Source organism: Athene cunicularia (genome assembly GCF_003259725.1).
Source record: "Athene cunicularia isolate RWA chromosome 11 unlocalized genomic scaffold, athCun1 chr11_part1, whole genome shotgun sequence".
NCBI classification, from domain to species: Eukaryota; Metazoa; Chordata; class Aves; order Strigiformes; family Strigidae; genus Athene; species Athene cunicularia.
In genome coordinates, this window is record NW_020799113.1 from 3,604,631 (window position 1) to 3,676,719 (window position 72,089).

The 72,089-nt window shown below is 42.7% G+C and overlaps 1 long non-coding RNA gene across 1 annotated transcript; it reads left to right on the forward strand.

Moving 5' to 3' along the window:
- The first annotated feature begins 1,557 nt into the window (after positions 1–1,557).
- On the forward strand, positions 1,558–48,155 carry LOC113484348. The gene is made up of 2 exons (XR_003399208.1): positions 1,558–1,666; positions 47,174–48,155. It is a non-coding gene; the product is annotated as an uncharacterized LOC113484348 (long non-coding RNA).
- Positions 48,156–72,089: the final 23,934 nt, after the last annotated feature.

Here is a 72,089-nt window from a genome sequence, read left to right on the forward strand (position 1 = left end):
GTAGGAGTATCCACCCAGGGAATGGATAGCACTGTGGTATAGTTTACTACATAATTTCCCCATATGGATGAGCCCTAAAACTAAGAAGAGAATAAGGAGCAGTAAAGAACAGAAATATATTTTCTGTTCCTTTTCCAGTTTACCTCTAAGACCCTTTCACACAGGGGAAATCATGGCACTCTTAAAGTATACATTTGCTTACTTTTCAGTGCTATTCCTGCATTCGCACATGCGTTTTTAAAAGAGATTTGTGTTTTGTGCAAGACTTTTTGCATCCTCATACTGTTCATGTGTATTTTTGATGTGCAATCCAGTCAGGCTGTTGTTCATGACATCGTTTTTCTTTTCATGGCAATGGCCTGCGATGTCAAACTGCCCGAGTTCACTGTAACACTAGACCTTATCACCTAAGTTTTATTCTCAGACTGTACATTTGATAAAATTGAAATTAAAGCTAAGAACTGTAAAAACAATCAAATTTCTTTGTGTAGGAGTGAGTTATTTTTAACTTTCAGTTGTTGAATTAGTACTCCCTGTAAAATGTCTTTATTTTCCGAAGCTGATATCAAGATAACTTCCGTGAAATATTATTGGCAAGGTTCCCACTACAGTCAATGGGAGCCTTGTATGTATTTTTCAAGCAGATGTGCTATATTAAGGCTAAATGAGCATCTTTTATTTCAAATGGGATGCAATATATTATTCTTGCTTAAAAAAATTGATAGTAACCTCTCTTCCTTCCTTTCCTCTCCCCAAACATATTTTGTACAATTTACAGGTCATTTTACATAGGTAAAAAGATGTTCTCGAGTATTTAAAAAAAGCAAAACTTCACTGTGTCTCAAACTGCTTTACAGCTCATTCCTATAAGCGTGAAGTATGAAAACATCTTGAGTCTTTATGAGCAAAGAGAAAGTATATGCTGTATGTGACAGCTTTTACTCCCCCCAAATTCCCAGCAAAGACAATTTAATAGTTTCCCCTGTGATTAGAATAAGCTCTAAAATATTTTCCAGTGATGTGACTTTTGCTGTTGTTTCGTTCTAGTAGAGGATTTTAAGTGGAGTGCTAAAAAAAAAAAAAAGGAAATATTTTTAACATCTCTTCTGGGTTTTCTAATTTGTGCCACTTACCAAATGATTCACACTGTACCAAAATACAGGAGATTGATGAGACAGGAAAAGTACTGATTTAACATCCCACATATAAAATTACTTCTCAGGCTTCCACATATAGTCCTGATGTTTAGAGAGTGAAGAAACTGGGAGCTGGGAGTTACAGTCTGACTCACTTGTGAGACTTTGACCCAGTTATTTGAATCTAGATTCAGCAAAATACTGAAGCACTTTAAACTTGTTATCTTAGGTTTCTTCTAAAGGTCTGTTACTGTTGATCTCTTTATATCTCAGTTTACACAGTTATAAACCTAGATAATTAATTCTTACCTTCTAGGCTTTTGTGGGAGTTAAAAAATAGCTGTAATGCTCCTTGAAGCCTTTTAATGAAAGCTGGTGTATTGAAGTACTTGTCATTTACCTTACTGCGTACCCTAGGATGAGAAATCATCGGTGTTGCCCAAGTCCATGCATCATTTCTGCCAGGATGAGAATTTAGTCTCCCGAGTGCACCAGGCCACGAGTACAAAGATGAGGTGCTTCAGGAGCGGGTAATTTTCTGAATTACACATAACTTAGCTTTACCCTGGTCTTGAATGAGTCAAAACGTAATCAAAGTCATGGCTCAGTTATGTGCCCCCTCTCTCTCTTAAACACCGTGTATCCTTAATACCTAGATGTACACACACATATATGGAATAACTCTTGTGCACCTGCAAGGCGTGTAGAGGTCACACTGTCCTTGTAATTCTTCCCCTTCCTGCCATTACCTTTATTTCCCAAGGTTTGAGCCATTATCATTCAGCAGTTATGCAGCTTTTCTTTTCTTCTGTCCCCAAATTATTATTGTTTCCCTCCTACCTTCTACCCCTCTAGATCCATAATGGAGTCCTCAGCTCTAAATTTGCTAACCGTGAAGATTTTTGCTTGAAATGTTTTGAAAATGCTGGGGGAAAAATATAATAATAATAATAAAAAAAAAGAAACCTATGAGCAACACACTGTGCCATGCTCCAGCATTGCACTTCTACGGGAAAGATAATAAAGATATTAGCACTCATATAATTTCAGATAGGAAATGAAACCAGACATGAAAGAAACACTAGCTCCAGCTGTTGAGTGGGAATCAAACTAGCTATGGGAATTACAGGTACTGTCACCGGAGACAGCCCGACTTCTGAGAAATGACCTCAGGTGTAGGAGCTTGCTGTGGCCCCTTGCAGATATTAACACCTAATTAACAATCTGCGAGAGCATCCTACATCTTAATCACCAGTGAGGTGAGAATGACAATCACAAGGATGAGAAGGAGAAGGGAAATGGTAATTTTTCCTCTGCACGCATCATCTAATAACCATGGTTATTCAGATGCAGCTAAATGCGATTTCCTTTTAGTCGTTTCTGTCTATTGGAAGGCTCAGTAAGTTCATTTGCTAGCAGGTAGGCAGCGGAGGTGAGAATTGAATTGATCTGAGATACTCTGAAATATTGACCCTGAGGTCATTCCTAGTTTAAATTGGGAAGTAAGGCTGAGCTTATGTCTTCCCTTTCTTCTCTCCCCTTTCTGTACTCCCCCTCTTTTTGTGTTTCCAGGCATGTTAGTCTGTACTGTGTAATTATTTAAACATACTCGGATGGTGGGGAACCTCGTTCCCTCGAAGTTAATCAAAATAAAGAGAGCTTTTGTTAACGGTGATGGGTAATTAAATAGCTGGCTTCGTGTTGTGCAGAGGCATTGTGCTGGGTTATTGACGTCCAGAGCTGGGCTCCCTGGCCCTCCTGTGCACAGACCAGCCCGCCGAAATCGCCAAGATTAAGGTACAGACTAAATTAAGGAAAGAGGGTGTGAAGCCATGTAAATGATTAACAAGGCCAGGCTGTAAAGGAGAGGGGCGCACAGCAGCGTATCCAGAGTCTCCCAGAGGAAGAGCTCTTTCCCTGGGGAGGGTGCACGTTTTAAAGAGGAGATGTGTGTGGCATTTCTCCTTCATGCTGATGATTTTCTGGCTGTGGTTTTAGTCAGGAACAGCTGTAAGTGTGGACGGGAACAATCCACTTACCCAATTTCAGCTCCAGCATAGACACCTAGGACCAAATTCTGCTCCTGATTACCTGGTGTAAACGCTCAGGAGTGTGAGGGAGCTGGTGGAGAGGCTCTGGGCTTAGACCTGCACCAGAGGGCTGGTGCAACTAAAAAGTAAGCAAGAAAGTAAAACAAAGGTCAGGTTTGCTCAGTCCCACCAAAGCCAAGGCAGGAGCAGGTTCCCTGGACGCCGGGATGATGCGTCACCTTGCCTCTTTATCACTTGAGCAGGATCCAATGGAGTTTTAATGTAATGCCTTTGAATGGATGCCTTTATGTGTGCTTCCAAACAGCTTCCACTTTGAAACTGCTTTATGACAGGGTTAAAATGAGTGGCAGGCAGGGAGTGAGGAATACAGACGTATGTACATCTTCTAGACCTCGTTCTGCGTTGGCTCTACCTGCAGCACTCCCTTGCCCTGCTCAGTAGCAATCTCTTTCCATATCACTTGGACCCAAATTCTATTCTAATAAGGAGAGAATGGCAAAGTGAAGACAGCATTATATTAGCCACTCAGCTTCCATGGAAACTTCCATTGTTTTCTTTCCCATGACAAGAGATAATCTCTATGTTTTCTGTTATGCTCACTTCTTCAACTCTTTTAGCTTTGTTTTTACGTGTTGGCCTTGCACTAAAAAATATAACTTGACATCTTGTGTCTTCTCAGCTAAAAAGGTATCAATTCCTGGACTTAATGTCAGCTGTACCCAGATCAAAGGCAAGAAACATAAAAGTTGACATATATTATTTATTTCATGGTTTACATCAATGATGTTTCTCTCTACCCTTTTTTGTTATTATTGCTGATGTTTTGCCCATAATGTTGCACTCGCTTCTCAAAAGTGTTTGTCCCCTACAGACAAATATCCATATTAATGTAATCCATCAGCAGTTAACAAATACCAGCTCGCTTCAGCATTTCCCGCACACCCAAATATCCCATTGTTTTTGCAGCACTCTTTGGGTGTGAGAAGAATGCCGGATCGGGCCCTTGGGTAGGAATTTCGGAGCTGGAGACTTTCTCCCCCAGCCCCAGAAATGCACGGGGTTGGTTGGAGCAGCAGCCCGGGGCGCTGGCACAGGGAGTGGGAGATGCTGCATTCTCTCCCTGCATTGTGAGCTGCTGCAGAGGCGAGACGAATGCCAGGTTTTGAGGGAAGCAAAAGCTCAAAAAAAATTTTTTTTTTGTTTTCCCAGTTGTTTGTGGTTTTTTTCCCCTACCCTTTCCTGTCTTTCTTGCCTACCTTTGGAGTTCTGAGTGAGTAATACAGGGTCTGGCTTAAAACTGTGGGCGGAAAAGCATCTGAGATCAGTCAGAAATGCTGCTCCAACCTGTGAATCCCTTTGACCGCTCAGTTTAGTGTAAAACTTGGGGTTTTCCCCTCTTTGTCAACAACTGTGGCAGGTTTTACTTCCTGAGTTACAGAATTAGCTGAAATGCTGAGTCTGATTTTGCCCCCTACCCTCCCACAAGCTATTTTTTTCTGCAATGAAAACAATAATGCTTGAGAAAGATCCTTGGGATTTTTTTGTTTTGTTTTGTTTTGTTAGTTTGATTTTATTTTAAAGCTTGCTGACAATTGTCAAATGTTCATTCTAGCAAAGAAGTGCTCGGAGGGTATAGCCCCACTATACAGCCAACAGGAGTAATTTGCAGTGCTCCTCAGAGCTCGGCTATTCAGCCAATGTGTGTCTCTTAACTATTTCTTTAAAATTTAATTGGGATCAGACAATCAAATGTCTCCAAATTTTTTGCCTCTTCAGGCTGCAATAAAGCCACTTATAATTTATAATCAAAGTTTGGTATCGTTAAACTAAACTGTAAAACCGACTTCAGGGTTTCAGTCATAAAATAAATATACGATAAATATTGCAATGGGGCTTGAGTAGCACCGCTGACAACAACACGGTGAATACATACACACACACACACATATATATATTCTTTTGAGTGTGTGTGTATACATTTAGTTCCAGAGGTAAGAAAGATCTAAATAATAGATAACTGGCATGTATTCTTTCCTGGTAGAACTGAAGCTAAGATAGATTTATAGCCCAAGTAGTTATTTTAAATGCAAAATGAAGTGTTAATTTATTAAATTCATTTATGCATCAACATTATTTTTATGTCTTTCTTTATATTTTCCTGTAATATGGAGCAATGTAGTATTCATTCTGGGTTTTTCTGTCTGTTGACTGTAGCACTCCTTTGCTTAGATTTTTTTCTAACAAGGCAGCTCATTTAGAAAGAAATGTTTATGTGAAGTGCTTGTCAGTTGGCATTTTTACTGGTGTGCTAACCCAAAGGTAAAATATAAAGGCACGTCTTTTCCTTGCTGGCTTGTTGCTACTAGAAGGGTTCCTCCCTTGTTAGCTTGATAAATAATTTTACTAGCGGGAATCTGCTGAATTTTTATGCTTGCTGTCTATTTTCTGCTTGCTGCAAATAAATTCCAGCACTCAGAGGGCACTAAAACTCCAAACACATGGTATTTTCCCATTTTGTTGCTGGTTGCCTAAAATATTTATTTCATCTTGTGTTTTTAATTAAATCTTTAAAAAAAAAAAAAAAAAAATCCCCTCAACTTTTGCAATTATTTCCAAATGAAGGTTTTAGTCCACATTGTACTTAATATAAAGTCTTGAGTTTAAATAACACATTATCACAGGTAAACTAAATGGGTAGTGTTAAATCAGTCATCACTCCAACTACTTAACGGTTTTCAGATTAAGTGCGAGGATTATTTATTGACATATCATCTATTTAAGCATTTCTTACAATTTATTATATACTTTTACTTTTCCCAGTTTCCAATCAAGAAAGCTAATTTAATTTGTGGAAGAACTACTCTAGTTTGGTGAGAGAATGCACTGAAAAGGCTTAGGTTATGGGCTGCCATGGCATATACAGCAGAAAAAAATTGCAGGAAATTAAACTGGTGAGGCTAAAGTGGAAGAGGCATTGGTTTGCTCTTTTTCACTTCTTTTTTACACTTTTAAAGAAGAGATTTTTTTACAGTTACTGAAGTTTTATGCATTTTAAAATTGAATTTACTTCAACCAAATGAGAACCAACCCCAAAAAGCCTCTGCTTCCCCCTCATAGCACACTCTGCATGTCAGAGGGTGCATAGTCACCATCACACATCTGGAGGATCACTTCTTGGCAGCACATCCTGATTCAGTGTCCCACATTCCTGGTTTTGGGGAGCTTTGCAGACCTGAGTGGATTTAGGAGCTGGCTTTTACAAGACTTTTACTTCAGTGTTTAGATCTGCCTGAGCTCAGTCCCTTCTGTGGTGATTGTGGGTGCTTGGTGGCAGGGGAATGGATTTTTTTGCTACCACCAGGATCCCTCCCTGCAGCTTACTGTGGGGCAGTCCCACATCTCCTGAGAGTCACAGGGATGCAACCAGCATCACTTCTTTACACATCTGCACAGTTCAGGGGGTGAGCAGTTAAAGGACCTGGATGCAGGTTAGTGACACTGCTGCCCCATCCCATGCCCACTTTGTCCTCACCAAGAAAAGCTTGGCTGGGTGCAGGGCAGCCAAACAGCACGCCCTGTTCAGACTTTCCCTCAAACAACAGAAAGCTACATAGCCTTGAAGATTCCAGGCCAATCCACCCAGAATATTAGAATTATTTACATATTTTTAGCACGATTTGTCTCAAAGCAATCCCCCAACTTTGGCCCAAATTCTTACGTCCTTATACCAACCACCCTCCCAATCATTTGCTTGTTTCCACAGGAATTAGGTGACTGATCTGAGTGGTGTAAGCCCATGCCAGAGCCCAGCTGGTGCAGACACCAGCCTTTTCATTTATGTGAGCACATCCCAAATCAGGTAATTGGGTGGTGGGAAGAACTCATGCTCTAGAACTGAAAAGCTAAGGGAAAAGCTTGGGCAGTGGGGAAAATTACCCTTGGGGGCTGGGCCGTATAAATTAGTGTTACAAGAAATCTCAGGAGGCAATGTAATCCATCGCTGTGCCACGAGGCAGGGTCATACAGACTTATGTTATCCCTGACAGATATTTGCATAACCTGTCATTAAAACCCCCCACGGAGAGCATGACACTTCCCTGGAGCCTCCCTGGCAGACCTTCGCTACCATCCCTTCTCAAAAGCATTTCTCCCTGTCTAACCCACGGTGCAGGTCCCTTGTGTCCTGGTCACCACAGACACTGAGGACAGCCCATTCCTTTCCTCTTTGCACTGACCCTTTGCACATTTTGAAAACTGTTGTTATGGCTTGCTGCAGCCTCTTTTTCTTTAGACTAAACAACTCCACATCTTTCAGTCTTTCTTCATAGGTTATGGTCATGACTTTGTTATTTAATATCTTGTCTGAAGGGTCCACATACAGTAAACTTGCTGGAATTCAATTTACCTGTGTTAAAAAGGACCGTGAGGATGCTGCTTGGAGGCTTTACAGCATCTGAAAGGGGAATAATTTAATCCTTCTGTGGGATGGAGGGTAGGGAACATTTCTTTACCTGGGAGTGTTAACTGCAGCCTCCCCAAGAATTTACCCTGGTAATAGAGTTTGCTGACAGGCTTTAGGAACATGGTTTAACATTTTATAATTTTATATATAAAAGTTAGAATGGGAAATAAGATGCAGCCTCTGTGGTGGCAGGTTGGGGTTGTACCTTCCAGGTGCTACATGAGTTTCATTAATTTCAGTAGCAGCTGAGCAGCTACAGCCATCCACACACCACCTTTCCTTCTGGCATTGCCGGTTGGCTCCAGTGTTTCAAAAAGCTTCCAGCTTCAATGTAGGTTTGTGTAAATCCAGCTTTTCCTTTGTGACAGAAGGAAGTTTTCCCCAAAATGCCACAGATGAAGGTGGACCAAATTGGAATTTTCAGCCATCTGCATAGACCTGGGCTTTGCTGTTGACTCTAAGTTGCTTTCTTAAAAGTTGGAAAAGACACTAGTGCTCCTTCCGTGAAGATTCGCTTTACTTCTTGGAAAAAAAATGAGGGGAAGCAGAGCCTGCTAATTCTGATCTTCTCATTGTCTTTTAGTGTCTTGCCTGGGAGGTTGGTGGGGAGATGTCCTGAACAAAACAGAAGTATTCACTTGCAAGAAAATACTAACAAGGGACTTTTCTTCTCCCATGTACTGGTACAAATTGCCCCACGGTGGGATTAATCAGCATGGCAGAATACCAGGGAACATCTCCTGGAGGTGGTTTTAAATTTTGCAGGATTTTGGCTTCCTGACTGAAGTCCTAACCAAACCCTGTCTTGAAAGGTGCTAACAGGGATGCAGTGGTACACGCTACCACCTCACTTCTGTAGACCGGGTACCAGTTCTGGACACGAGATGTGACAGATTTTACTAATATAGGATGAAGGTTATCCCTGAAGGAGGGTGATGACAGGGGCTTTCACACTCACAATATACCTTTTCAAGGGGAAGATAAAAATGTCCCTTTGTTATACAAATATTCATGATACCATCCTTCTTGCTTCATCTGAGTTTCCACCTCTGCTTTGCATTGTATAGCCTCCCCTTTCTTCTTTCTTTTTGGTCATCTATATCCCCTCAGTGATTCATCTCAATGAACTTAAAAAGTTGACTCATCCAAAAGTATAAGCTTTCTGTACACAATAAAAGTGTATGCAGAATCAGGGAAAATGGCTAACAAGTCAAGCAGACATTTTAGCCCAAGTATTTTCTAGCTCTAAAGAAAGATCTCATTGAGAAATATTTGTGGAGCTCAGTTATGTAGGAAGTAAAATGAGAATGACCTTGCTGAGCCATTAGCTCAAATCAGAGATGTAGCAGCAGAAGTGAAAATATATGCTTCCTTCTCTAAAGAATGGAGTTAGGGACCAGTTCTTACCATGGGAAAGAAGAGAGAGGAAAATTGTCTTCCTTTCAGTAGTTCATTTTTCTTTGCAAAGTGATTAATGCATTACTATAGCAAATTTATTGTATAGTCTGATTACCATTGCATAATAAATCTAAACAACTGTGACTGTCACGGTGATAAGGCTGGCATGATTTTGTTTCTCTTAAAAAAAAAGGTTTATAAGTGAAGCTTAACTTTTAGCTTTCTGCATTTCTGGGATAAAATTTATTTTGGCCATTACAGCTCTATCTGTTTGAAACTGCACCAAAAGGAAATAAGTTGTTCAAAAGGATGGTATATTATTGGGAGACTTTTACCTTCACTCAATTTGCAAAAGAAACTGAACATCAGCATTAAAATGGAAATGGAGTTCAGGAGAAAATAATAACTCAGTTGTTTAAAAAAGAGTTGTAACATTTAAAAGGGACTTTTCAAATATCAAGGATGGACAACCCAATTAAATTAACTGCATTATATTCACAGCCATTAACACCTCAGGCTCAGCTTTTCTCGGGCTACCAGAGTTTGCTGAGGGCTTGTCTGTGCCTGGATAAGATACTTCCAGGGAGCTGCAGGAAGAAGTGACTAATTAGAGCCATTTTCTCCGAATCATGGGGAAATGGGTACTCCAGCCTTAGTGCTGTTGCTGTGCCAAAGCAGAGCCCGAGTGAGCGCTGGGTTCAGGAAGGATCTCTTGGCCACGTGGGCACTGCCCGCTGCCCAGGATCCACTCCCCTCTGTCACTTTACACATAAAGATCAGTTATTTCTTTCTGGTTCCTTCCCTCTCTCCATGAACATGCATGAAAGGGCACCGCTGTGCTTGAGCAGCTCATGTGTGTGCTGCCTGAATGCTGTGTCAGGGGCTACTTTTGTGAAAACACCCAACCTTTGGAGGGTGTGATGTGAAAAGAGATCTTTTACCCAAGTGCGTGGATGTCCGTTTGGGACACGCTTCTCCCATCAGCAAGAAAGTAGCAGTGCAGGGCAATAGCAGGGTGTGTTGGTGCCAGGGAGCTCCCATGTCCCATGGATTCTCCTCTGGCTGTCCTTATCTCTTTCCCTCTCCCAAGGCTTCTGCCCACCACCGTGGCTCTCAGCCTTTTCTTCAGAGCAGCACCAGCTGCTTTGGCAGAAGCAGAGAGCACTCAGACATCTTTGCACCTCTGGGTCCGGCATTGCTTTGTCTTTCTTCAGGACTTCTGCACAAAATTTGGGACCTAGGCAGGGAGCGTGGCAGAAAATTCATCTGACTGCCAAGCTGAGTAACAGCTGTAAGTTGTAACCTGCAAATTGCTTCCAAAAAGGAGCAGGTGAAATTTCTCGCATAGCTGTATGAATTTTGTAGTGTAAAGACTGGAAACAGATCATGAGTCACTCCAGACTTCAACTAAAGCCTGTTGCCGCCAAACTCTGGGAACAACACATTTGGATTAGCAGCTCCAGAGACATTTTTCTTTTTGTAGTGAGGACACGTGAAGGTGATAAAGGTGACAGTGTCTTCTCTAGCCTCTGAAAACCCTGTATTACCTGTTTGTGAAGTCGATGTATTCATTTCCCGTCTCTGAAGACCTCCTCCCTCACAGACTTCTTGTTTCCATGGTGTATTCTTGATGGCCATGGTGGGAAGAGATCCCCCACGGTGGTTGTGAGGTGATTGGAAGACCTTTCACTTCCCAGTACCCAGGTGACACCATACCTATTCACAGTCATCAAAGTGTTGCTTGATTTGGACTGGGAACACTGGAATTTAGGCCTGGAGAACTGAATTCAGCCTCTCAAAAACATCAAGGCTTGCAGCCAGGACTGGGACTAGCTGGTAGCTTATTTTTAAAAAGCTGAGTGTCTTTGCTTGATTTTAAGTCCCTGGACTCCTGGAATATTTTTTTCTTCTTTCACTTTTCCTCAAGTTACTTCGTAGACTATTTTGAAGCTAGTAGGGTTCAGAAGGTCTGTCTATTTAGGTATGAATTTCTTCTTTCATAAAAAAAAAAAGTCACTTGGAACAATCTGGTGCAATCAGGTATCGTGAAGGAAGAAAAAAAAAAACCTTGAAGCTTTTGCACAGGCTTTCAAGGGCTCAAAGGTTTCTTCTTTTCCCTGGATATGTTGAACATCTTGAAAATAAACCCAGCGTGTTTCAAAAGAGAAGATAGATGTGTCTGTTCAAATAGGCATTGCATTTGGAATTGGTGCCTCTGGTTGTTAAACAGAATCCTTGTTTAACATCCTCATTAAGAACTGTGACTTGCCACCAGTTTTATGAAGATCAAGTCATTTACTTTTAAAGTAAATTAAAGCAAATTTCTCTGTGGTGACAAGTCAATAAAACAATGGAAGGCTCAAGTTTTTCAATCATCCAACATCTGTTCCTTGTTTTCCTCTAGATGTAAATGCCCTGTGTACAGCAATAGGTGAACAGAGTGAGAGCCAATAGCCGTAATGTTGGGGGTCTTTTGGTTTAGTTTTTTTTGTTGTTGGGGGGGGGTGGGAGAGTGGGTGTTTTGTTGTGGGGTTTTTGTTGGTTTGTTGTTTTTTTTTTTCAAATAACATGGTAAGTCCTGTCCATTTTTGGAAAGGGTAATTTAGTAGTTTCCTGTGACAGCACGTTCAGAGCTCCATTGTCATGGGAGCGGTGACAGTCCATGGCTGTGATGCTGTATTTTGTTGCTGGAAGCACAGTAAGTTGTTGCGGAGTAGTGTAAGTGGTGAGCCACTTCTTGGAAGCCCAGTCAGCACAAATGAGATCCCCATCTTTTGTCCGAGCCACCCACACCACCAGCAGACACCTCTGAAGCAGAGGGTACTCGGATGCTCTCTGAGGCATGGTGGGAACTAGGTTGTATAAAACCTCATTGAAACCACTTCCACGTTATACCCACGCTCAACCTGTTTGTCTTGAAACGTCTCAGAGAGAAGCCAGCAGATGAAAAACAAGGTATTAGACCCATTTTACATTTGAACAAGTGCAGGATGCAAACTGCAACGTGCTTGTTTTAAGTGTTCTGGAGGGTTTGGCTTTTTGGTGGTGTGAGAATTGGCTCCCTGCTGTGTGAAGTATTCACATGTGGATCTGTGCTGCGTGGGAAACGCTGGCATAGTGGAAAAGAGAGAGGAGAGCTCTGCTGGGAAAGTAAGAGGGGGCTGGATATAATTCACTTGGGGCAGAAGTCTTTTCCTAATTCTTCTTAAGAGGGCAGTTTGTCTTGGACAGCGTAGCATTGACTTTTGGAGTGGTTGAGGAGGACAGGAAGTCATTACTGGATGCACATGAAAATTAGAGAGCTCAGATCATTTTTAGAGATATAAAAAAAGGTCAGTGAAAGTCCAGACGCTTTTGCTGCTCAAACTATCCCACCCTTTGATATCTGCCTGCTCTCACACATATGGTTATGGATCCCATCTTCTGAGCTGTAGGTACACATTTTATCTTATGGTTTCTTCTTCTGAGTCCTTAGGTTCAAGACCTTTGGTGGGAGTGGTTTCCCCTCACTCAGATCTTTATGGGGCCAGGAAATGGGCTGCTCCACTTTATGGGAAACAAGTAATTAGGTCTCACCATATTCAAGGTAGCTGGCTGTGGGGAGCAGGCAACTTCTTCTTTGCTAGTTCTTCTAGAAAAGGGCTGAGAAATTCTTGTCATGCTTCTCTGATGCTACACCAGATTTTAATATCTAGAGGTACATAGATTCATTGAACAATTCTGCCATCTCTGTTTCGTTCAAAGGATGAATAATGTTGTAATCATATCACCATATTTAGAAAAAACAAACAAACAAACAAACAAACAACAAACTAAAACCCCTATGAGATTTTGGATGATAAAAGAAATAGTAGCATTTAGCCCATCCCAATAATATTTTTTTTTTTTAATAATTGCTGTCTATTTGCAGCTTAATAACTGGATATGGGAAGGTATAATTTTAAATGGCATTTTCTGCTTTCTTATTCTCCACATAAAGTGGTGCTGCACTCAGTCAATGGAGGAGGCAGATGAGTCATCCAGCCAAGATGCAGCTTTCTGGGGTATGTTGCTCATGAGCTGTCATGCAGAAAAAAGGTGATAGCATTTGGATGTAGGGGTTCCTCCTAAATCCCTCTTTTCCATAGTTTCAGTGGGCTTTGGACGGCTCCTTGCTTGCAGCTGTCATCATCATGCTTGGGCTCATGATATCCAGGAGACATATATCTAAAGGCAATGCACAGATACATCTTTGTAGGAAAAGTGCTTCCTGGGCTCCACTGACTCCCAGAGAGTCAGCACAGCGAAGGAGCCCACTGCAGGAAGGGTCACAAACCACTACAGGAACAGTGATGCTGCTCCCACTGAGGACGTCCTGGCATCTTCTTGCACCAGGGACCTGGCAGCACTGTGGCCAGATCTTTTTAAGGAAGCTCATTTAAAATTGAAAACCTTTATTTTATTTTTTAAGTGTCATGGTGGTTTTCAGATGCCAGATAGAAACCAAGGGGATCAGGCAATCCAGGGCCAACTTCCTTCATTGGATTGATGATAAATAGAGACAAACTGCCGAGTGCAGCACAGATTGACCTTAAAGGAGACCTCTGTCTTCCACCCGAGTCCGGGAACCCTGAGTTCTCCTGCTGTGAAATGACCTATGAGAGCTTTCTCCTCAAGAAGGAGGTCTCCCTAAATTGTACAATTAGAAGTGCCGAGGTCTTCCTCCAAACTGAACAGAGATCTCTAGGCTTTGGCAATAACTACATCCTTGTGGTCCCCGTGGTCTTATCAGAGCATCTCCGCTGGTGTTTGATTAACAGCAAGGTGTTGTAGCAACAGCTCCCAGTTTTATCCTCCTTATTGCCATTTTTATTATTACTAGATTATTCATTTTGCAGGGCCAAAAGTAGGGACATACATCCTTGGCTCTGACCCTGGCATCTCCATGTCATATTCCTCAATATCTCTGCACGCTCCTTTTAGGGCTAGTTGTGTAGGTAGAGGGAAACTGTGTAAAGATCTCAGAGCCACATGCGGCCCACTGCGCTCTGCTCTTTCCATTTCTCCTTTTAGGATCAAGTTTACTTTGATGGTGGTTAACCCAAGCTGTTACCAAAAACATAGAAGAGGAGTGTTAAAGCACAAATGAGTTTTCCTCAAAGATAACCTTGTTTTGTGAGTGCTGAGCATCTCATGCTGCATGAAAAGCAGCCTTGGTTTCTCTTGAGTTCAGTAGGAGCTTTGGTGCTCAGCTCCTCCTGGGCAGGGCTCAGCCTTGGATGGGGTGGGACCCTTCTGTTTGGTGAACCATTCGGGGACCTAATGCTGAGATACAGTCATGTAACTGTTTGAATTCCCAGGTCATACAGTTTATCTAGAAATCTGCTCAGAGGTCAGTGTGAAATAATAATAATAATATCTTGCACTTCCTGGGTGCCTTTCATCTTTCCAAATATTTATTAATTAGCCCTCAAAAACCCCCTGCAAGGCAGATAAGAGATGGATGGATACGGCTCCTTTCATGTACCAGTGGGACCAAGCAGCTGTCTGACTGTATAGAACAACACTGTCCACAGTTTGGGGCAGATTAGGAAGTAGATAACAAACCCATATCTTGTTAAGGGTGCAGAGAGAATTTAGCTAGGCAGAATTTAATTACCTCTGCTGGAACTTGGCCAGTGAGCCAAGGCTCACCTTCCTCCTTTCATTGCTTTACTGTGGAGTCTGTAACCGCATCAGGTTCTCGTCACATTCAAAGGATGATCTTGCACCTTGGTCTGGCTTGAGTAGGTGTAGAGCTCTGACCAGAGAATCCTTCCTGGTACTCCGCGTGTGTCTTTTTTCCCCAAAGTTTCACTCCAGTGCCTTTTATCCTGGCAAGCAGAGTTCTCTACCTTACATTGAGATTCCCTCTCTGGTATTCCCAGGGCAGTTGGAGCTGCACAACACGAATTCCCTTTTGTTTGCTTTTGCAGCATGTAATTCTAGAGCATAAAAATGTTGAAGCTAGAACTCAGATTTTACCTATTTTGTGTTAATGCTTTTTATTAAATCTCCAGGCTCTCTTTAAAGCTTCATAGAGAGCAATTTATTGTAAAGCTGCACTTACTGTATTTTATGTCCACTGTAATTGCTTGTTTCATCTAATTCAGATTATACTCATGTATAACAAAGACTAATCCAAGATAGGAAGAGATGAATTATTGATCAAGAAAGTTTTGGAATTAAGATTTTAAACATACATACCAGATATATGTGTAATATTTAGAAATAGATCTGAAAGAAATTAGGCACTGTTCTTTAATCGAATTTTGAAAAGGAAATGACTAATACAGTAAATCTGGAAAAAGAATTGAGCGATAAATTAAATCTGGAAATGGAAGTGATGGATAAATCAGGTCTAAAAAAGCAACCAACCAGTATGTCAAATGCACGGTGTGTTTATTAAAGTAAGGAATTGCTTGTATGTGTATCTGCATGCTACAATCGTGCAATTAAATACTTGAAATCCTTCAGTAACAAATTATATGTGCAGATGTACACACATGTGCCTCTATATCTGTACACAAAGTAAACACACGTGTCTCTGCAGTGTTTTGAGCTGCACTAGCAGAATAATGTACTTGCTGAAGTCTCCTAGGCGTACCGAGGATTTCAGTTTAGGATCTCTCCATTTCAGTATTCACATGTGACTAGACATGGACAGCTCATGATTCCAGCTTTTTAAAAAATGGTAATTGTTAGTAAAGCCCAGATTTTAAAAATGATGAGGCATGTCTTGTTCTGAAAGCTTTCTGCTTTTGTTTTCTGATTCTAATTGTACACTAGCAGCAACACAAACTCCTTTGGCTAATTCAAAGGATTTTGATAGACAGCTTGGGCCCAAAGCATATTTTCAAGATCAAGACTATAAAAAATCTCACTATGGAAAAATCATCATTTGCCTCACTGACTTTGATTTACATCTGTGTTACAGAGCCATGAAATTTAAAATAAGATGACCTAAATTGTCCTATAATAATGTGGGCATGAACGTATACTCCTGGTGGCAGAGTTTCTCTGTCACTATACCAAATGAAATCTAGTTTTTAGTGCCAATCAGTTAGGCATCATTAACCCTTTAAGAATGTTATTAGCATTCTTACAAAGCTTTTCGCCATGTAACAAATGTTTTCAGACTAAACTTGTCGAGGTCAAAGAATCCAAGCCAGTACGATTTAGGACGTTTTGTCCTATGCAATATGTATATACTCTCCATCACACCAAATATAAAATGTTAGCAGTGGTTTTAAAAAGCTGGCAAAAATGTAGTATTTAAGTTAAAAAGCAGTCCTTCATAAGCTGTCCCCCACTTCTACTGGCAATATGTGCTCCTCCCCCTCATCCCTTTTTTGCTGTGTAGTAGAAAAATTGCTCTGTACATGCATCCTCCAGGATCCAGGAATGAAAATTGCTTTGCATTTGCTATTACATTATGGTGCTCTTCATTCTGATTTTTTTTTTTCTCAGTTCATGTTGTTCTTTTTGCAATAAGTGTATGTTTGAATTGAATTGAAGAGTAGCATATTAAAGAACTGGTTTTCATAGCTGTTTATGTCCTTTCATCCAAAGAAGTGTGAGAAAAGCAATCAAGGTTTCAGATTGACATGCTAAAGCAAGAACTATCAGAGAAAGCATCTTGCTATTGGAGTGTTGAATATTTGCATACCTAGTCTGTTTGAATTAGTCCAGACTAAACCAATGTATTTCTAGAACTATCTTCAGCCTGTGGTCAGGCTTATAGAGAACAATTAGTTTCAGGTAAAGTAATTATCTGTTTCCCCCCAGCTTTACGCCTCCGAGTATGTCAAAATGTAGCACCTATAACCCTGACTCAGAGTATTATTGAGACTTTCCATCTCTTTGTTTTTCAACAGATGGCATCTAGGTGACTTGCAGTCTTACAAATGGGATTGATGATGTGAAATAGAGGAGCTTAAAAAGTACTTGCAGAGACAGGAGGAAAAATTAGAAATTAATATCACTGTAGGAAATGAAAAGCAGCCTCACATGGAAGTGAAATTCTCAATTGGTAGCTTTTACATCAAAAGTGGTGTTTGGTTTGTATTTATTGCAATATAAATAAAGTGATGTAGGCAGTAGTGTTGTGTTCAGTAATTTATCTTACAGGCATTTGGGATGAGCTTCCCGTGAAAGACAAGTGAGTAAGAAGCTGCATGAGTGCCTCTGCTCACCGAGAGCTAGAATTCGGGAAGGACACTGCTTGTGCTGCTCAAGTAAAACATCCTGTGGTTTTTGGTTCTAAAGAGCTCATGTTAACATTTTGCTGATGAATTGACGTGGCCCACGAAAAAACCTGGATTACTCACTGAGACACTGAATGCGAATGTGTGTGGATTCAGCTGAATAAACAGTCAGTTTTAAGGGAAGGAGGAGAACTTAGAAAATCAAGAGAACAATTTACATGGCTGGCTGAAAGATATGTTCAAGTGCTATTGATGAAATTAGGCGTTATTTGTAATGGATTTACACAGCAGTAATAATGCAGAGAGTAATTTTGTCTGCGAAAGGGGCAGTGGCAGTGGTAGCATCGGGGGTCAACATCATGGGCTACATCATCACCACTGCTGAAAATCAGCAGAAATAAATTGCACGTTTTGGCTAGGAAGTAGTTTAAAGCACCACTTTCCTTCTTAGCTTAGCTCAGTATGAATCCTGCATCATCAGTGAGTAGAGATTCATAGTCAACTCCAGGTAATCCGTTCATGGAGTCCTACAGAAATTCCCATGGGAATACATTCATCTGTTCTTGCTGGATGTGCGTTAGCACCACGGTGCAGTGATGGTTTTGAAAGAAAGCACGGATATGATGGATGATTTGTTCTTTGCAGTGCTAACTCTGCGGCTTTTGTGGACCAAAATCCCCATGTAAATAAAAACATAAGTTGATCTCCAGCCCTTATGATTTCAGTAAGACCCAGCTATATGTGTCTAAGTACGGACTTAACACTTTAATGAATCAGAATCTAAATTCACATCTCAGTAAAACTAATGCTCAGGAATGAAAGAGGTTATTTGTCTGTCCTAGTGGAATCCTTTTTGGTATAACGCATTTTACAGCTCTATGTAAATTCACCGTGGTGTATGAAATACTTCTCCCCATCATCTAGTATCTTTGTCACTACCTTTTCCTAACCTTTATTTCAGTAGAAAAGAACATTTAGAAAAGCACACTTAAAAATGTGTGCTAAAAACTTACTGCCTGAAAACATAGAAATTGTTTTAACTAAACCTCTTTGAGTCTTAAGGAACTTCAAATAGAAATTGGGAATCATAAAAAATTCTGAGGGTATATCTGTTTTGGTTTTTTTTTGTTGTTGTTGTTGCTGTTTGAAAAATGAAAGTAATGTCTTTAAAATATGTGCACTGAAGAGATGATGCTTTTGTTCTGACAGCTTGTACATCAAGTTTCAGCATGATGGGGTTTGAAATGGTAAAAGTCAGAATTTGATAAAACAAGCTTTTAGGGGGCCGTTCTTTAAAAGATTCCTGCATGCAACATGCATTCAGAAAAAAATCATGGCAACAGAGTAGATTTTTTTTTTTTAAACTGTATGCAGCTGTTAAGAAAATAAGAGTGTAAAATGTACTTTGAGATATTGTAATGGCAGGAGTTTTGCAATAATATCGTCACTGTTGAAATCAGCTTATTTGCTGCAGTTCTTCACTAGTTAGGCATAGGGAAACATGTAATTTCAACCCTTCCCAGCACAGAAAAGAATGTTTTTGAAGTTTGATTAGTTTCTTGTTTTCTTCAGGTTTCCATTTTTGTACTCTTTCTGCATTTCCCAAACAGCATGGCAATACCCGATAAAATGTAAAAATTTTCTTTCAAGCGGTTTGTCGAAGTTTTCCATGATGTTTAGCATCACTGGGATGAAATACATTGCCCTCAATAAGCAGAACAGAAAGGTATTTTTCCCGTATGAGCTGTTACCATCCAGGTTGTGTGTCCCAGGGCTCGGGGCAGAGGGTCCGTGGGGCTCTGGTGGCAGCTGGAGAAGCAGATTCAGCTTTGCACAATGTGAGCGGTTCCTCGGGAAGAGGCAGTGCCTGAACACGGCTGAAGAGAGAGTGCACGAGGCTTGAAAATTTAGGGCAGGTATTTCAAGAAGCAGAGCTGTGATGCTCAGCAGGAGTGTGGGGCTGGAGGGGGGACAGGGGGCAGCCCTGCTGTGAGCCAGGAAAACTTGTTTCTTCTGACTGGTGCTAATCACTTGAGTGGAACAAAGGTCAGGGGACAGCCCCTGTCCTCACCTCGGGTCAAGAAGAAGGTGGAAGGCGAATAAACCTGCTGTCCCCTCTGGGGTGATCCAGTCTGATGGGTTGGATCCTCCCCAAAGAGGGGAAGAACAGAGTCTGAATTATGGGGAGGAGAGGGAAGGGTCTGCAGACGTCGAGGTGATATCCATATTCCCTTCTTCTCAAAGAGCTTAGCGAAACAAAACAGAGAAAGAAAAGCCTCCAGCAGCAGGGAGTGAACGGCTGGAATTTCCTTAATATTAACTGAGCTTTAGGCAGCAAGCCTTAACGTGGAGAATTATTTTTAATTAATAGCTTTTCCCCTACTTTGGAGCTCAGCGGGAGGATCTTCTTTGCATTGCACAAGGAGGGGAGATAGGAGCAGTCCTGGTTTTGTAACTGATAACTATTTCAGGCCAACTGCATTGCCTGGAATAACTTTGTATTCAGAAAAAGAACAAAATGTTACATCAAAAGATACCTCCTTCTGGTTCTTGGATTTAAATTGCCTCTCTCGATAAACCCACAGCCTGGCCAGAAATGAGTTGATGGATTTTTAAGAGTCTCCTGGCCAAATTATTCTCTCTCCTTCTCTTCCTCCTTCTCTCTCACCTCTGTGTTATCAGCATGGCATTTGGCCCTAAGAGTGGACCTTGCAAGGATGCTGAGGCTCCACTAGGGTCCAAGGGTGCAGGGCTTGTGCCCGGCAGCGGGGTACTTTACCCCAGATCCAGATGGGAAAAGAGGCAGGAAGGTGTTGTGAATTTGTATTACTTTAACACAATGGGTTTGTTCAGAGACAGTTTTCAGGCAATAAATGGCTCCTTTGTGTTACTTCCCTCCCCATGGTAGCTTTCGGAGCTGTATATGTGCATATCATTTTGCCTGTGTATTAACAAGCAGGAAGGCTCCCTGGCTTCCCACTTCTCCTCCTCTCCCTCCCCTTCTCCCCATCTTCCAAAACCCTCTGCCCCAGCACACAATTCAAACAAAATTAGCAAAATAGGTAATGAGATTATGGGGGGGGGGAAACAAACACCTTTCCTTTTGCTTCTCTTATTCTGAGGACTGTAAGAGACTGTAGTGCATCTTTTTATGAGCGGCTTCATGGGAGTCGGGACATTTGCTTGTTATACTGTGGCACTGTAAGAGGGTGATCGTCATGGACTATAAAGTAACGGGAAGTCTCACAGCCCCTCCAGCTCTGTAACACTGCAGCTTGCTCACACAAGAGAGAGGGATTTATAGCGTTGCCTTGTATTTTTTAACATATTTTTTCTGCTTTTTATTTACAACCTAGCCCAACAGTTCTTGCTTTGTCCCCTGTCTCCCTCCTCTCCTATCTTAATTCTGCCTGTTCCTTTTGGTGTATTGGAGCCCCAGCAGGGTCCAAAAAAAAAAAAAAAATCAGTTTAGGTGGAGGAGCAGCATGGATAAAGGTTGAACTCTGAGGTGTGCACATCCCCCTTCAAGCACTATATCTTGTCTAAGTAGAAGCAAGTGAGGGACAAATATCTGACTTTCTAGGCTGTGTGGAAGGCAAGGAAAGGATGGAGCTGGGAAGAAGAGGAAAGAATATGAAAAAGAGTGTGTTCCTTGTTATCAAACTTGTCAAGATATTTTCCTTATGAGCTTTTGTTAAAGCCCCGTGTCTTTCTCTTATTTAAATAAGTATAATCTCTGAAGGAGTTTTGACTTGCAGCTTTTCAAAGCAGTGGGGTGTAGTTCCGTTTTATTAGCTGTCATTGAAGATCTGATGCAGTCATGTTGGAGGCTGTAAAAGCCTTGATGCTGTCAAGCCAAAGCAGTTGCGAGTGAGGGTGGGTGCCTACCATCCCTGGCACTGCCTTCAGAGTCAGAGTCTCCCAGCTGCTGGGGCTCACAAGCAGCAGTTCCTGAATTTTGTCCTGGATTTGGTGCCATTCATGGGGTGACCATGCCCTGGTGTTGAAGCATTAGTAAATGCAGAATTGGTATTTACCAGATGAAGAGTGAAGATTACAAATGGTGCAGGCATCGCCTTAATAATTAAGCAGCTTTTGGGAGACATTGTCTCTGTTAGCTTTGGAGCCTGGTCCCCAGATCCCTTCCATTTCTCTTGAAAAAATGGTGTGGCATTTTGTTGCTGACCACCACTTGGCTTCGGTATTACGTGCTCCCATTGAAACAACTCCCCCAGAAGCTGCAGCAGTGAGTTAACCATCTGGGGTCAAGAAAAGGACATTAAATATAATCAGCAGCTCTCTTAATCTTAGGAGGAGAATCCTCATTTACTTGAAGGTGTGTGCTGATCAAAGCATGGTAGGAGCCGAAATGCCATGCAGTAACAGCTATTTCCCAGGAAGGTTTCTAACCCCCCCCCTTTTTTTTTTTTTTTTTTTTTTTTTTTTTTTTTTTTTTTTTTTTTTAAGGGCAGAAAGGAAAAAGCACCAGGAATTTTGAATCATTAGAACTTTTCCTCTTGTGGTTCAACTGATGCAGTGTCTAGAATCAACTGCACCTGACCAGCACTTATACATGTTAACTATCAGCTAACATAATCTGAAGCCCTAGGAAAATAGGTTGTAGCACAGATGTAAGACACTGAAGGAAGACAGTAATTTTTTCCTGTAGATGGGAAATGCATATGTTGCCTCACTCACTTGTCATTACTGAAACTATAGGTAGGGACAAAAATAGAAACTACTGACAGCTTGATTTCTTCATGCTGGCACTGAGCTACAGCGGAGCTCTACAAGACCCTATAAATATGCAAGCGAAGGGAAATCCTACACAAGTGCTATCATACTGCTATAGGACTGAATAGAATTAGCTTTATTGCAACCAAACAGTATGGACAGAGTCTGCTTTTCAGAGCTTCCCTATCTCGCGAACAATGTAAAATGTGAACCAAAGGCAGCTAATCTGGCCTGTTTACTGGGAACAGTTCCAAAATATATTGTTGGAAATGACTAGAAAAAGCTTTGCACTGCATAGCCCTTATGGTGCAGCCCTTTCTTCCTTTTAAAGTGAAATGTCCTTGCAGAAATTAAACACTGGGAAAAAAAAAAAAAAAAAAAAAAAAAAAAAAGGAAAGGGAAAGGGATCACTGTGGCTTAAAGCACTTATTAAAATTTGTGGAGGATGCAGTGTGCATTGAAAATGCTCCCCCTCCCCCAAACCTAAACCAACAAAAACAAGCCAACCCCATGAATAGCTCTTCCTAGCTTCCTGCACATTGAATATGTATGTTAAAGGACAAGGAGCCAAGATTCGCTCTGATTTGCTTTGCTTGGAATATTTTTGCTCATTTGATATATGAAAGTCAGGGGCTATGCCAAGGAGAGGCTGGCGAGCTGGCCATCGTGGAGATTTCTGCAATGGTTCACAGTGGTGTGCAGAAGCAATATGTATCCCACTGTGTAAACGATGCTTCCTGCACCTACGAGTAGGGTTCAAAAGGTTTGCACGGCAAGAGGAGAAAAAAAAAACCTGCCGCTGGGACTGTGAGTGGAGTAGTTGGGGTGAAACAAGAGTCAAACAGAATTTCAGGGAAAAGGGACCCCCAAAATTGGGAAGGACTCCTTAAGCATGGACTCCTGGACGTTTGCATCATTATTCTTTTGTATTGTTCTTGACAGAAGATATTATTTGTGCCATCTCGTGAGCCCTGCCAAGTATGTCTCCTCTCAAGAGGACTCCGTAATCCTCTTACTTTCATTCACATCTCTAAAGCAGCTACATCTCCCTCATTTTTATAAGCTGCTGTTGTAAGTTTGCTTCGTGATTTAGCTGCTCTCACTTCTTTTTTTCAGAGGTGGCAGCTGATTGTGAGCCCTTTCTTCCTTGTTAGAAATGAACAGTGTACACAACTACAGAGTAAACATTTCTATCTTCTTCCTCATTCAAGCAAAAAACCTTGACCCCTGTGCTGGTGGAAGTGAGAGGTTTCCAAAACACACAGGCGACTGAAGATGTGACTGTGTTTAAACCCCTCCAATTTAAACACAGTTATCCAGGAAACCATGACCAGGAGATGACTAGTCCCCGACGTGAGGTTTAACTCAGTAACAATTTGTTGGCCGACTTGTACGTTATTGTTTTATTGTCTGTACCATGGAGCACTTACCTCTTAATATGCATGATAATAAAAATCCCACAGAAGTTTAAATTAGAGTAAGGCTCAGGGATCAGGCTTAGCTGTGATCTGGGGTCATTGACTCTCATATCAAATCATGTCACCTTTATTAATAACTGAACCACTGACCCTGAAACTCAAGCAGCTTTCCACTGATTTCCTAAAAGCTGTAGTTTTTATTCTGTCAGCTACAAACTCTTAAGGGGCAGTATGATTCCCACCAGCTGAGGATTTGAACCTGTCCTCCTCACTGCTTCTCAGCTTTTCTGCTTTAAGCTGGTTCTTGGCTTTTTCCACTTTGCCGTCTTCCTCCCCAAATGTTGTCGCGTAGTCAGGGCCATACAACTAACATTGTGTGAGGCCAAGCGAGGGCGAGAGCTGAGCAGAGCTCCTGCCTGCCCAGGGGTGTGGGATGCTCAGTGAGGGGCTGTGCATTACACCCAGACCTTTAAAAGGCATGAAGGCAGCATTCCCCCTATCTCTTTTGGCTTTTTTTTTGAAGAGGTGATCTTTTTCTTCTCTTCTAGAGAGCTGACCTTTCTAAATTGGTGTGATTGCTGTCCGTATTCATAGCAGGGGGCACAGAGATGGACCCATTATTTCACTGTATTGTCCCATGTACCTGACTCCCTTTCATCCCTCCCCCAAAATCTCTCCAGAGTTGCTAGAAGTGGAGAGTGGTTTAATTTTCTGTTGTCTTGCCAAGTTAGAATGGGATTAAATGCTCTCAAGGTCTCTGGACTATCACTTTACCCAAAACATCCATCCCAAGCATTCAAAGAGGCATAGAGACTCTGCATAGCTATTTATTTTAAATGCCTGATTAAAATTTCATGAAAACAGGAAGTCAGGGGAAAAGAATAGATTGCAAGAACGACGAAATCCAGGGCTTTGTCATTTTTAGCTCAACAACACACAACAATGAAGAAAAAACCCCAACACCCAGCACGTTCAATTGTAAGTAAGGGATATTTTCACAATCGTACTGAGGCCACTAATAGCATATTTTGTCATTGACAGGGGAGTTCATGAACTAAGAATGAGACTGATTTTTTTGCTTAACTTATTATTACACAATTTTGATTCTGTTTATAAATTGTCACCTTAAGATAACCTAAAGCTGCTGTACTTAAACCCCACAAACATTAAGATATCTTTTTATACTCTGTTATTTTTTTTCTATCTCGGCAGCAATAAATAGTGCAATACCACATCCTTAACAATGCTGCAGCTCTTCTGTCCTGGTATCTTTCTGGCTTTTCCATTCTTAAGCACATCTAATCATACAAATAAACTGGGGGGTGGGACACCCAACAAAAGACTGGGTTTTTTTTAAATATCTATCACATGCAAAGGATCTTGATGGTTTGTCTGTCTTCTAGTATGTAGCTTCTGTCCTTCTTTTACAAGGAAATTTCCTCTTTGCTAAAAACATGAAACAGAAGCAACGTATAGACAGGCTGCATTATGAAAGGATTTAGAGCCTGTGGAAGTCTTCTTGCCTTTTTAGACTTTGGGTAGCAGAACCTCCATTGACAGTCTTCAAATGCCCCTCCAGCCATTTTCCTTTGTCACCTTGACTACCTGTAGGTAGTTGTGGGGCACTTATGAAACGGCAGTGTCCCAATCTGTGCTTCTGCACCAATCCCATCAAAAATAGACGGATGCTAAAATTCTGTATTAGCCTCTTGCTGCAAAGACAGCTATATGTAGGGATCTCAGCTAGGGCATCCGTTGGCTCTGGATATGGTATAATTACGATAGCTTAATGACAAATAAGTTTTCAGTCCCCAGTGTCAAATTAATCCTGTCAGTATATACGTCACCGTGACTGCATTGCTCAGTGTACCCTTACAATATGCATAATGCCACGTCTCCTTGCTTCTGCCTCACATCATGTGGTCCTCTTGGTGCAGAAGCTGTTCAGCCACTTAAAGAGCTGTAACACTATCGGGGAAAGAAGAAAAAAAATCTAGTACGATATACTGGAATGAATATAATCAGCCTAAAACTTTGGAATTCTTCCTTTATACATCATTCTTGCTGCAAACAGTCACAGCCTTGTGGAATCCTCTATTATTTCAGGTGTAAAAATCATACTGAAATTTGATAGGAATTATTGCTAGAGTTAGTTAATTGGCTAGATATGTCTATATGTGAGGAGAGGTAGCAGGGAGCCCACAAATGACCTTTTCCCTTGTTAGATCGGTCTCTGGCCAGCTGGACATTTGGTATCCTGAGGTGAAGAGTCTTTTAAATTACAGTTTCATGGCTTCACCACTTTACAGGACTGCAAGTTCCCCATGTTAATTCATTGTATTGAAAGGAGGAAAAAAAAATCAGCTGCTGCAGAATGTCCCTTACGCTTTAAGAAAGCAAGGCAGTAATCGCTGGGAGACTTTGCAAAGCAAAATACTGTGTGGCTCGGTCCACGCCTGCACACTCTAGTCGTCCCCACTCCGTGCCAACATGTCACAGGTGCACACCACAAGGGACAATGCAGCAAATGTAATTGGGAGGCAGGTGGTGGTAGCTTGGACTCCGTAACACATTCATCCCAAGGTGCACTTGTGCATCTGTTAGAAAGTGAAATCTTTTTTTTTTTTTTTTTTTTTTTTTTTTTTTTTTTTTTTTTCTTATTCAGTTGGTTTAAGAGAGATTTGAGCCATAGAAAAACATTTCCCATCTCCTAAATACAACAGGGAGAAAGTTACCCAAGGTCCTCGGAGACCGGGAGGTGGCAGCTGCTGAGCTCAGGGAAAAAGTGAGGGGTTGTGAGTTTACATAGAAATGGGTCAAGTGTTTTTAAGAAACTTGACAGGGCTTTTTCCTCCTTTGCTATCGCTGTAATATCAGTGCAAGCTTTTCCTTTTTAGATATCAGCCGTTTGTAATCGCATTAGCATGGCGTGCTCTGGCTGGGCTGTTCACTCACACGTGCTCAACCTTCCCTGCATCTTTCCAAGAGCCAGAGCCTCTCCTCTAATCATTATGGGAACCTTATTTTCGCTCTGAGTCCCAACAAGCAGTGTTTATTCCCTCTCTACAACAATGGAAGGGCCCCAAAAGCTTGTACTCTTATAGGGAGCCTGAAAGCAAATCTTCCAGAGCTGAACTGCAGCGATCTCTGGGGTGGAGTGTAACAGCTATAGCACAGCGTACAAAATCCCTCTATAGGAGAGATATTAGTGCCAATTCTGGGCAAAACTATGGGGAATGGGATTCAAATGAGCACACATGCAATGTTGCTGACGGACGAAAATGAACAGCACAGTACTGCAAAAACGCACGTAGGTTTTAGTAGCCTTTGGTGGACAAAATCCTGCTTTTATATGAAGGATATGTAAACAAGACAAACAACATAAAAAAACCCATATCACACGTTTTGAATGCCAAATGCTTCCTAATCCCTAGGAGGGGATTCTCCCTGGCTGTTTCAGTTCCTAACTCCACTACTCAACTCTCCTTTTAATCTGGAGCTGGGTCCTGCCGTGATCCACAGCTATTTGAGTGATTTGCATGTGAAGCTGCTGGGAGGGTCCCTTTGCTCCTCTCCCAAGGTCTGCTCTAGCCTCTCCCAGCAGTTCGCAGACTTTGTCCTCCCTCCCTCCCGCATTTCAGCGCGACTCCTTGGCTCGCAGCATGGCCAGGTTAACTCAAAAGTGTACGGTTTTGATAACCCGCGGCAAATGTTTTCTGTCTCCCAGAAGAGTGCTGCGTTGGAAAACAATTTGCAGAAGACAGAATCAGAGATCTGGTTTCATTTTTGGTGCAGCTACTACAGTTTCTAGCTGTAAACCCTTATCAGTGAGGTCCTTGTATAGCTGCTCATCAGCAGAGATCCTGCAGGCAAACGCGGTATTATTGCTTCATCCCATGTGGCTTTTTTTATCAGTGCTGTTCTGACTTCTAAACCTTCTGGAGACACTGTAATTGGGTACTTCGAGTGGCTTGGCTTCTTTTACAGCACAAGTTAAGTTTTTAGACTGGGCCCTGGAAATAAAATAATGTAAAATAAAATAAAGTAAAAAGAAAAAAAAGATGAACTGAAAAAAAGAAAGTATGTATCGGTAGTTAGAAGAAAAGAAATAAAATTCCTAATAAATAAATTCTACTTTTATTTCTTAGCGTGATCTAGGATAGCTGATGGAGATTGACACTCTGACTCACATGAATGTTTTAAACGTGTAAAGAATCCTTTATAAATTCAGCTCTGTTTGCTATGATACACTTTCCAAATTAGGATACTGTGGAGCAGATTGTGAAATGATGATTTACATGACTTGAGGATTTTGCTCCCCGTGATTAAACACAATAGCACTTCCTTTGGTTCCCTTTAGAATGCATTTAAAAAAAAATGTATTTAAATGTATAAATGTATTTAAAATACAGGGTGTTTCAACAAGAGTAAAAATATCAGGCAAAAAGTGCATTATGGAGTGCTGTGTAATGTACAGATAAGCATCTCCAGAATTGCAGCATTCTAAAGGTGGAAATAAATGTTAAAATTACAACTAAAAAACCAGTCAATATGCCATTTTTTTTTTCTGTCAGAAAAGTGAAAACATGGAGTTTTGTTGGCTCGTTCTTCTTTTTGCAAAGGATTTAGTGTTGAGCTTTTACCTAGCTACATGATATACTGCAGTAAAATGCACAGAAATGTGGAATTAGATATGAGTTGTAACATAGAGTAAATTTTATGTTGAGAAATGTAGAGCGTGCCAAACGGCTAGCTACACGGACAAAAGACTAACATGAATAGGTTAGAGAATTATTAGCCTCTAATAATAGATGATATACTATATGTCAAGTAATGACTACTTACTATCCTGCATTTATCTGTTACACGATGTCCTCTTTAATTACCTATCCTGCCACCATGGAGGCCAGCAGCTGGTGTAAGAAACACTGCAAAGCTCTTGCCTTCTTCCCTCATAAAATGGAAATGTACTCCCAATCTGGGGCCTTGTAGTTGTTAGACATGGGTTTCCCAGGAAAAAAACAAAAAAACCCCCAAAACTAAAACCAACAACAACAAAAAAAAACCTAACCAAACATCCAAAACACATCTTTTTGGGGCAGTAGTTTTTAAGGAAGGTTAGGTTACTGAAATCCTTTTCAACATGCTTTGAGCTGGTGGAGAGCAAAACTCCACCAATTGACCCTGCCTGTGGCTCTTCCCTTCAGATTTTAGTTCCTTCTGCTGCTTGTCTAGGTGAGGAGTGGATAAAAATAGATTGTTAGATGAAGCTGTTGCTTTTAATTATATTCATAACGAGCACTCACCATTCTTAATTCAATAGTGCAGTATAACAGGGGGGAGGGCAGGGTTTTTTAACCTCGTTTCTTAAGGAAATGAGGCACATAGCATCCCACCACTCACCCACCTGGACCTAGTCCTCTCCTAACAATGTGTGAGAACCTTGCAGGTGGGGTTGATAGGGGAAGGACAACTCAAACATTACAAAGCCCTCGCAAAAATCAGAGTGCAAGAGCAAGCTCCATGTTGGTATCTGCACCAGAGACCAGGTAAATTCAGTTTTCATCCATGTTGATGGCAGCCCGTGGCCAGTTGTATTCCCTGACTGATGGGGAAGAGCAGGATCAAAGGAGTTAGGCATCAGGTTGGCTGCTAGAGCTGGGCTTTGGGACATGCAGCACAGGGTATAACCCGAGGAAATCAGTTCTCCTACCTACAATTTGTTTTCTGGTAGAAGCATAAATTCTGTGAACCTCATTTTGCACTAATTTTCCCCAGCATAATGTTAGTGTAGGCAGCCTCCTCACTTTGGTGACATCAAGGCAGAATGAGGAGCTAGTTTGCTTTCTGGGAGCAGGACAAACCTCAGCTGAAAGTTTGCTGCCATGCTTTTGGACCTGCTGTGCCCCCAAAAGAGCAGCTCTCCTTCCTGCTCCCCTCCCTACTGCTCTCGGACTTGGCAGTGCATTAATAAAAAAATGTAAGTTTTATGGGACAAAGTAAATAAGGCAATTCATATATCATTCCTAAGACACGCAGAAAGGAGGTAGAGAAAAATAACCATCCAATATTTTATATGAGGATATTTCCATGAGTCAGCTCATTTTCAGGTTTCTGGGTTTCCAGCTGCAAGCTCTGCTGTGTTGGCTTATCTTCTACTTGAGGCCTGGCATGTGCCAGAAGTAGCTTATAATTGGCTGTGTTTCCCCTTTGTAAATGGTAATAATAGAGCCTTTATCAGCGGAGAATAGCTAAAAATTTGGATGTCTTTAATTTCATCACAACTTGTAATTTTTTTCAGGCCTAATATTACACGAATAGATCTCAGAGCTCCTTGTTCTGGTTGCAGAGCTGACAGCAGAGGGGATGATTTTTGTAGGTGGGATATTGAACTGCCCTTCAAATGTTCCCTAGGCGGTGGCCATAGAGCTGAATTTATCCTTTAACCCTTATGGCATGGGTTTCATTAACCCTCAGGCTTATGGAAAGTTGCAGTTGTTGCTGCTTGGCTTGGCTGAGAGAGGCTGATGCATTTCTTGTGGCAGCCCTGGTGTTTATTGCAGAGCAAAAATGCAAGGTATTTTCAATGTATTTTAATTCATTTGAGGTTTTCAATGAACTCACCTCAGCCTTCTACACTCCTCCTGAGATTGCTTCCTGTGGATTTCAAAATGACTAAATTTAACTGGGGGGGGAAAAAAGCACAGCTCATTCAATATGATTTCTAAAGACAACTATGCAGACTTTATATTAAATGAATTTTAAATTTGTACGTGGTAGAAGAATTTGGTTGATCACAGGCATAGGAAGGATGTTGCAAGATTTATTTGGCCAGTCACAACTTGAATTTTGAATAAATTCTCTCAAGCTGTTAAAAAAAAAAGTATGAAAATACATCACTTGAAGCATTCAAATCACAAATATGTTTGAGGGGAATGGCAATCTGCGCATAGATGTCCTGCAAATAGAAAAGATTTCACGTGTGTTTAATATATTCTTTTTGGGGAATTAATTGTCCACCAGCACTGACAAGCATGGGGGATGGAGGAGTGGAATGGGAGCGATTTGCAGTTCTTAGTGGGAATTAGTGGCATGACTATATTATAACAATCATAATTAAGCTTTGTACTTGAACAGTGCCTTTCCTTGGGGAATCTCAAGGCACTCTGTCAAATTTATGGGGAAATCCCAGGGAAATAAGTGATTTCCCTACAGATCTGCAAAGATTCAGTGGCAGAGCTGCGAGCAGACCCCAGGTCTCCAGGCTCTTGGATGCTGGCTCTAGCTCGCAGCAGGAGCTGCCTTATTCCTCTGTCACAGCCTGGGCAGGACTTGGGGGGCTCTGAGCTTGTGGGTGCCACGGGGCACAGCCCTGCTGTTGGCCACGGTGGGTGCAGACAGGTTCTGGGAGCAGTGGGGGTGCCTCCCCCTCGTATGGGTCTGCAATGCAGCCTGTAAGGGCTGCGATGGGGGGAGCAGGGACGCGGGCTGGGGGCGGTGGGAAGGTGCAGGCAGAGACAGGCAGCTCACAACAGAAGGCCCTTTCAGCAGTAGCCTGAGCTTAAATGAGCTGAAAATAACAGTGGGAAAATGCACCTAGTCATTGTATAACCGTAGGGAAGTCCTGACTCCTCCAGGCCTCAGTTTACCCATTGATACAGTTAATACGATGGCACTGCAGGAGGACTTGTGGAGATGGATTCTTTTATAGCAAAGAGAATTAAATATTGGAGAATCTTATCTAGGGAAGTGGTGCATTCGCCATCATTTGAAGTTTTTCATCAAGGCTTAAGTCCTTACCAGAAAATATCTTCCACTTTATCTCAAAATTTGGGTTTGTGCAAGAATTACACAGGGAAATTATTTGTCAAGAAGGAGGAATTGATGAGATGATCATGAGGATCTGTTCTGTTTAAAATCCCCAGGGTTAAAAATCTGTGTAATTTAATGTTTGTAATATGCTTTGAGATCTTCAGAGGCAAGGTCCCTTTGGACTCAATAGGATGAATTAGCCTCCTCGAGTAAACTGATTTGAACTTTGCACGTAAGACAAGGAACATGTTTCATTATGGGTCAGTTTGTTCCCTTGGCTGGTTTCACCAGTTTGTGCAGCCTGGTGAAAAAATGAACAGATTCACTTGACTCCATAGACAGAGCAGAATCGGTAGGAAGTTTTTCACCTAAGTGCCTGCAGAGGATGACAAAGTGTTTAAAAGACAACTGGACTTATATTATTGAGCACATTTAAAGTAAGCAGTAAAACCTTAAACATTGATTTGGTGTTTTACTGGAACCAATAGAGAGATTTAAAAATAGTGGTTACACGCTGAAAAGCACAGCTCCAGTGAAAATCCCCATATTTGCACTGAATAAATCCTCTCCCTCCTGGAAACAAGCGGAGCATGGAGGGGAGCAGAGTTATCAGCCTCTGTTGTTAGGTCCAGGCTGTGTGTTTGGCTTGATGACAGGCAAAAGGATGGTTTTGGGTGAGTGTGAAGGAGCCTGTCAAGAATCAGTGGGCAATGATCCTCTGGATGGGAGCACAGTATTTTAGAGGGAGCTGAGCTGTTGCTGTTGTGCAGAGAAATCCCTCCCCTCTGAGCCCGGACCAGGGGTCCCGGCGCTGGCGTGGTGAGGGGCATCGCTCTCCTGTGGCACTGCTGGCATCTCTGCAAGCCTTGGGGCAGAGGACCAAGGGTATCCCACCAGAACTGGGACAGTTGGCAATGCTCGTTCTTGTGCAGACTGTGTGAAATGCACACCATTCCCCAGAGCTTACAGGCACAGTTACAAACGAAGCAAAGATGGCAGGAATGACATTCCCTTGCTAATTATAGTGTGGTCCCATCTGTATATTTGGTGTTATGTCACCAGCTCCAGCCTGCTTTTTTCTAGCAGGGAAATACTGCTGTAGGTCGAAGCTCAGCACAAAAGGCTCCAGACCTCTAGTAATGTTATATTTACTTGTTTAATGGGGCGAAACAGCCACCACTCTGTTTTTAAGGGCTATTGGTTGGAAATCTGAGAGTGTGTTGGCTAAGGTGCTTTTTGGGTAACTCAGCAGTCCATATTTAAAAAGCACTCGGGTGTGGATAAACATGAGTACAGTAGCTGCACATTTCATTGAACCCTGTTGGCTCCATTGGCGACTTGTGCATGGCAGGGAGGCTGTGAGCCCAGATCCGTCTGTCCTGCATGGAGAAGGCTGGAGAGCAGCCAGCTCACGGGCCATCAGTGCTCCTCTTGTCCTCAGAGGTTTTGGTGCAGTGGATAGTCTGAAAAGAGTTTGAGCTGCAGGACATGTGCATCAACCTCCAGCAATTCCCCCAAAATACATGAGAACAGAAACCACCCTTCTGGATCACCCATGGGGTGTTTCCATTCAATCCTCTTGAGGCTCTTACGAGTCCTCCTTGGAGCCCAGATACACTCCTGGGGTCCAACATCCCTGTTTCTGCTGGTGGAGTTTCCTGACTCCCACTTAGAAAATCAAGATATGTGACTGTGATTTAAGACCTTAAATATGCTCATGTAAGGTGTCATGAGTCCCTCTGGAGGACCCCATGGAGTGCTTTGGTTTTGTACATCATACTTGTGAGCTGTATTGGTAAGCCTTGTGCTAAATCATGTAGGACTGAGATTTTTAATTAGGGTAGAGATGGGAGCCTCTAAATCTCATGTGATTAGAGAGTTCTCATAACTTTTACATTTATTATATAGCCCAATTAGCATATTTCTTACCTTAATGTCTGTATTGCCCTGTTCGGTGTTGGAAATCCAAAAATAAGAGCACTTTGTTAAAACTTGAAAGCCATGAAGTAGAAGTAGACCAGAAACAGAAGTAATAATGGGCATTCCTAATTTAATTCACTGCTTCAGCTAAAAACACAGGCAAAACCAAGGATACATCATAAATAATGACAAGAAAATTAAAATCTGAAACCCCATCCACCTTATTGGTTGTAAGAGAGGTAAAAGGAGTTAAAAATGAGTTACATAAGATTTTAAGCCATCCCAAATGCAGGCTTATATGAGGAGGTGCAGAATCACCGTTCAAGGATGCATCTCTCAGGACTTGCACCTGGACCTGCCGCCTAAGCTTAAAGCCCCTCTCTGCCCGTTGGTGTAGGGATGCATCACGAGAGTGTTCAGGGGAGCTCATGTGGCAGGAGGGGAAGCAGTCATCAAATGGCTTTATGGGTGAGAAGCTGAAACATGAAGGCCGTCGTGTCTCTTAAAGTCAAGGAGAATTTGTACAAGCAGAAATAGGCTTTGGTTTCTTGTCATGCAGGAAGCCGTTGGTGGAGTAGGAATTTAACAAGTTCACAACTTAACAAGTCCCAGCCTAGTGTCTGGACTACCAGAATAGATTTTTTTCTCAAATACCCCCAAACACTCAATGCTTTTGTCAAATTTCTGTCTCTCTGTACCCAGTGTCAGCCTCAGCTTAACAATGAAGGTAGTCCCAGAAAACTTCTCACAAATAAGCAACCTATGCTCCCTGTTATGAAAGCAACCTCCTACTGTCTTGTATATTAATTCCGTGCTTGTGGGGCACTGTAGAGGTTAAATCTTCTCTGCCTGGCATGGTAATTTTCATTGCTTTCATTTTTTGGGAACTTTCTCCAAGTTTCTGAAAGGCTTAGCACAAGCTACGAAGGCTCCACCTCTTTCTTGGCCCTGTAACCCGTGAGCAGTTCAGCTGAGGCTAGGGGATTTGTGTATAATGATTTGGAAAAGTTGTGAGTATAAATAGAAAGGAATTTGAGATGTTTTTCCCCTCTGTAATTCAACACTCAATAGCTTCCCCTTCCACCCTGCACATAAGGTGCTGTACCAAAACCATGGAAAGAATTTGTGGAGCTTCAGATCAAGGAAGTTCATAAACTTGCAGGCTTTTCTCTTGCTTACTCTTTTTAAAAAGTCTGATAATATCATCTACTCTGGGGATGAGCATGGCCAGAGGACCTTACAGATTTTCACCAGATCCTCTCACCAGGAGTATTTGCCCCAGGACAGGGGCAGTCCGGGCAGCCCTCTGACCTCCACTTACACACAGTGAGGCTGGAATAAATGTTCAACCTGAGCTTTTTCCTCCTTTCTCTTCTTGGTAGCAATTGCTGCTGAGAGAACATGTTCAGCCTGCTCTAAGCTCCAGCCTCAGCCTTCCTTCACCTTCCACATCTCGCCAGTGTGTGAGGGCATGGCATCAGGTTGCAGCACATCTCGGGCCAAGCTCTGTGCTGACGTGCCCATCAGCCCGGGGTCAAGCCCCAGGACAGGCATCCTGAGCTCAGAGGTTGCCGTTGCATCTGGCAGCAGTGCTTGGAGCTGGGGAGCCCCTGGCTTGGGTAGCTCAGTAGTGACAGGCTTGCTTCGAAGTGTCCCTCAGGTTCCTTTTTTCTCCATAGTCATCTTTGTCTTAATTTCTCCTGTGCTTTAAACCCTGCACACAAATATAACGTAAACCTTAAAAAGTCTCACTTATTCTAACAGAAATGTCAGCTCTTAGCAGTATTGGTGCAAATGCTTCATAGTCCCTGTGATTTCAGCACAGTGATGGGTCTCAGTTCTGCACTTCATCCCCAAAGCCTGATTTAAAACCCCTTGTTCGATTCTGTAGTTACACTGACTCAGACGCAGACGAAGGGCGATCACAGCGTATATTCGTGTCCGTTCATTGCCAGGTATTTGATGTATGGTTTCATTTCTGAGTCTTGACTTCATTCTGCACCGTGCTATTTGGGCATGCAGGTTTACGAATCAGGCCCTGGCAATATTATTTAAAGAACCCTCAGTGCTTTCAGTAAAAACCTGAGTAAGTATTTGTTATATTTAGAGGCAATTCTGCTTATTGTCTCTTCATACCAGTAAGCTTTTCACTGACCTAGATTTCGCTATTCCATTTTCCATTTGCTGTCCCACGTTACATTTGCATGGAAGCAAAGTCTTTTGTCTTTTAGTGTTCTCTTGCACTTGCTATTTTGTCCACCAGCCAAAATCACACTCACTGGCCTATGATAGTGTGAACAGCTTCGCTGGCAATGATCATATCACTGAGAATCCTGGCTTCAAACTAGAAGTAAAAAGCTATTGTAGGTGAATCTTTAGGCTGAAGAGACCTGGAGGACTAGCCAGCAGCAGAAGAGCATGCAAAGAGGAAAGGTTTCTGTGTTTTCCAGCAGTAGCAATTTATAGAAAGAAAAGAAACATGGGACGGAGTCAGAAACTCCTCTTCCCGGATGTATATTGCAACTACTACTAAAGACACAAAACTACATCTCAGTTTTAATTCTGCTCTGGGTTTTAACATGTCATTAAAGAGATACCTGTATTGACAGGAAGAGTTGTAATGCTTTTGGGGAGTTGTTATTATTGTATTACATGATGATGGTGTTTATTGCGGTAGTGCCTTAGGGCTGAATTTACAAACATTGTGGACGGATTACATGGGTATTATGCTGCGCATAAACATTTTGCTGTGTGTTCATGTTGAAATCCTGTGAACTGGACAATGTAAACAAATTAACATTATCAGGGAAAACCTGTCTTTTAAGTCAACTTTCTCTGCAGACTATACTTGGCTAAAGGACACTTGCTGTAACTCTCACATCTCGCGCGTCTCTACCGTGTTCAGAAATGTTTTTACTAGCATATGTTAACCAAAACCTCTTCCTTTTTGGGAAAAAAAAAAAAAAAAAAAAAAGAAAAAAGAAAAAAAAAAAAAAGCAGGCATGTTTAAAAATGCATTTGATCCGACTAGCTAGTGTATTTTTAAACACGACTGTGTTATGTTTAACAGCGTGTTAGCATATGTCAATGAACTCGTTTCCGCAGAGTGCTGACAGAAGTGCCCCCACGGCTGCCGGCCCCAAGGGGCTGCGGAGCTCGGCCGAGTCAGCAGAAGGGAGCGTGTGCCCACACCTCCGGCCTGCCGAAATTCCGCCCCGACTGCTCACCGGCAGTATTAGGATGCTGGACTTTGCGCTGACGCAATGGATGTGAAGGCACGACTACTGCCTGCGGGCTGGGGTAACCACCCGTGGCAGGGGGGGACCACCAGGGCTCATCTGTCAGCACCCCAAAGGATGTCTCCTCTGAGCATGCAGCGGGCTGAGAGGCTTTCACTGCACACAGCGCCCTTCCAGACAGAATAAATAGAGACTTTTTCTCACACTGTCATGAGATCGCACTCCTTCCCTGTGCCAGATATAGATGAGATGGAGGAGAAAAGCCGCACGTGCGCATAGCCCCTCTATCTCCATTGTGCCCAGCCCGGGCGGTGGAGGATGGCTGTGTGCGCCCGGTGTACTTTGTGTGCTGAGTTTTGTCTGTGGCTGTACAGGCTGCTCACCTCTCCTGCTCCAGTCCATGCTGGGCAGTGCAGAAGGAACATTTTAATCCGTTGTAGGAAGCAGCAGTGAGCTTTTTGTTTGGGAGGCTGGCACAGGATCCTGGATAAAACCCTGGATGTGTGTGAACTAACTAATCTTTTCCTGGCAGGACCTTCTTCTGCATCCCGGTCATGAAATTATGTGTGATGAGAAGTAAGCGGAGTGGGAAGCGCACAGCTTGGGTCTCTGCAGCAGTGTGCTGCGGGGATGCACGCTACGTTCCCACGAGGATGTGTGAGGTGTTTGGCGGGGGCTCATCTGTTACTGTGTGCATGGAGGGTGTGGGAATGGTAAGTGTGTGGACATGGAAAAGGCAGAGGAGGTGGATCAGGTGGGAGGGAGGTGGAGAGGTTTCTGCTGGTAGTGCAAGAGCCGTGCTGTGTGTTATTGGTGAGCGCCAAGGAGGAGGTGCTGGAGGAATGGGAAGCTGCGTACCTTCTCTGAATTCATGCTGGTGGAGAGACTCCTGGGCATTTACCCTGGGAATTTCTGCTGCAGTGGTTCATGTAGCCACCTCCAGACTAGTCCTGGCAGGGCTGGTGTCCCTTGTCCTGCTGCTTCCTCGGGCAGTGTGTGTCCCCATGCCCTGCCGCTGCAGGCTGCGTGGCACACCCGTGTCCCAGCCAGACCCCGGGTGTGGGAGCAGCCCCCGGGCAGACAGACCCACCTTTGCTCCTCTTCTTCATCTGGGGAATTTGGGAAATCTGCATGTTCTGGGTCATGGTTAGTAAATGCATGAATGATTCCCACATGTTCTGGTACAGTGTTAACAGGATCAGTAGAAATACCTAGCATAGACAGCGACCAAAAATAGGTCCCTTGTCCTGCCAGCGTCTTGCACATGTCCCTAACTTTCCTGCCCTGGGCAGGAACTCCTGGCACCCTGCAGGGCAGGAGAGTTTTTCCATTCACTTCAGCGGGTGCGGGATTTCATTCTACATTATAGACGGAGAGATTTTAAAGGGACTGACCACTGCGTACAGTCAAGCTCTTTGCAGGGTCAAAGTGCTTTATATTTTTAGCATTGACACGATGATCATGAGGGAAAAGTGTATGTTTTTTCCTCTGCCTGGACAGCATGGCCAGACGTGCTGCTCTGCCTATAGCTGCTCAGGGTCAAGTTGTTACAGGCCCTGGACCATTTCTTTCGGGTGCTGCACCTTCCTGCCACACAGCTTGGATGCCATAATTGGTCTTGTGAAGCTGACCCATGCCGGCCGAAACACGTTTTTGGAAGTGGGGTTTTATAAATAGACTGTGTGGACAAAGGGTGTCTGCTCCCGAGCGATTATGGGGCCAGGGATTGGAGCTTGGGGCAGGGGAGGGAGCCCAACAGCTCCTGGTGAACCGGCACATCCCTCTTTGCAAAACAGCGACCGCGGTGTCGGCGGAGCCTGTGGCGAGCCCTCAGCAAAGGGAAGGACGGAGAGGCCACGACCTGGGGTGTGGGCGCTCAGCTGTTTTCTCCCTGTGAGACTGGCTCACAGACTTTTCCTCATGCAAACCCTGACAGATCCCATCTAAATGAGTAGTTGGAAATGATGGGCTCCCTCCCTGGTTTGGGCTGGGGCTGAATTTCACTTACTGGGCTCAGACAGTAAGCTTTGCTACTGAATATAATTAAGAGCATCAGAACCTGGCGCTGTGGGATCTAGCCCAGCCCTGGTAGTCAGGGTGATTGACATTGGATCCTTTGATTTCTCCAGAGGTGTCATAATATTTAAAACTTATTATTAATTACAAGTGTATTAATCTCTGAATAGTATTAACAATATTTCAAAATATTATAATTTTTATCCTATCCAACCCACTGGGGAAGAAAAAAATAATAGTTTTGGATGAACTGAACAACTTTATAGACAGTGTGCTTTATAACCAGATGGATTTTCCCTAGTTAGTTCCATTTCTATCTAATATTGGCGGAAGATTAAAGATCCTGAATCAATGGCTGTAAAAGCTCACATTAAAAATTTGCAGTAAATGAGAAGAGGAAAATTTCATTAGAGGCATAAATTGTAGCAACTGGAATGCATGCAACTTATTTTTAGTATTCTACTGACAGTCACCCTTGAAAGTCTTTTTTTTCCTCCAAATGTTTTCTTTTCTCAGATTAAAATAAAAAAAAAAGAAAAAGAAAATGACCTCTAATAATTTGAAATATAGAACTAATTACAGTAAGGAGTGATCCTGATCCCACTGAAGTCAACTGCAGCATTCTTTATGACATTGCAGGATAGTGCCTCTATTAAGAAATAATAAGGAAATGAGATACTTTAAAGAGAGGGGTTTAAAATGAACTGGCTCTGTTGGCCTCTTTTGTAAAAATACCTTAGAGCCACTTTTATCAAGTCAAAAGGTTCATTGAAAAGAGAGAAATTAAAAGATGCTGCTTGTGGAGCCTGGCAAAACATGAAGTTCGCAATAAATATCTCTCCAATCCAATTATAACATTCAAATCAAGGAGAAAAAAATTATGAAATATAATGAAAGCTTTCTTTCTACTGGAAAAGTCTACTTGGAGGTGTCCAGACCTAAGGGAATTTCCAAGTCAGCATTATAGTGAGGAAAAAATGTAATGTAAATGAGAGTGAAATAATCAAATTTTTCTGGTGGAAATAAGTACAGTTGTTTGATGTAATTTTGACACACAGCATAATTTCAGCATCAACACTGAAGTTTAAAGGATCAGTGTGTCTTCATGAGATTTCTATATAGAAAAGCCATTCAACGGGAAAATCTAAATCAGACTTTGGTATGCACATTGGGCCCCTCTACGATAGAAAGCCTTGTATTATATTAGTTGCAAATAGAAAAATAGAGATGACCCTTTTCCAGTAATTTCTAGGCACCCTTTCCACTTGAAAATCCAGCATGATTATGGTATATAAATCACAAGAAATGCAATGTGTGAATGTCTTCATGCTCACAAAAATCAAACTTTATTTTATGCCTCTAACACCAGATCAGCCATTTAAAGATGCACACCGTTTTCGACAGCGCGTTACACTGGGCTCATGTCATCATGTTTATTGCAGATATAATTTTTAATATCATGGGGATATATTCCAAACAATTAAAACAATTACAGCAGGGCATGTCTTTGGCATTTTACTCAATCTTGTAGCCTATATGAAATATATTTGTAATTTTGGGTTCATTTCCAAATGGAGACAGATTCACACACCCTCACAGCCAAACTCAGCACAAGAACCAACAATTAAGTGAAGCCTGAGATCCAGTCCAAAGGAGGCATATACTCAATTTAATTTTTAAATAGCTTAATTAATAGTTTCAGTTAAAGGAAAGAAGTGAAAATGGGTCAAACTATGTAAACATTGGTTAGAAAAACACACTGTCCAGCCAAAGCATTGTAGAAGTGCTTTTAAGAAGAATGGCCTTTAAATTTAATTTAAACATGGTTTTCTAACTTAGGTAAAAGCTCAGTTCAGACAAGGCCCAAGCTACTTCTTATGCCACAAAGAATTACCGAGGTATGCTGAGAGTTTATTTAGTCTTTTCTTGTTCCAAGGCTGTGTTTCACTCTGCAGTCATCATTTTCTCCTTGCTGTCAGCATGTTGTTACCTCTCGGCAGCTCAGAATTCACCGAGAGTCTCAACGTGTTTTGAAGCCGAGTTTAATCGCCAATGGGACCTGTACGAATGCTACAAAACATTGTTCACAAATATTTACTGGAATTTTGAAATGAATTGGGGTAGACTGCTATTGCACTCTTAGTGTTTGCTTTCTGCAAACATTCAGGTTCAAGTTCTTATTGACATGGCTGTGATGGATGGGATCCCTTACATAAGTCTCAAGGCCAGGAGGGTGCTGTTGTGCTGAAGCAATTAGGGATTAGAAGCAATACCACGTGCTTTATCTGACCAGTCATCACTAACTAGCAGCCCTCAAATAATAGGAAGAAACACTTACTGATTTGTTGGTCGTTCCTGAATTCTCAAGGGGCAAAATGATAAAGCATAAAATAACATAAAATTTCTCTCTCTGGTCCGGAGAACATCTGTGTACAGAGAAAGGGACTTCACTCTAAAAATATTTTTTGCAGAATTTTCCTTTGATTCTTAAATCTCAGCTTAAATGAAACAAAGGTATAAGAATGAAAGTATGAGAATGTTGTTTTTAAAGGGTTCTTTATTATACAGTAGCATTTATGTGACTCTATATATTTGTAGTTTGAGGTTTCTGTTTAATGAGGACAGTGAGTTCTTTGCAGATTTGCTGATTTACAGTTAGCTTCCAGCATCTTAACTTTTTAGTTGGAACAGCTGAAGGATTTTCATTTGTTTCGTGTTTTGTTTGATTTCATCTGATTAAGTTAATAAAAAGTGAAAGGTGGAAGAATGAAGAAAAAGTATAGGTGATAAATAGCAAGACTGCCTCGGGTTTGGCATTACGGTGCATTGTTTTAGGAAGCTGTTCCTGACATCGCCTTCATCATCACCTGTTACTGGTATGATAAACTTTGGGAGTTTAAGCCTAAATTTTGGCCATGTTGTATCCCATGAAAATGTTCCCCAAATTCTCCTGTTGCACCTCAGTGTGTGCAGAGCAAGTCATGCAGCATATGTTGGCAACATCTGAAGGTATCACTCCTCTATGCCAGGCTTCCCCTTGGGAGCGTGGTTAGGTTTTGGGGAGCAAATCCACCATCAGCAGCTTTTTAAGGAGTTCATGGTTGGCAACTGAGGCTGCTAGTTGGTTTGGCCTTCCTGATCTGAACACTTTTGCTTCCACTGCAAAGGACAGCATATGTACAGTGGAACGAAAAACCAGCTGGTTCTTCTTACCACCTGCAGAACACCTGCAGGAGTAGGGAAACTTATCAAGATCTTCGTAATGAACAATGTTTTTTAGTGATCATGTTAAAACTGCAAAACCGCAATGGGACACAACATCCTTTTCATGGGAAACAAACAAACAAATATTTTGAGTTGAAGAACAGCCCAGATGAGCTGGCCTTCTCCAGCTTGTCCGTAAAGTTAAAAGGGTTCTCTGCTAGGCAGAGGAAAGATGTAGGAGAGAATGTTATAAATGGCAGTTGGGCAATTAATGTTAACCATCAATATCAGAATGGCTTAGATTGCATGATTAACTAGTAAGAGTTTTGAGCTGGCTGGTAATTTTAGATTAAATAGCCAGGCAGCCAGTGACTTGAATATTGATGAATATCCTGTGTTTTATTAATATGCATTCTCTATAAATTAGAGGCTTAGTACACAAAGAAGAAACCTAATGGTCTTGCTATTTTTCATTGCCACAGGTAGAGCTGAATAATTCATAGCAATTAATTTATTTCACTGATTTAGCCTTTTGGGGCGGGGGGGGAATTTGAGCACAAGTAGTCTGCAGGTAATTTTTTTCACGTTTATTTATTATAAATATCTCACCAAACACATGACAAGACTAATTCTCAGTTGCAGAGAATTTTTTGTATTCTTAAATTAGAGAAATTGGGGGGAACTTGGGCAGAACTGCAAGCAGCCCACCAGTGATTACAAGAACCTGAATGTATTTTAAATTGAAAAAAAAAAAGCACAGCTAATTGCAAATACAGTTAGGATGAGACTCATGTTGATCGTATTGATTGGTGTGATACCAGTTACACTGCGTGTTTCTGTTCCCCATTTGATTGATTGTAATTCTTTAGGACCAAGATTTTCTTACAAATATTTTTCTGTGTGCGGAATTTTGTATCTGTATTTAGTTGCTAATGCAGATAAAATGGAAAAGGTGAAATGCTGACCCTTTTGAAACCAAGGGGAGTTTTACCATGGAAGACTTTGGAAGGTTTGGGATGCTACCTACTAATGGAAACATTCCTGAAAATATTTTCTGTGCAAATAATGACATGTCCAACACAAATGACAATTTGTATTTGTGCAATGCTTCAGAGTATCCAAATATAGACTTTTTTTTTTTTTTTTTTAATGTAGGGGTGAGATGGTACAGCTTTAAGTACAAGTTAAATGTTGTAGCACAAAGATCATTTACCAGTCCTACAGCTCAGGGTGGCTGCAGCCCTCTTTCAGTGTCACGCAGTCATATCCAGAGCAGGTAATATCCAGAAACACATGAGGAGGAGGAGTACTGCCTCTCCCTTTTTCTGGTTCTTACAACACACTGCACAGCAGTGAGAGTTGCATAGCGTGCAATAAATCATTGCCTCATTATGCTCCTTCTGTAGGTTTGTTTAGGGCACCTACTGTAGTACCAGCTTCAGAGGATTAGTTGTTCTTCCCAGAAATTCCTTTCGGATATAGACTTCTGATTTGATTTGCAGAAAAAAAAAAAGAACCTCCATGTCTTATTTTTAAAATAATTTTTTAGTGTACATAATTTATATTACAGAACTGCCTAAGAAAATAATTCAAGCAATATCTGGAGATTATTTTAATTTATAGGTGGATGATTTTGTCAAGAGAAGGCAAGAGGTTAAAGAAAATTTTAATGTTTTTGTGACTTGTCAACATGAAATATTAGCAAATGAAACACAGGGTCTTCCTCCCTTCCTTTCTTCCTTCCTCCCTTCTTGCTTGCCTTCTTTCCTTCCTTCTCCCCTTCTTTCTTTCCTTCCTTCTCCCCTTCTTTCTTTCCTTCCTTCTCCCCTTCTTTCTTTCCTTCCTTCTCCCCTTCTTTCTTTCCTTCCTTCTCCCCTTCTTTCTTTCCTTCCTTCTCCCCTTCTTTCTTTCCTTCCTTCTCCCCTTCTTTCTTTCCTTCCTTCTCCCCTTCTTTCTTTCCTTCCTTCTCCCCTTCTTTCTTTCCTTCCTTCTCCCCTTCTTTCTTTCCTTCCTTCTCCCCTTCTTTCTTTCCTTCCTTCTCCCCTTCTTTCTTTCCTTCCTTCTCCCCTTCTTTCTTTCCTTCCTTCTCCCCTTCTTTCTTTTTTGTGTACACAGAAGCTGCTGATCCCTTACCATACTAGATTATGCTGAATTGTTTTCAACTGTAAAAGAAGCCTAAGTACCTCATTAAAAAATATTGTGAGGTCCTCATTCACTTTTTCTCTATGTCTTTAGCCAGCCCTAGTCTACAGCTGGTGCAGAAGGCCACCAGTCTGATTGATAGAATAAGGATTTTTGACATTTGGTTTTGATTTAAGTAGACAAATCCTCTTAAGAAAAGGTGTTCATTAGTTGTCCTAATTTACTAATGAGGAGCGGTATTCAGTATTGCTGATTTTGATAAAACAGTATTTATTTAGCATTGCACCAAGCAAATGCTGGAATAACCTAGATTGTACCTGCAATTAATTTGAACGGCTAGAGCTGAGACTTTGGAGAGCAGGTGGGTACACTGCAACACGGCTGGGTTTTGCTGCAGTGTGACAATGTGATCTAGGATCTGATCCAGCCTCTTTGGAAATCAATGGAAATTCTACCCTTGACTTTACTGGGCTTTAGATCCCGCTCCAGTTGTGCCAGAGTGGTAATGAAATGACTTCAACTTAGGGGAAGAATTTTCTGGCTTAACAGATTCAGTGCTTTGTGTTGATAGGTTTCTTTTACAAGGGGTCCTGACTTCGAGTCTGAATAGCTTTCACACGTGCCTTGCTCTGATCCTCCCTCCTAGTCACAGTTCCTTGAAATGCCATAAATTTCTGTTTTGTGACCACTGTCAGACATCACAGCTGACCAGTGAAATTTCCTAGATGATTATGATGTGAAACTCAAAATCATTGTAAGCTTGCTCAAAATGTGACCTGCCTTCACACGAAAGCTCCCTGAGCTTTCTGAACCTTTCAGCAAAACTGGATGTGTTCAAAGCCATAACGAAACACAAAACTATGTCAGTTTTGTGTAATTTGAGGTTTCATTGTACATACTTCTGTATCATTGTATCTCAGAGTCCTGGATGTAATTCTTATTTGATCCTAAACTCTTACAAAGAACCTAGGAATAGAAGATGTGCTGAGGTCAGGACCAGAAAAGATTTTTTCCGACACCCACTGCAACCTGAGTCCCCCATAAACATTTAGGACTCAGCGAGAATTGCACCCAACTCTTTTTGATGGAAGTACAGTGGTGACCTTCTAGATTGATTAAAGATGTGACATTGATTGACTTTGAAGGGAGCCACATCCACCCTTCTTCTGCCAAAAAGGCAGTGGCTGCAATGTGAAGCCTCAAGAATGGGGCATTGCTCTTCCAAGTACATGGAAGACATCCAAGGGTAACGGGATAATGCAGATAATGGGATAGGGTTTCTCCCCTCCTCTCCCTCAAATACCATATAGTAAGATTTTAGGTATCCAGACTCAGGCCTTAGGAGACCTTCCCCTGATAGCTATTTAGAAGAAGAAATAGCTAAGGTCATGAGCTCTTCTTATAGGTTATATAGGACATTCAGTGGTTGAGAATGTCACCTGGTAATGGTGACTCTGCAGGGACCTTTAATGGCGATGGGGGCTGATGCTGTGAGGAGGGGCGTGAACAGCACAGTAGAACGGGCAGTGTGGTGGAGGGAAGAGCTTTATTCCTCTGGCAAACCCACCCCTGATGATTTTACACAGTCACTTTGAGGTGTCTCGTTTGAGAGATGTTAAAATGACCCAATTTTCGAAAGATACACAGTATCTTAGCAATATCTGGTCTCTTTAAGGCACCTTGAGTTGGCACTGAGAAATATTGGCCTCCCAAATTACCACTTTTGAAAATCTAGGCCACTGAACCTGATATGAACTATCAGAAACCAGAGACAAGGGAGCATTTATGTTGGGGAATGCATAGGGGCTTGAAAACTACAAATCAAAATAATTCACCCTTTTATGTGTAAATCTCCTTCTCTTTGATACACGAATTGAAAAGCTGTCTGGTTTCCTTGTAGTTTCCGTAAGCAAGCAGCATGTGACTGTACCCTCTAGAATGCTATTTAAGCGTTATTTAAAGTGCAGACCTGTTAAGGTCAAGCAAGCTCATCTGTATGCTAAAACTGAACCCACCAAACCTTACACCTAAAACCAGCAAGCAAGGAGGTCTCAAGTTCTGCAGTTCCCTCGTGACAAGGGTACAGCGTGACAAATGGTGAAAGCACCAAAAGATCCAAGTCCTTTTTCAGGGATAACAATAAAATCAGAGACAGAAAGACACCGAGTCCTGGCGCAGGTGTCTGCTGTTCCAAGGCAGTCTTTCTCAGATACGACACCTCCAGCCCATTGCTAAGGGATGCGGACGGGAGCTGCAAACTGGCAGGAACAGCATCAGCAAATTTAGATCCTGTGTGGTGCATTTCTGAGCTAGTAGCAAGACTGAAGAGTCACTGCAAGAAGCCCACGTGGAAGGGATTACTGAATTTACCATGAGCATACTGAAAAGAAACTTTTCAATGCAGACATAGAAAGCGTGATGTGTTTTGCTCATGTTCCAGAGTCAGTTTCCTCTGTCTGAGCACCGTAATCCAGATCCTGTCGAAGTCAATAGCTGTCTTGCCTTTCAGAAGGATTATGCCCCTAAATAGCTGCTTTAGGAAGTGTACTTTGCTTGGTGATAACACAAAGCAGAGAGTGGATGATTAACACCAATTAGGATTATTTACGAGAACCTAGAAAACAATAGGTCCATAAATCATTGTCTTATCAATTGTAGTTCCTCCCGAGTAATTTAGTCATCACTGGGCAAACTGTGTGTTTCACTGTTCATTAAGTAGAGATCTGCCTGATGTTAGCTGAAGTTTGGGGAAATGTTGAAGGTACAAGATGACCTAGTAAAATAGCAGTGTTACAAAAAACGTCTGGTGATTTTCAACAGTTTGTCCCCAGGTATGTTTAGTGAATTTAAGGTGACTGACAGTAGCCTTGTTTCTCTTGAGTTGAGCTTGAGCTCTGTCTACACTAGTGTCTCAGATTGGAGCCTGGAGTGGTTTTGCAGTAATCCCCTTGTTGTCTCCTTTTGTTGGGCACTAGTCCAGCTGCGGGGCGGCTTCGGTGCACAGATTCCTTCCAGAAGAGACCCAGTGGGGAGCTCTCTCCAAAAGCAAGCCAGGGCTTGGTGGTACATTCAGCTCTGATCCAAGGGGTCAACCACACCACCAGAAAGTCCTTCAGGGTGTATGTAACCCTGCTTTGCAAGAGGAAGGCTGTCAAACTGCCCAGAGCTCCCCTGCCATCTCGAAATGGTGTTTGTGCTACAGAGAGGGTCAAATGTTTCATGTGACACCCTTTTTGCTGGTGACAGGCAGCTCTTGTGACTGCTGCTCCTCTTCCTTCCACCAAGACTTCTCCTGGTTCATTATCCCTTCTGTTTATTAACTGCCCCATCTTCTATAGCTGTTCCTCCTTGCTGCTGTCCTTTTTACTTCTACTTTTATCACTTTTTGTGATCCCTTTTCCAATTTCCAACCTTAGTCTCCCAGAAGACCTGGAGTGGTGACATCTGGATGCAGAGGAGATCACACTGCTTATAAATCTGCACCATGAGGAGGCCAAAAGTTTCTTCAGCAGCAGGAGGTAAGCCAGGACTGCTGGTGGGTGTAAGGAATGGAGAGCAATGCCACATGAATTTGAGAAGATGGAAGCGGCATTCTTGAGGATGGAGACTTTGGGGCAGTATCGTGGTCCTGTACAGAAAGCTTGAAGAGATCTTCAGGTGGGAACACACCAGTCAGCCAGCTGCTTATTTGGTTTAGTCCATGGACCTCTGAGGTTTGCACACCAGAGACTGAAAACTCTTGACTTAACCTAAATTTCCTCTTTATGGACTTCTGATGTGATAGGAATGGCACAAAAAAAAAAAAAAAAAAAAAAAAAAAAAAAATCAATATATCTGCTTTGCCATAACTTTTTCAACCTGCTAACTTTCCCAGGACTACTTTCTGCTCAAATTACTGGAACTTAATTACATGAGTCTTAATTTCAGTTGCTTGGCCAGCTTTAAAAACATATATTCAAATTTGAACCACAAGGGCAGAATTTTGGGAGCCTCTTTGTCTTCTCACTTTGTATTAGTTTAAATGAAGAAACTGTGCCTGTGAATCTCTGCTTTATTACACCTATTCCAAGCCAGTCTCACTTCTGGAGAGACTTCCCAGACACTCAGTAGTTTAAGGGGGAGCACAAACTACCCCTTATGATATAGATTATGTTTCTGAAACTGTGCAAACAATAGATATTTGTCTCCTGCTTATTAATTTTCTTGTAAATAAAATGTATTGAAACCAGAAATGGAGTAACCCTGACTTTACACCAGATAAGAATTTGTATTGACATTTGACATAGAAATGTTGTATTATCTGTACATTTCTCGAGTAGATCTTGCAATGTTTAATTGCAACAAAAAAAAAAAAAAGGGGGGAGGGAAAAGTAAAGGAGGGGTGTGGAGGAGAGAGAATCTGAAAGGACACAGATGGGGAATGGTGGAGTTGGAGGATAGCACTGGCTATCAAAGCGTTATCTGAGAATTCCTATGATTAGGATTTATTAACTTTCTGACCTCACCATTTCATTATAATTTGCTGCTTAGGTGATAAGTAATAAATGGCCTCCAAATTTTATTGCATTTGCTCACTTTCTTTAACAGATTTTACATCAGTTTGTTCCCCTCCATAAGATCTTATTTCTGTGTCATGGTTTAACCCCAGTAGGCAACTAAGCCCCACACAGCCACTTGCTCACTCCCCTCTGGTGGGATGGGGGAGAAAATTGGAGAAGTAAAAGTGAGAAAACTTGTGGGTTGAGATAAAGACAGTTTAATAAGTAAAGCAAAAGCCACACATGCAAGCAAAGCAAAAGAAGAAATTCATTCACGACTTCCCATGCTCAGCCATCCCCAGGACAGCAGGGCTCCGTCCCGTGTTAGGGTGACTTGGGCAGACAAACGCCATCGCTCTGACCGTCCCCCCTTCCCCTCCTTCCCCCAGCTGTCTGTGCTGAGCAGGACGCCCTGGGGGCTGGGACACCCCTGGGGGCAGCTGGGGTCGCCTGTCCTTGCTGTGTCCCCTCCCGACTTCTTGTGCGCCCCCGGCCTCCTCGCTGCTGGGGTGGGGTGAGGAGCAGAAAGGGCCCCGACTCTGTGTAAGCGCTGCTCAGCAGTGACTGAAACATCCCTGAATTATCAACAGTGTTTTCAGCACAAATCCAAAACAGTCCCGTAGTAGCTGCTACAAAAAACCTTAACTCTATCCCATCCAAAACTAGCACATTCTGTTAAGGCCTGAAGACTTTATGTTTCTGCCAGGGTTGATTTGTTCTTCTGGTTTATCAGTGTTGTTATTTAGCTAGCAAGCGTCCCACAGCAATTCATCGAGTAATACTTCCATCTGTCACATTGGGGTGATCAAGAATACATTGCAGCTGATGTGCAATCACTGATGTATATCTGGAGTTGGGCATGCACCTCCAACTCAGCAGATAAAAAACTGTCCAAAGAGCCAACAAAAGAGGGCTTTTTTTAAACACCCCAACCCGCTAGTGGATTATCCTTAATGTGTTGGCAGCATGCCCCTTCCTTCCGCTGCAGGAATGCTAGCCTGGCTCTGCAGCCCTGCCTTTTTGTGTTACAGCGTGCAGAAGAAATAAAGTGCAAGACTGATTTTTAATAGTTCGTGGCATTTTTTTTTCCTCTGCCACCCAAATCAGCTTATTTGCCTCCAAAGAGGCAAGTGTAGTGAGCAGCACCTCTCTTTGGGGAGTGAACTTGCCTCATCAGTGTGGCTGTGCAGGAGAGTGTTCCTTGTAGGAGCTGGCTGTTGTTTCTAGGAGCTCAGTGACATACCTTCAAGGGCTGAGGGTTCAGCTTCTTCTGTGTGAGAGAGGAGAGGAAATGACCTTCACCCAGCTGAGCAAGGAACAACAGGAAACCCTCACAGTCTGAAGCTCCTGCCATTTCCCACTCCCTAGAATCCGGCACTCAGGGACCATTTTGATGAACTGTCAGGGGGTTTGTCAGGGTTTAGCTGCTACAAATATATTAGCAACGTATGTTGATGATTCATGGCAAAATGGTGTACGCTGATTTAAGTGATGGACTAGTCATTCTGTAATGGATTTGAGAATTCCCAATCAGATTGTACTCAGTTTTATCAAGCAGGAAGCTGGCAGGCTGTGTTTTAATCAACTGATAGCATCGCTTGGCAATTGGCATCCAGCTAGTGAACAGAGTATTTCTCAAAGACCAGCTCGCTAAGTTGCAAACAGCAACATCCACTCAGATCTTTCAGATTTACCTCCTATTTGTTCTGTTTAGCCTGTTTCTTTCCCAAATGAAACTTTCAGCTGGAAGTGCAGAAAGATGCAGCACATCAGATCTTCTGCTGCTTTTTCACCAATGTTGGAGGGAGACTGGATGAGGCAGAAGACATTCGCTCCATCGTCCAGGAATCTATGTTGAAACAACCTCCTGGATATAACACGCAATCCCAGAACCATGCAAATTCAGGGATTTGATGCTGGTGCAAGGTTTTGAGCATTCACATTGCATAAGTGCGCTAAATCTATAACGTGAGGCCACACCAGGTGAGACGTGGCCCTTTCCCCTTTGAGTCAGGCTATTTCATGACCCATTATCTACTTTATCACCAAAGACATACCTTGTGTTCTGACCTGTGCCAATAGACATTGACGATAGTTTCCTTTCCTGATAAAATTCAACAGCCTCTTCATTACTTCTGTGAAAGACCAGCTCCCCTTGAGCATCTTCACAGCGCAAACCCTCAGGTGCCATAGCTACCTTAAATAATTTCCTACTCGGGATTTTTGTTCTATCACAGTTATTGAGCTGTGCAGCCATCTACACCCATGTAGCTGTAGTCAAGCACAGATTCAAACCTGGGGAGCTCGTTTGTTGTGCCTAGCTCCTGTATAGTAGTTACTGTGCTTAGCAACCCACCTCCAATATAAATATATCTGCTACTCTGAAGAGCAGGCTTTGAAAAGCACCAGAAGGGATCACTCCCCCATACGGATTTTTTCCAACATTGCAGAGCTGTTAGGACTTTAAGAGGAAAATTCACTTAAGCTTCCCAACCAGAGAGGTCAAGATTTCACTCCAGACTGACGAAGCTTTGGTGCAACTTGCTGCAATGGGTGATGAACCCCCATTTAAAAATGGGTTCTGTCTGAACTGCTTTTGAGCCATGCGGGCATGGAAGCAGACAGAGCGGTTACCCATGCAGCTGGCTGGAGGGAGCCATCCATGATGCCTTTGCCTGTCGGTCCCATGGCAGTGCATTGGGGAATGGCTCACTGGGCTGCTAGCCAAACTGGATAATCCTGTTGGTTTAAGACGGGTCAAACATTTGAGGCCCTCAGAAGAGGCTGGTGATTGAAAGGATGTAAAATAATCATGCTCCCAAAAAGTAATACAAATAAAAGTGAGGTATAAGGAACAGAGAGGAGTGATTCATCGGGAAACTGAACTCTTGAAATTGTGTTGCAAGTCCTGCATGAGGAAGGAGGTGTATGTAAGTATGTAAGGGACAGATCCTGGTTTGTCCAGATGAGTTGAAGATACGATGAAGATTATAAACCCTGTAATTTAAAGGAAAATTTTAACTTCCATCTTAGATATTTTCTGCTGGCCATTACATGAAAATCGGACAAAACAAAAAAGATCCCTATCTCCAGTGTCACATCCACCTGAGCACTTCAGGAGACAATGCCACCCACTGCAAGAACTGAAGTTAAGGTTTCCAATGCCAGAACCACCAAAAGGACACGTGACAGCAAAGCTGAAATAAGTCTTCTGTCTTCTTTCTCTGGATTGGAGAGCATATGGTTTCCACAGGGTTGTTTTCTGTGTAAACATTCCTATTTGTATGTTTTACAGATTAAAATAAAAATGTGTCTTGCAAACATATTCAATAAGTCAATTTTAAAGCATGTTTGTTAATGGATCTAAGCTTTATCACAGAGCATAAGTAAGTGGGAAAAATCCCCCAGCCAGTTGTGAAGAGTCTAATATTGACTTTCTCACACTTTGGGTTCATTTATTACAATGTTTGTTTACTTTTATAAAAATTTCCTATGCTGATGGAATCATCTAATTTCTGAGAGCATCTCCAGGGACACGAGGCCACATTATAACATCTCACATTATATGTCATTCAGGCAGTATCTCCCAAATCATAAAACCTATGGAAAGGGAATGGCACTTGAATATCAGATTCCTCCTCCTTTTCCTTTTTCTGAGCCCTTTTTTTCCATCCCAGTGTACTCTTCCTCATACTAGCTGAGTATACTCATCTCCACTCTGTAGAGAAACAGGCTGTGACGTATGTTTCTCCTTGCTCTATCTGACTCCCTCATCCTGTCTCACACACCTTATATATAGATTGGGGTTTTCCCTTCTGTCTCTGGGCTTTCATTTATATCACCTCACTATCCATGTTTTGTACCTATAGGTGCTACTACGTGAACTGACCAACTGGAGCAGGGAGCTGATCCCGCTGAAATAATCTGAAGGAAGTCCAAGTTTCAGATTGATAATTTCTCTGGTCTGAATCACTGCATTTCTGTCCAAAAATGTGTGCTAACACAAGATCAGGATAGGTACAGAGAGACAGGACCTCTGCAGCCAGCACTGCTGCTAACTCATGGGCCTGTTGCACCACCTTCTCAAATTTTTTGAGCAGTTTCAGAGATTTTTGTAAAGACCTCAAGGGAGGGTTGTATGTTCTTAAAACATTTCATTGATCCATTCATGTCCATACAGTCAGACAGGGCTTCAGTTTTTAAGATTCCTTCCATACTATGATGGAAAGTTACTAATTATCATAGATGCTTGCTTGCAATTTGCTTGAGACACCAGTTTCAGTGTAGCAAAGCACTTGCAGTTTACATAAATCTCAGCATGCAAATCTATGGGGTCCTTTGAGTGAAAATAGGTTTTCTAGGAGATTGCTCTAGATATTATTTTAACATTCATATCTAAGGCCAAGACCTCAATCCCATCTCATACAGTTGACCACAAGGACCATAATCAATTTTATTTTGTATAGTAAATTCATTACAGATTACCACTCCCACTGCGTATTTCTTCACGTAGGAATTGTGCACCAAACTATTTGGTCTGATTAATACCAGGTTATTGTGCCTACTAGTGCACTTACAACACAACTTTGCAACAGGAAAGTAATCCCGGCCTTTTTAAATACTGAGGAGAGTGTTTAGGAAAAAAGGACAATATCAGGACTAAAACAGTTCTGACAATTTCTTATTTCCCTTTATTCAGAAAAAAAAATCATAATTGAGACTTAAAAAAGAAAGAAAGAAAAGCCCTCCATGACTTTAAGTGTAAAATCCATTTTAGTAGCAGGAAGCTGTTATATGGTTAGAGCAGTTATTTTTATTGTCTGTCTGGGTATAGTTTTTAACTGCAGGCACAGAATAAATCAATAGTGTCATAAAGCTACTCTCACCCTCTGCCCTTTCTAAAGGGACATTGTTCAGTGTCTGTGCTGGATGTGACACAGACTACTGCTTTGATGCACAGAATTACGCCTCGACTGATGTGCTAAGGGAGAGTGTGACACATATTTACCTATATATCTTTGTCTGCATCATCTCAGAGTCACCAGATTAAAAGCAAAATAAAACACAGATACACACACAAAAATTCAGATAAGTTCTTCTCTTGCAAATGATATTTTCAATGAATTTGTCCATTCATAAATCTTCTCAGGTGACATATTTCCAAGACTATCCAAGAAGAGAAAGCATGCAGTGATTCATGAGATAGTTCCCATGACTTAAACCTGACTTTAATCTCCTTAACACAGTGAGGAAGGACATAGCAGGATCTGACTGTAGGAAGCTGAAGCTAGATAAAATTGCCCTGGAAGTGTGCCTTTTTAATAGCAAGACTAGTTAACGGCAGGAACAGTTGGCTTAGGAATGTGGTGGATTTAGCATTACTTTCAGTCTCTAAATCAAGAGTGAGTGTCTTTCTAAAGATATGCAATAGCTTCAGCAGAAGTTATGGCTTTGATGCTGAAATGAGTGGGTGAAGTTCTTCAGCTGTGATACATAGGAAACAAAACCAGATGATTATGATGGTCCTTTTCAGCCTTACTAATCCATTAAATCCTGGTTTGGGGCCTTTCATATGTTGGGGTTTAAAGCAGCCTCTCAGATTTTCCGGATGGTTTCTGCAGGCAATACGTGTTCCAGAGCTGGGTCTGACAAACTGCATCTAAATGGGTGTCCGGAATTGACACATTTTATAATTTATATATAAATCACTGCTTCTTCACTTTTTCCATTCTGTGCAGTGGGAATTTGCCTTTGCAAAGCAGATAGACATCTGAGCTAAAACACACACCACAAGCCACTGGATACTGCAAGAACAGTCACACCTAACACGGACCGCGAGGAAGCAAACCTTTATGGATCAAATTCTCAGGAGATTTATTATCAGCAATGCACATTGTCAAGTTAATTCATCGCTCCTCTCCTTGCTTGTGCATTGCAACTTCCCCAGGTTGGCACTTCTGACAAAGGCATGAAAACTGTACTTGTGCTGCATGTGGGAGGTGGAGACAGAGAAAATCTGTGCTCTGTCTGTAGGACTTCGTGCCGAGACAGCTCTATTTTCACATCTAGTCACAAGCCAATCGGTATTACCTCGCTATTTGTTTTGAGGACGGCTCTCAAAAAATGGAATTGGAGTTTGGATTCAGTAAGATTAAAGAAAGTAACCCCAAAATGATGCAAGTGGTTTCTGAAGCTAGCACCACTCGTGTAGCTTAGTGCTCGGCAGGCAGAGAGACTGCGGGAGTTTGCATGCTCCTCGGTGAGTGTGGAAGTTGTTGACTGTGAATGACATTCATCTGGGTAACCTAATCTTTGTTTTCCTTCTCTCTGCAAAATGCTTAGTGCTGGATTTTGACGTCTATAAATACTGATTTGGATTTCCCTTCCTTCCCTCCCCACGCTCTATTGAAAGCGAAGCCATCTCAGCCCAGTGCTGGTTGCTGACTCCTTCCCTTTTGCGTGAGCTCTGTCGCGTGCAGCCCCTTGGCTTCCCCTCGGATCCCTGGCACTTGCGAACGGGAATAACACATGTTGGGGAACAAACAAGACCCCAGTGGGTACAAAAAACAGTTTAGAAAAAAATCCCGCATGAACTTCCTGGATTCTTAAACTTTTTCATAAATAGCCAGTGGCTGCCTGAAGAGCAGCAAGCAGCAACAATACTAATAAATTACAGTAAATATCATGCTGCCATAAGTGACAGCAAACCAAACCCACTGCTGTTCAGAAATGAATTGGAGAAAATATTTCTTAATCTCTTTTTGTATTATTCAGCCAACTGTAATGATTTATAATACTCCAAAGAAGTTGCTCTACGGAGTTGTTCCTTAATCATCTGTCTTAGCATCTTCCTATTATCTGCATGTGTCTGTGCTTTGGCGGGGGCTCCAGCACTGCTTGATGCAGGAGTTTCACCAGCAGCTGCCACTGCCTCAGTACGCGGTGGCTGCACACAGGCTGGGGTCGGGGCTGTGCATGCTCACCCTGGGAATAAACTGATTTTATGCAAGGGACCTCTCAGCATTTCTCCGGGACTCTGCTGCCTCTGGGGACAAATCTACTAGTAGGAGGAGATGGTCTGAAATAGGAAAGTTACACTGAAGCATCACTGAGCGGGGGTCAGCCCTGTAACAGTGCCTTGAATTAAGGTGTTGCCCCAGAATCTGTCTGGTGTGAGCCCATTCAGCTGTAAGGAATCCACGTCCGGCAGACGTGGGGGGCTTTGGTGCTGGTGTGCGTCAGATGGATGCCCTGCAGACAAGTCTGCCGCCCTGTGAGTCTGCGAGCACCCTCATTATCAACACAGGAAAATAAAATGGTGGGGGATAAATTAAACTGGGAACACGGTATCAATCGCTGCTGTCTTTGTCAACTTATTACCAAAGATTTATACGTGACGCAGTGAGGACTGCTCAGTGACACATTTTAATTTAATTAAATTTCCTGTTGGATTGATGTCTGATCTATCAATAATGTTAATGTTTTTGCAATTTAGAGATTAAAGCTTGGATGAGCGGATATTGAAATACTCTCACATCCAGCTGCCTGGGAATATCTTCTGCTTCCATTTCTCAGAAAACCTGTTTTGGGTGAGGATGCATCCTGGGGCTTGCCATGTACCTACACCAAGCCTGAAAGCTTTGCCCCATCCTGGCAGAGGATGAGGGAGCCGTGCAGCAGTGTCACTCCTCAGAGAGACAAAATTACGTGGAGCTAACTAAGATCTGGGTTTGTGCGAAATCTGTATAACTGTATATTTTCTCTCTGATGTTCAGTAGAGGAGAAAGTTTGAAGAACAGGGCATTTCTGGTGTGATACTTCCCTTTGCTGCATGTTCCTTGTTCTGGAAATCAGCAGTGCAGAGGTTGTGTCTGGGGTTTTGAATCTAATGGCCACCAAGGCATCTGACCTCCACGGGTCCTCTAGTCCCCTCCAGATCCCACTCACTCCTCTGGCCACTGCAGCCTCTTGCAGCAATGAGTTCCCCAGTTTAACTGCTGCTTTCTAAGCTGCTGTCCAGGGGACAACAGGATCCTGGTCTGGAGTTGAATTTAACAGTTCTTGAAGCTCCTTGCCTGCCCAGATTTCTCACAGATGAGCTAATTGTGCTCCACCCTCTTCAGGCTGTGAAGATAAAGAGATGCTGTAGCATGTCCACAGAACCTTTTTTTTCCTCTTGCTGCCTTGTTTCATTTAGTGCCTCAAATATTTTAGTAGTGAGGTCAGGAAAGGCTTTAACTTATTCGGGGGAGTTATTCTACACTGACTTTTCATGAAGCCTTGGGGTCTTACACAGACTTTTGACTCAAGGGGAAAAAAAACCCAAAACCCCAACATTGTCAAACTTCTAAAAGTGTGAACCAAACTTCATCTGAGTTGCAGTCATGGTTATAGTCTTAATAAGCCAAACTAATTTGCCAGATCTTAACACCATCGAAACTTGGACGGTGAGATATCCCAGCCTGGCTCTGAGGTCTGCAGGCTCAGGCATCCCTCTCTCGTCTCCAGGTCTGCACCATAGCTGGCTCTGTGCTATGCAGGGTGCTTATGTGCTTCTTGTATCTAGGGTAGCCTTAAAATACTCAATTTCTTACCCAGCTATATTTTAAAATCTGTAAAATCTATACATGTTCTTTCCCTTAAGGATGCTCTGATGGCTGTTTGCTGCGTACCTGTCCTGCAGACAACCCCAAAGTAACGCACAGAAGGAAGAAGGGAGAGAGAAAGGAAGAAAGGAGGTCGGGGAAAAGAAAGAGCAGCTCATTTTCCACTCTAACACAGGCACCTGAAGGGTAGAAGTCAGCAGCTTTTTGATGATACAAGAACTCGGTAACTTAAAACAGGAAGCAAAAGAAATACCACTACCAAATAACTTTGCCTTGACCTCCTCACAAGAGAGTCAATGACTTTAAAGTAAACTGGAATTTCTTGCTGCAATTTATTTGGATGTCAGTTGCTCCTTACCTCATTAGAATAGCAATATTCAGAAATGTACCAAAAGATTTAGGGGGGCTGTAGGATGTAATGAAGCTAATTTGGGGGGGAATGGCAGTTTGCTCTGCAAGAGTGTCCTTTTGGTTTTTTGTGGTAAGGGAAGGCTTTACAAATTTGTGTCTCACTAGTGAAATACCCTATACTGCAGAGTTTTCTCCACTGAAATACAGTTTTGTTTCTTCCTATGTTGTAATCTCCACCAGACCCCCACTACTGTAAACAAGAGGGCAGCCTGCCCAGGGACTCCACCTGTAGCCAGGTGAGGATGATTGGCAGAAGAGGTCAGTGCCTGTGCATGTGCAGGGGCTGAGGGGAAGGCAGGGGAGAAAGGAGTATTTGTTCCTTACAACAGACTGAGGTAAGTAGCCTACTGCTAAACTAATGATTCTTATAGTAGATCAAACTTATTATGCTTAAGCCCTCATATATAATGTTCTCCAAGGTGGGTTTTTATAGGCAGGACTGCTGTAAATTGGTCCACATTGCTGAGACATCACTTGAGAAATTATTTCCTTCCTTCCTTCCTTCCTTCCTTCCTTCCTTCCTTCCTTCCTCCCTTCCTCCCTTCCTCCCCTCTCTCTCGCCCCCTCTCTCTGGGGCTGTGGTATCCTCTGTGGTACCCAGAAGTGTGTGCAGCTCAGCATGGCACGGTGCTGCAGAGGTGGCTGGGATGAGCAAAAGACCACCTGCTCTGGCATGGGGAAAAGCTCCACGAGACATTGTTAAAATGAGCTGTCCTGAGTGTTAGGGATTTGCTGTGCCCTCCTCATAAAAAAGTAAGCTGCTAGATTTTTGATGCATGTTGTCTGCAGCAGCCTGTGCTGCTTGCACCATCTCCCAGCAGCAGCAGCAGCCAGGTTTCAGCTCTGCTGGCTCATGTCTGTGTTGGTTCCAGCTAAGCTGTTTCACAGTCAAAAAGCACAATAAGCCCTGAGAAAATGGTGTCTTGGGGAGCAACCCAAGCTTTTGCAACATTTGACTGTTGAGTGTTTGTGATCTAGAATTCCCTTTGTTGTTCAACGTGTCACCTTGCTCACTGGGGCACGCTGGATTAGGTCCTGGCCAGTTTGTTAGTTTGGGGGCTTTAACCTTCAAGGAAGGTGGGAGTACAGAGCAAAGCCACACTGTGAATCCCACGATCTTGATCCTGCAATGAAATTAATTTAGACAGCATCATGAGACTGCTTTTTAGAGTTCATCTTACCCTGAAGAGTAAATTCCTATAGGAAAGTAATTTATGATCTGGGAGGGCTGTTACTTACAAGCTAGTAAAATAACTTTAGCTGGACTTTTACTACCTTGAGCAGCACATATCCATGCTGAAGCCAGGAATGAGCCTTTTCTTGCTAGCTGTGATACAGCATGATCTATAACGGAGCCACATGTTTTTTTGGCTTGCATTCATCTTGTTTCCATGCAGTGTGTTTAAAAAGAAATAACTGATTTCTGCTTACAGTGTTTACAGTCAAGTCACGTTGTTTCAGCAACTGCATGAGCTTTCAGTAATTTATGTATGTGTAGGATCAGGGTGGTTTCTAGTGTTAACTTGGGCACCCTGCTTGAGATTTGTTCCCTCAACTTTAGCTGTCCAGAAATTAGCCATCTCCTCCATGTCAATCATGCAGGATCCCTCCATCTTTGGGTGAGCTGAATCACCCTTTCAAGGTAGTTTATTCTCCTTGTTGACTGCAAGTGAAGTTGGACTTGATCCTTAGTCTTTAGATCATTAAAAAATGTCATCACAAGTGTATTGTATTATAACCATCACAGGTTTTCTGCACCCGTCACTGCAAAGTGACTCCTACCTGACTGTGCCTCAGGCACTGAGTACTGTCAGGTATCAGCTTCTGCACAGAAACCAGCTCAGTCCAACAGGTGGCTGATTCTGGATCTCACATTTTCCCCAAGTAGTTAAAACCAGAGAAGCACAGAAGCATGGGCCCAAACTTCCTATCAGAATGATGTAAATCAAAAATTATTAAGCCCTTGCTGGTGCCACTCTGATAGCAGAGCAGAATCAGGCCCATTTCATCCCTTGTAAAGCATCCCTCAGGGATGCTGAGCAAGCCTTAGCTGCAATTTTCTGTTTAAATTGGGTCTTTCTAACCTTTAGAGGAAGAAAGATCCTTTACCCCTTACCATATTCAGCATGAGAGGAGATCTTCTGCAGTACAAATATTCAAGTATGTCCCAGTCAGCAAATTAGAATCCAGATTATTTCTTTTATACCATTACTTACCACCTCTGTTTCAGGCCACAATGTGTGTGTGGGAGTATACAGCAACATTTAGCACTTTAATGCTAGCCACAAGTAGCCAAAGCCACTGACTTTTTTATTACACATAGGGCAAACCGAGTCAAAGTCCTTTGCAACTGTCTGTCATGTCTGAAGGAGAAGCACGTGTTTTTAACCTTTATGTTCAGGAGCTGCTGGTTGTGTCCTGGAAGTCATTGAATTTATGATTATACCCTCAAAACTGAAGTTTTGAGGAGCTGCATGCCCTTCTGCTGCCATGCTGCCTGCCAAGGCCTGCACTAGTCTGTGAGCACTTTTTGCTCATGATGCCTTCAAAATCTGGGACAGATAAAAGCAAAAATGAACCTGTAGAGAAAGTCCCAGCAAAGTAGTCTTCAAGTCCTGTTGACGAATGTTCAAAAGATGAAAGCTTCGTGGTTAGGTTCAGACCAGGAACCTCAAAAAGTGATATGGATAAAGGAGAAAAATGTCTAGTTTATCTAAGGAAAAGAAATGCTCTAGTTTCTACACTAGTGCAAGAGATCTGGACTTCCTAGATGGAAGGGAAGAAGGGTAGAGATGTGTGGGTTGCGCTTTCCATGTATATTTTTAATTATGGCACATCTATCATTCTTAGCACTGCCTTGAGCAAAGAAAGATAAAACAACAAAAGCAATAGCAAGATTTCTACACATGTAGCCAGCCTCCAAATCAATGGGAGTTTGGTATCTAAATACCTTTAAAAACCTGACCACCAGTTCCCCGAGGCCCCCTGTGAATATCACGGCCTTAAATCCTGGTGGACGTACTGATGTTGCTCAGCCCATGGAAGGCAGAGGATTGTATTCAGGACAGCTTTTGGTTTGTTATGTGAAGGGCTGGAAGAATGTTCCCTTTAAAGTTGGCTGGCTTAAAGCTGCACACTTATTCTTTAGCATCTCTTTGGTTACAGGTAGCGTTTGTGCACCAGCAGTCAGTGAAAGAAATTTGGTGACGGTCCACAAATGCATTTTAGTAGATGTTCATTACCCCCACACACACATTTAAATATTTTAAGGGGAAAAATGCAAACCTTCGCTAACTCTTGGTAGCAGAGGAGGAAAAAAAAAGATGTTTACGCTTATTCTTTTGTATACAAATAAAAACCAATAAATATTCAGGCAAATTTAAAAACAGTTTCCATTGAAGATGAGGAAATCTGCTGAGGTCGTGTCATGCAGTGGATGCGAATCAGAAATCTCACCGTGCCTCCGTTTTCATCCTGCCGAGCTGGCACCATGGTGTGTGCTTGTCTTGCTGCTGCACACAAGAGGTAGCTCACCCAAGGTTAGGTTACACGAGTGACTTGCTTAAGCCAAGGTGACTCCTCTCATCTGTTACATATCATAGGGTTATAAATAACAGAGCAACCTCCGTTTGATCAGGTGGAGCATGCTGACAGCCCCCTCCCTCCTTTGGGATGCTGAAACAATTCCATGTGGGAGGAAGCCAGCAAGCGCTTGCATCTTTACTGCAAAACAGAAGATTGGGTTGGTCTTTGCTCCTCTTTAATTAGAGTTTATTGATAAAGCAACCCCATTTTTCTGCTCCTGGAAAAGCTGGGCTGTCAAGGCCTAATTCCTTGGGCCTATCAAGTGTGAGATATGTTTACCAAGTCCCTTCAGGATTAGCTGGGTTGCTATCAAAACCGAGGAGTATATTTCTATCAATGAAAACCGCTATGACAAGGTCTGTCCCCTGAGACAAACGGCCTGTTCCATGGAGGCTTTAAATAGGAGCAATAATGGTAGTGAGCAGCACTGAGTTGAATAATTAGATTGTTCTTCATAAATCCTCGAGTGAAGACTACCAAGCAGGTCCATTATGTGTGTCATATGTTAGCACTGAGCTTTATGTGGTGTGGACACAGCTCTGCGCTGGGCTGTGGTGATGGGTGAGTAAATCACCAAAGATTGGGACAGGAGGAGTACAGCTCCTTCCCCTCCTGCCTTGTCCCCCACAGAGATCATCTGCTCTGAACTGCAAACACCCGTATTATTTATTTTATTGCTCAAAGAGTTTTGAGAGGACTAACTGGAGTAATCTCTGAATATTTATGTTTTGTTTGTTTATATTCAGAGACTGGAAAACACACATATTTTGTTCACGTCCCCAGACTGGTTCATTTACTTATTCACTTAAAACATCCTTGCAGATCCGTTGAGAGATAACTTCTTCCTCAGAGGGATGCAGTTGTATAATAGCAGCTCAGTATTATCTCCACATACCCTTCATGGGATTTCCTCTTTCAACTGAGAACTGATTTTTTAATTTTTTTTTTAAAATCTCTCTTCTTCCTCCCCTTTCAGTTATTCAGGTTTACTCTTTCCTGCTCTGTGTGTCAGTTACAGAAGGAAATCTCAGGTGAGCAAATGTCATTTAGCCCTAACTCTGATTGGTAATTTTTGAACATCTGGGAGGAAATGCTGCTGGAAGGCAGCAGTGTTTGCAGGCAGGGACCTATACCCACCCGATGCACAACGTGTGTGCATGCTCAGGCAAGCACTTCTGCTAGACCCAGGTGCACTCCATTCGCTTAGAAACACATTTGTCAGACCTGGTTAAACAATGCTGGTAAAAAGAACAAGAAATCACGTTATTCCCCTGAGAACAGTGGATACACCTAACTATTTTGTCTGCCAGTAAGAATCTTGTGTCACTGTAAGGTTTATAGGAGCTGACTGGCAAAGGATGCCCTGATGATAAATAAAACACCCCTATCCCATGCCTCTATGCATCTGAGCAGCTGTAGTGCCCTTTCCAGTTACCTTGGCTGTAAAGATGTGGCCTTTGGACCAGGCCCTTTGTTATACATATGATGGGGTCCCACAAGGGAAGGGACACATCATACAATAGGGCATACAAGCGCCAGCCATGATCCAGCTTCTGATAAAGCTCATGGCCTGCTGTCAGACTCTGCGGCTTGCACTCAAGCATTAGGACGAGGACTGGGCTTGGTGTGATCCACCGGCTCTGCCGCGACCCCCTGTGCTCTGGTACCGACAGCCTTGCTGCCAGGTCATCCCTCACTTGTCCCTGATGGAAAAAGTTCTTCAGTGTCGAAACACTGCCAGGATAAACAGTGTTAAACATTTTACAAGGCAATTTAGTTAATAATCATCAGGGTAATAGAAAAATATTATCCATATTCATTTAAAGGTGTGCTGTGCTTTCCTTTCCAATTAATGTAAGAAACTTCTTGCCAGGCTGTGAAAATAAAGTGACTGTGAGAATTTTTAAAGGCACATTCCTCCTTGCATCATAAGAGCATGAATTCCAGGAATTTCCTATCTGTAAGAAGTTTGCATTCCTGGGATGAAGTGCTCGCACCCTTGAACAGAGACTTCCCTGATGCTGTGGCAGAAGCCAGTCCTGCCCCTTTCTGCTCTGCTCGGGCAGCCGGAGGCGGCTTGCAGAGTTTCTTAGCTTGACCCCAACCTGCGAATGCTGAGCACAGCCTCGAGTCAGGCCACATCCATCTGAAGGTGATTTTTGGTGTGATGCCTGGGAATTTACACATGACCTTGCTTCCTAAGATCTGGCCTTTCTTTAGGCTTGTTCTACTTTGAGCTGAGCTGCCCGCAGGCAGGCAGGCTTTGTGCCTGTCAGGCAGAGCCAGCAGTGAGGATGTCTTCCAACAAATTTGTCCGTATCTAGTCTGAGAGGGGACCAAGTGGCATTTGGCCCTCAGGCACAGTAGTAATTCAGTAATTCAGGTGATAATCACGGTTTTGTAAATTGATTCATTAGATGAGAGTCCACCTGTTATCTCAAAACCAAAAAAAAAACCAAAACCAAAACCAAACCAAACCCCAAACAGTTTGAGATACTTTAATGTTGCAAGTTCTGACCTGTAACTGGTTGGGAGAGGAGACATCGAGCAGAACTCTGGGCAGATCTGGGGACTCCTGTCCCACCAGAGACAGGTCAGAGCATACGGTCAGATCCAGGAATCCTGCTCCAAAAGCAACTTACGTTCTTTAAAAGTGGAGTTAGGTCTTCTTAACAGGGTCCAGGCAGGTAAAACTGGTCCCAGTTTGGAGACAGGACTGAGTCATCAGCCCCGCTCCTTGTTGCACCCTTTGCTTCTGGCGGAGAGCTGCTGATCTGTAATGGAGCTGGACTGAGGCACCCAGGACACTCAAAGGAAATGGGAAATGTGTCTGTGGACATTAGATGATTCAGGGTTTGCTGGCAGCTGAACAGAAGTTTTCTGGATTTCAATTTTGAACTCGGGCAGCTTTATCCACCCTGTTCCCACAGCGGGCACCTCCGTCCTCTTATGAGCCTGGCCATAGTGCTACATTAGCACATGGCTCTAAGGACACTTGCCTGCTCAGAGGCATGCTGAGGAGTCAAACACAGTCTCAAAATCATGGCACTTCAGTCACAGGACCATGTAAGAGCCTCAGATACACCGATTTTATCTTCCAGAAGGTAACATTCAATGTTCAAAAGGTTCTGGGAAGTACCTGCCTAAGCCAAAAGCTGGTTCACCACATCTGATTTCATTCTCGCTCCATGCATCTGCTGGCTGGTCTGATGCCAGGCTCCTTCCCAGGGCTAATATCCCTTGTGAAAATAAAGGCAGTGGTTTTTTCATGCATCAAACCCCCCCCTCTCTTAAGATCAGGAAATATTTTCTGCAAAAACACAAGGTGTTCTTTGCTCTCCAAAGATTACTTTATAAGCCTAAAATACATCAGGCCCCAAAATGTTTGTAGATTGTCTGAATTTCCTGAAGTAGGTTTATTAAATAGACTCAAGACTGAAAACACTGTCTGTTTGCAGTAGGATTTCTCATTACATTTCATGCCTATTTCAGCTTTATAAGGATATACTGGTTTAACTCCTTTCTGATGCTGCTTCTTAATACAACCAGATTTCCTAGATTAGTAAAGGCATATGAAACAAAAACCTGGAGTTAGATTTTTCAGCAAGTCTGTTATTTGTACTAGATAATAGTTAGACGTTAAATCAAGACAAAAGAAATTCACTGCCACAATAACAAATCCATTTTAAAATCAATTTTCAAAGCAATCAAATCACCAGAGAAACCCAATGACAAGTATTTATGTAGCAACTTTCACCCCAAGGAATACAGAACCTCCAAAAATATCAGTGTGGGAGGTGGTTCTGGGGCAAAGATCCCAGTGAGGGACACTGGGGTTTCAGAGCAGCCCCGACAAGGTCGCTCGCACAAACTTGCCTTCATCTAAAAGATTCCTGGTATCACAAGTAAATGCAAGTTATGTTTCCAGTTGGACTGCTGTGCCCATGGTCAGTACGCACGTGGATGAGAGGTGAACCTTACCTGTCTTTGCAAAGGGCCAAATAACAAAAAAAGAGGCAGTTTCCCCGTCTAAGGGCGTAAACAGGATGAAAGTGCTGCTTCAGCCCAAAGTTGTCTTGCTGTGTGAGGCTGGTCTGTGCTCTGGGTGCACAATCAGAATAGTTTTGCAAGGGGATTTTTCCAGTCCTTTGAAAAACACCAATATTTTGACTAAATATTAATGGAAGCTTGACTTGAAGTCAGCTCAAGCTGCAGAACAGTGCTTATAGTAATGATTTATGTATTAAATGCAGCTGATCTGTTATTTTTATTATCTTGATGTGTTTTTGATGTTCGGTTTTCATAAGAACAGCAGCCAAGTGGCACCGAAACCAGCTTTGAACATGTGCATGTGTGCATGCCTTAACAAACACGACTCATGTATGATGTTTTAGTCAGGGCTCTGAATAATCGGGCGTAAGTAATAAGCAGTGCTTCGTGGGATGTCACTCCATTGGTTTCAATATGACAGAATCATCTCTAGTCAGGAAGCTTCTGATGAGGTTTTGTGTATTATCTGCGGGAACTTTTCTGTCTTATCTGTGGAAAATTGATCCATACAGTCTCTTTAGAGACCTACATCAAATATTAATTTTGCCTATTTGTTTGATGTAATTAGCAGGTGTGATTAATCAATTAATCAATCTGCAATTCCTATCTGTGCCACAAACAGCTTGCTGTGCTGCGTGGGGATACTGTGAGCAGCGATCCCACAAACACCTGTCCACTCCCCAGCCCCACATCAAGGTCTGCAGCCACCGAGGGCTGGTGCCACCAGTGCCTCTTGCAGCCCAAAGTCCCTGGAGAGCACAACAGCATTGGCAAAGTCTTCGGATGGGGACCTTGCTGGCCCCATCCCCTGCAGAACTGGGATAGCAGTGCTGGCTTGCCTTGCTGTGGGGCTGGGGGGCAGAAGGATGTTCCTAGGCGAGGGGTGCAGTGGCCCCAGTGGGTCACCTGGGTCTCTGCTGTGCAAATGGGCTGAGAGGCCTGGGCTGTGCTGGCCTCTTCGGCAGGCAGCCTGCAGCTCCAGGCAGTGCCTCTCCCCGGAGGGGACACAACAGAAAAGAGCTGCCAGAAGTGGATGAACATTTTTATGGCAGGCTCTTGGTGACCTTCCCGGTCTGATTTTACTGGTCTGAGGGATGCACGTAGGTCATGTGAAGTTCAAGCAGACCTGAAGTTCTTTAAACCCTTAGAAATGACAGACTTTGCAACTTTTGCTGAGTGGGCAGCAGACAAAATCCCAGTCCCATACTCAGGGACTTGATGACTTCTAAAATTTAGCTCCAAAAGTGGTGCTGGATTTCATGGAGAGTGGGGAGTCTGGATCTTGTTGCATGAGGAAATGAGCACCCTTGGGTGTTCCCATTCCCTGGAGCACTTATTTGAGGGCAGTGGGACGCGTATGAACACTGATATTACAGGCAAAGCAGGGAGACGTGTTCCTGTGCTAAATTGCCAGGTATGAGACTTTGCATTTCCCGGTGGCAAGGCGACAAGGACCCGGTGGAGCAACATGGCAAAGACCTTGGGCTTTGGTCTAGCCTGGGGCAGGGGATTGGACCCATGCAGGTACAGGAGCCTTCAGTGCAGGATGGGCATTTTCAGAGGGTCCAGAGTTTGTGGAGGACATGCTGAGGGACATTACTGCAGTCTCCAGCTTGCATGGGGTTTCCTCCAACACTTTGATAGCATGTGCTCTGCTTTTTAGTAAAAGTGGCTTGAGCAAGGTTCTGGGTTACACAGCTGAAGTCTGTCTGGGTCCTCCCTGAACCACTGCCCCTTTTTCAGTGTCCTATTCTGGACCATCTCTACCCTGTCCTGCCTGTTGTTCTCTGCTTTCCCCCTGCTATTGGGAGTCTTCCTAGCTTGCACCTTGCCCACCATCACCCCGGAGAACCTGGACCAAACTACACCCCTGCCAAGGTAAGGTATGAATGTAATCCAGGAGTAACCATGTTGATACCGTGTGCTGACAGCCCCTGGGTCTGTCTTAAATCTTTTTCCTGTTCTGTGATCTTTTAGTTCAGTAAACCCCATTGCCATAATATATATCCTTCTGGCCAACCTGACCTTACCCTGGCCTAGGGTGAGGTGCTTTTTTTCCATTTATTGGGCTCATTGGGCCTCATTTCATTCCTGTGCATTGTATGCTTTGCTGACCTGGGAAGATTTGATGTTCCACAAAGGCAAATGCCCCCCCAGAAGATGAACTGGTCTTGGTTTCGTTGTGATTTTTGGATTAGAACCACCCAGGGTAGCACTTTCCTCAGAATAGTTTTTCTACCGAGTAAAAAGTATGAGTCTCCATCTGATGCCTTGAACTGTCATCATAATAACCTCAAATATAGCTGTCTTCACCACATCACCGTCCTCCTCTCTGACCCATAAAGTTTTACCATTACAACCTGCCCTTAATCACCTAACCATTTCCTTAGTCTTTCAAGGACAATGGTTTTTATGCCATACTTGCTAACCTTATGTATTAGTCTACCATCCCAGGCTGCGTTTAAATGACTTTTCTGAAATCTATGTGGATTAGCTCCACTGCTTCGCTCCTGCCTGTTTTTCACGTTAGCTCCTAAAACAAATTCTGCCAGATTTGTCAGACAAGATTTACCCTTTATGAATCTGGGCAGATACATTTTTATCAGTTCATATTTCTCCAGATGTTGGGTGATCTCATCCCTGCTAACATCTCTAAAAACTTGCCTCTGATTAAAAAAAAAAAAAAAAAATCAGTTTCTGCAGGTTCAGGGCCAGATTCTCAGCTGGTGGGAGTGAGTGTGGGTGGGGGTGAGTGCATCGGTTTTTATGAACATTCGTATCAACTGATAATCTGCTGCAAATATGTCTTGGTTTCTGCCTATCTCTTCTCATAGGTGCTCAAAGATCTTTGCTTTATATCGGTTTCTCCTTACCTCTTTTTATCTCCAAGAAACTACTCAAAACCTCTGTTATTGGGCACTTAATCTCTCCTGTTCCATTAGAAGCATGGGTTAAAGTAGGCCCTCTGCACTCAGCTGAGCCTCCTTCTCCACGGTATGTGTTTTCCTTAGTGACTATTCATGCTCTCAACTCTTCCCTGCCTGGCTGTCACAGGAAAGTTTGCTTCTGCGTCTCTCATCTCACCTCCAGGTTCCCCTAGGAGTGCCAGACAGGGGAAATAATTTAATTTTCCTCATTTCAGTCCCTCTCCCTGTGTTATTAAGCTCTCTTGACCACTGCTCAGTGGTCCAGCAGCCTCCCTGTTAATCTTGTCTCCTTTACCTGTTCAAAAGAACTCTTATTGGTTTTGTTCACCTCATGGCCAATTCTTCTCTCTCTTGTCATATTTGGTTTCCTAATCAGATTTTTACATCTTTTCAGCTTTGCTTTATAATCCCTTTCATCCCCTTAATATTTGCCTTCTTACCCATGTCACCTTCCTCTTTCCTCTCTCTCCGATAGCTTTTATGACTTCCTCAGTCATCAGCCTTCATCGGAAACAGCGCTCGCCCATCCCTGCTTGACAGAGATCACTGTTTCCAAGTGCTGCACTCATTTCCTGACTATGAGTTGCTGTATGTAAACGAGGGCTCAGTGAATAGGCACCAGTGCCTCTTATATTGACTTTTATTTCTTTCTCGCTGCTGTTTGCTCATGAGCAAATGGCAGTATTCTCACATGAACTCATCGCTCCAATTTGCTTCCGAGTAGCTCGGTGATTTTATTTTTTTTTTCCTTTACAAATGAAAGCCACCATACAGACTGCCATAGATCTGTGAAAAAGGTGTAATAACTTTTTTAGAGGGACTTTAAATACTGTGGGACTGTAGCTGGCTCATTCTGCTCTCAGAATAGCACTAAAATACCCCTTGCCATTAATACATCTCAAAACTCTTACAAAGAAAGTCAGTGGTGGTGGATTAAGCATAGGAAGGGAAGCAATGAGAGTTAAATGACTTGCCTAAGGCTATCCAGCAAGTAAGTGACAGAGAAGAAAACAGACTCTGCTCTTCTACCCAGGACTGTGTCCACTGAGCCAGGATAATTCCTGGCAAAGCAGCAACAGTGAGACCACAGAATCAGATCATTACTCATTTGGTTTTATTTGTTCCAGCACTAGGTGATGAAATGCAAATGGTACAGGCAGATGCGCAATTTCAAATCCTCTGTGTGTGAGGACTCAAATATCAGAGCAGGATTTTCTCTCCCTCTGCAGAGCAGTGCTTCTAGAGCTGCACAGAGGCACGAAAAAGGGTATTCCATGGGTTCACATGCTCAGGGAAATCTGAATTTGCAGAAATTTCTTTCTCAAGCTGCTTTGCTCAATTGCAGTGTGAAAAAAAACGTAGTTACACACACACATGCATACATAGATATATGTTTTAAGCAGTACAGGTTCCCGTCTCTATTGTAGTCTCTCTCTATTGTAGGCTGAGGAACTGGAGCGGAGGGAAGAGACAGGAGGGGTACCCAGGGAGGTCGTTCTGCCCTGCCCCACGCCCAGCCCAGATGCACACATCTGGCAGCCCCTGTGCAGGGTGAGGGCTGCAGGGAGGCTGGGGGAGAGAGGCACGCCAAGGCCAAGTGCGTGTCCAGCCGTTAGCAGGGGGATTCTCTCCCTCACCAAAACGCTTCCACCAGCAGCGAGCAGCGGGCTCGGCAGCGGGACCTGCAGTGGTGCTCAGGCACAAAGTAGAGTTTTTTAATATATATTTAAAAGAAAGAGTTGGCACAAAGGGAGGTAGAAATGAGCTGCGAGTGTGAGAACAAGAAGAAAACCGCACCTTTGTTCCTCCTAATGCTCTTTCCCCTGCTTCGTGGTGATTAGGGCTGGTCAAAAACTTCTCCACGCTATTTACATTCTTGACAGAGCATTTTTAGCTTTCTCGCCATGTTTTCAGTTTTTTTCACAAAAGGAAATGCTCCCGAGTCCATATAGCCATAAAATTTGAAAACAGTTCTGGGCTTTTTTTACTTTTTTCAGTTCTTCAACAGAATTGCAATCAGAAAGGAGATTCTTCAAGAAGACACTAATTAACATTTTATTGTTATAATTATTTCCATCATATTCCCTCTGCTATACAGGTCCTCTCTTTCAACATTTATTACAGTGATGTAACTATACAACAGGGCTTGTGTACAAGAAAAAGACAAAGCTGAAGGCTTAATTCAGCATCGCGAGCATGATGAAAGGAACAAAGGATGATGCAGCTATGCCCTGATCCTGCAAATACTTATGCACATGGATAACTTCGCTGCCAGGAGTATTTCTGCTTGCAGTAACTGTGCGCTAAAGTGTCAGCAGACTTTAAGTCATAGGTCCTGATTTAAGCTCTGCCGGAGTCGGTGCACAAACTCTGACACGTTTCAGCAGGGACTTTGCCAGTACTTACTTAGGGAAGCATTTTAGCACTGCTGAGTTTACTTGCAACCTAATCCTGAGCATGCACAGGCTTTCCCGGGCTCTGAGCACATGCTCCTGCTACTAGACGTGACAGTGATTGATGACTTGATTCATCGCTATTCTGTAAAATTACCTCTCGCGGGCACTGCCAGGTGGATCAGCACAGCTCAGCTCAGCATCGCCAGCAGCAGGGCTGGGCGAGCGCCTGGGCGTCTCGCTGGCCATGAGGCAGGGATGCCCCGGGATGCTGCCCACAGAGCCAGCTGCCTTCCATGGGGCACAGGGCGCTGCTGGCTTTGTCCTGTTCTTCTCCATAAAGGATGTCTCTGGCAAAGGGAACTCCCAGGGATGACACTACCATGCCAGATAGGCATTTTTCAGCCCTGCGGGGGACATCTCCACACTTCAATTAGTCCCTTAATTGAGCTATTTTCAGGGGAAGACTCATGGGAGCTGAACACCTATTTCCTTGCAGTTTAACAGCCACCAAATCTAAAGACTTAGTTTGCCCCTTAAATAGGAGCAAATATATAGTGTCTCCACAAACTTTGTCACAGTGAATTGCCTAATATTTTCCTGCCACACTAACGGTAGTATGATCAAACTGTGGTATGAAGTATATTCAATTATAATTGAGTTTTGATCCCTTTTTTTTTTTTTAAATTGTATTTTTAGACAAAACAGTGTACATTTCCTCCAGCTACTTCTAAAGCAAAGGGCTAGCTGAGTTTTCAGGCCAAATATCATAGACCCAATTCTCTTTTTGTGTCAAGTTTAAAAATTATACAATCACAACGTTTCAATGATTAAATTTATGGAATGAGAATAGCCACATTAGGTCTACCCTTAAAACTAATCCAAGATGTGTACCTCACTTTAAAATAAATATATTAAGGGGGTATCTGGAAGTATCTGGAAGTATTAGCCCCAAATTCAAAGCCTGCTTTAAACGTAGCACTCATGCAGGGTTGAGCTTCAGCCCTCGCCCCCAGCCTGCCCTCCCGCCTCTAGTGCAGAGCAGATGATGGATGCCTGCCAGGCAGTGCTGCAGGAGGCATGTCGGCAGCAACGTTAAACTGAGGAGCAAAACATCTCCTTCAGAGTCAGCATCTCTCACTTACACCAAACCAAGCTACAAACAGCAAATCATTTCAGAATAATAAAAAAACAAACAAACAAACAAACAAAACAACCTAAAAATCTCTATGTGATTACTGCAGCAAGACCACTATGCTGCACTCTCCAGTGCTCTCTGGGTGTCATATTGCTTCACAGTCCTACCTCATAACAGACCAAACTGTGAATATAACCCTAAACCTGAGCTTTAACCCTTGGGCTGGGCCTTTCTTTAGGATTATTCCAGCAAGTGTTGTCAAAGCCAAAATTAGCACAGCTATGTGGACCCTGTAAGTAACTGCCACAGTGAAGCTGAGAGGCTCTTTTTTATGGCTCTTCAGTAAACCAGACTAACCTTGCGTCTAAAGTCATCCCAAAGGCAAATTATCTTTACGATCAAGGGACTTGAGTTGGTCTGGGCAGCTTTCCATCAGGGCCTTATAGAGAAAGCAACTGCAACATCCAACTTCTCTGCGGGGTGACTGGACACAAGTAATAAATGCCTGAGACTGGTGTTTGGCCTGATTTTCATCTCCTGGCTCCTGGTTGAAATAAATGTGCTGTCACATGATATGAGTATCCCATGAGACTTATGTATTATTATATCCAACTTGAAAATTAACTCTAATGCGAGTTGCACAGAACACCAATGAAAGCAACCATTAATTGTTAATATAAACTA